General features: G+C 45.1%; 1 protein-coding gene across 1 annotated transcript; it reads left to right on the top strand.

Moving 5' to 3' along the window:
• Positions 1 to 20,044: 20,044 nt before the first annotated feature.
• Positions 20,045 to 48,481, top strand: LGI2 (leucine rich repeat LGI family member 2). Its single transcript, XM_068975368.1, has 8 exons — positions 20,045 to 20,238; positions 22,159 to 22,230; positions 23,799 to 23,870; positions 26,440 to 26,511; positions 31,930 to 32,001; positions 32,676 to 32,845; positions 39,104 to 39,268; positions 47,335 to 48,481. Exons 1-8 carry the CDS (start codon positions 20,045 to 20,047, stop codon positions 48,150 to 48,152), a joined length of 1,635 nt encoding a protein of 544 aa, XP_068831469.1. The 3' UTR covers positions 48,153 to 48,481.
• Positions 48,482 to 72,089: the final 23,608 nt, after the last annotated feature.

Genomic DNA, 72,089 nt, shown 5'->3' with positions numbered 1-72,089 from the left:
CACGACTTGTCCAAGCCCCCGTGATGTCTTGCAGGGACCCTTCTATGCATGTCTCTTTTTTACATGCTAGATCTGGCCACTCCCCACCTTCCAGTGAGTTCCCATTTCACTTAAAATGAACCTAAGCTTCCTATTGTGGGCTGCAGGCCCCTATTGACTTCTCTGCCATCAAGCCAGCCAATTCCTGCTTTGATCTCTCTGTTTTGACCACCTAACCTTCCTTCTGCTCCTTGAAAATGAGAACTTCTTTTCTGCCCTAAAACCTCTGTCCCCTCTACTTAGAATGTCCTTCCCAACAGTCCCTCTGTTGACTCTGCCTTATTAAACGCCACCTCCTCAATGGCAGTGTTTCCTCCCTAACTCTCCAACCCTCGCCTGGTTGTATTTCCCTCCTGATATTCATCCTGGGTGTTTACTTGTTTATTGTCGTCCTCTTACACTGGAAGGGAAGCTATAAGAACACAGTCTGCCTCATTCACCTCTGTATCCCTGCTGCCTAGGACACAGCCTGGCACAGAGCAGGTGCTCAATAAACAGCTGTTGAATGAATGACAAAATCTCTCATAAGTGGTTTTTTCAACTTGGGAAAACACACTTTCATAATTTGATAACAAGTCATTAATATCATTTTTATATTGTGCGTGCTTGAGCCACGACTGCTTAATAACAATGACAGAAGTAATCGTAGGTAATTCCTTATTCCTCCTCCGTAGCCCTGTGGGCCTCACTGAACAGAGTAGCAGGAAGACATATGTTTATGGACAACATTTCCAATACACTGGTGAGGAGAGTATGTCCTTAAGAACTGTGATTCCCTGAAGTCCAGGCTAGACCAAACCAGGAAGAGTGCCAGCACCAAGGAGATGAAATTACAAGCCAAAGAGGGCAGCTTTCAAAGCTTTAAAAAGAGGTACAGGATGTGTCATATTCAGCATACACAGGACGTGGCTCAGTGCTCTGCAGATCTGCCCCCTTGTTTCCTACACCCTTGAAGAAGACACTTGGGAGTAAAGTGTCTTGTTCAGTGAGTTCTTAGCACTGGTGGTTTGTTTTGAGGACAGATACTTCTGGAACTTTGATTCAGTCACTGATGTAGAAAGATGGTATGAGATAGGACAGATCATGCATTCTTCATGTGAAAACTGGTTCTTGGGTGATAAAAAAAATTGTACCATTTTTATGTATAAAACACATATATAAATCCACATTTCATGGTAGAGGGAATTAGGGGAAAAAATTGTCTAAATATTACATATAATTCACCTAATAACCCCTGTGAGGTTAGGACTCTTTTGACCACTTTAGAGATGAAGACACTGGTTCTCAGATACAGTGAATGGTGAGCTCAGGTTCACCCAACCATAAATGAGGGAGCAGAGATAGGAAGCCCAAAAGTGCCACATTTTTCCAAGAAAAAAAATTCTCATTAAAAACCCTAGCAGGCATCTGGGTTCACTCAGGGCTGCTGGAATACTCTGTTCACAGAGCAGGGAATAAAACTGGGAGCTGGTTGTCCTTCCAACTTCCCATCAAGAAGCTCTCTGATGCCTCAAGAGTTCCAGAGCTCTCTATCTGAGACTTAACACTTATGTCATTGGTGTTCACGGGTCTTCTTATGAGAACACAAGGTGGTAAGGCCTGGAGGAGTTAGACTGACAGAACACAGCACAAAGGGAAGACAGAAAGGAAAGCAAGCAAGAAAAACCATTAGGCTTCACAGATTTCTGTGCCTCCAAAGGACAGTGCAGCCCAGTTCTACCCCTTGGCACTGTGTGACCTAGGCAAGTTATTCAACCTCTCTGAGCCTTGCTTTTTCCACCCAAAAGAAGAGTGTGAGGACTAGTGAGATCTTCTATGAGGATGGCCTCCCAGCCCCCACTGGAGAAGGAGCTGTGTCTCCATTCCCGGCCTGCCATCCTCCAGGACAAATGCTTTCTTTACCTGAGAGCTCCTCCATTTCACTCTGATGCTCAACATGTCTCAAATGATTTACTGGGTGAAGGGATGAACCCTGCTAAGACCAGTGTAAGTTTTCAAATGGATCCACCTCTGTAGGTTTCATCACAGTCCACTGGTGACTACAAAGCTGTTCACTGGGTAAAAAACAAATCCAGGAAGAATGCTCAGTTCACGTGTAAATTTAAATTGTTCTCAATACTCTCTAATCCTTTGAGAGCCCCTGTTAAGATGCAGTTGACACAGTAATTTCTAATTATTCTTTAGATATAGAATAATTATAGCACTTATTATAGCACATCTCCTAGAAGCCTTTACTTACCTTCCTTTCTTAGTTCTTTCACCCCGTATACAGGAGCGTCATTAATTTCCAGTTTTTGATGCACAGGAAATAAAAACCTCCCCACTACACTTTGTGTCTTGGGTTTGCCATTCTGCTCTGGAATTTACCATTTTCCTGCCTTTCCTGCTTATCTGATTCTTACGTGTCCTGCACTTAGGAAGCACTGTTTACTGTTGGAAACGCCACCCCCTTGGAGTCAGAAAGAAATGGGGGGATGAACCTAGTTTTGTCATTTCCTGGCTAGGTGAACTTGGAAATGTTACTCCAGGTCTTTAGGCCTTAGTCCCCTCCTCTGTTGATGGAAATGGTGCTTCCTGACATGAGAACTAAATGAGATCTTGTTTGCTGTCAGTGTTCTTTAGTAGCAAGTGGCAAAAAACTCAGCTCACAGTGGCAAAAATAAAAAAAGAGAATTTATTGGCTCATGGAACAAAAAAATCCAAGGGTATAAGAGGTCAAAGACTGGACTAATATGACAGCAAGGGAAACCCTCACACACAGTGGGACGGAAACGAGGGGCTGTGACTGATGTGGGTTATTGAGCCTTTACCACTTACCATGCATCCCTTCAAGAGCAAAGACCCACTGGTGCCTACATACACTCTGTGAATATCAGAGGAAATGTCTTTCCTCTCATGTCAGCAATGAGAAAATTTGGAAGTGTGTTTGGAAAAATTTGGATAGGTGACTCTGCTTTTTCAACTGGAAATTTTATGAACTCTAGATACAGATAAAGTATTCTGGATGAAAATTTAGTGCTATAAGTATAAACTATTTTAAGTATAAAATATACCACTGTATATTATACTCTAAGATTCATCACTAAACTTCAAAGTCTTAATAAGTTACAAAAGGAAATGATATTTTAAGTTCTTCAATGTTACAGGTTGAATTGTGTGTGTCAAGATTCATACGTTGCAGTCCTAATCCTCAGCATCTCAGAATTCTACTTTATTTGGGAATAGTCACTGAATGGAATTAGTTAGGATGGGGTCATACTGAAGTAGGGAGTGTTCCTTATCTGAATGCCTGCTGCATGCTAAGTTGCTCAGTTGTGTCCAGCTCTGTGTGACCCCATGGACAGAACAGTCCATGGGGATTCTCCAGGCAAGAATATCCAAGTGGGTTGCCCTTTCCTCCTCCAGAGGATCTTCCTGACCCAAGGATCGAACCTGCATCTCAAGTCACCTGCATTGGTAGGCAGGCTCTTTACCACTAGCACCACCTCTGACTGGGGTTCTTCTTATAAAAAGAAAGCCATGTAAAAAGGAAGATAAACTGAAGACCCAAGTAGAATGCCATCTGTAAGTCAAGGAACACCAAAGATTTCCAGATAACTACCAGAAACTAGGAGAGAGACATGGGACAGATTTCTCCTTACGGTTTCCAGAAGGTTAATCCTTTATTTCAGACATCTGATCTCCAAAAGTATGGACATTTCTGTTGCATAGCTCACTCAGTTTGTGGTTCTTTGTTAGGGCTGCCCTAGGAAACTAATACACTGGGCTGAGTAAAATATATTGTCAAAGTTAATTTCACCTTTTATTTTATTTATTTATTTTTTTTACTTTTTAAAATATGATTTGTTTGTTGTTTTAGTCGCTAAGTTGCAGCCGACTCTTTTGCAACTCCGTGGACTGCAGCCCACCAGACTCCTCTGTCCATGGGATTTCCCAGGCAAGAATACTGGAAAGGGTCGCCACTTCCTCTTCAAGGGGATCTTCCTGACCTAGGGGATCGAATCTCCTTGTTTTCCTGCATTGAAGGCAGATTCTTTACCGCTGAGCCACTGGGGAAGCTGGTGTAATGTGATTACTAGAAAATGAAAAGTTACATAGGTAGCTTGCATAATCTCTCTTTGGACAGCTCTTCTCTAGAAGAAAAACACAGGTGTTATAAGCCTATAAGACAGGGAGTCCTGATCTCCTTAGGGAGTTCAGGAAAAGTTCTGAAGAAGCCATGTTTGGACTGAGATCCAAGGATTGTTAGGGCTTAGTTAAGTGGGTGAGTGAGTGAGTGGGAGATGGAATGGCAGAGAGCTCCAGGCAGATGGATTGGGTTCTGCAGATACTCACGCAGCAACACACACACACACATACACATAGACCCCACAGCTCTTGGGTGAACCCTCCCCAGTCAGTGTACACCAAAAGTTGTCCAAATGATACATTCCTCTGGCACAAAGCCAACTTTGTTGACTTTGATGACTGTTGATTCAACTCCTATGGGGTAAACTACTACCTGCAATCCCACCCCTGGATGCTGAGGGATACTGTAGAAAAAAAAACCGAGGACCTGAAATAGTAAAGAAGTATCAAAAGAAAGTCAATAGTTTGGGAAGAGGGGAACACAGCATATCAGTGAAAGTATTGAGTAATGCATCTAATAAACACAGATGTGAACAGTTCAGGCACACTTGGAAGAAGAGATGAACCTATTACCAAATTTAATGATTTCAAATTACTAAAACCTTCCCTGAAAAGTGAAAGTGTTAGTTGTTCAGTCATGTCCAACTGTTTGCGACGCTATGGACTGTAGCTGGCCAGACTTTCCTGTTCATGGGATTTTCTAGGCAAGAGTACTGGAGTGGGCTGCCATTCCCTTCTCCAGGGATCTCCCTGACCCAGGGATTGAATCCATGTCTCCTTCATTGCAGGCAGATTCTTTATCTGCCTTTATCTTTATCATTTGATCCACCAGGGAAGCCCAGAATATTCCCTAGTCACCCCTCAGATGAAACTGCTTCCCTGTACCCCTTGACTCCATTTTCATGGCAGGCAATGGGACCAGTTTTTGGTGGGTTTAAGAGATAACAATCCCAACACGTCCACAAGGATTTCAGTGAGTAACAGCTAAGAAGAAAGACTCACCAGATTCCAATCTCTGTGCCCAGAAGAGGCATCTGTCCTCCATCCAGACACAGAATGTGAACCCAACACCCTGAGCCGAGAACATGGATGAGCTAACTTTACCCAGGAGATGACAGAATGGAAGGAAGGGGAGAGACAGGCAGATTCACATACTGGTTTCCAAGCCAAGCTCCACTGCCTTTGAACGTATCTATTTCTTAACTTGTGAAGAAATCTCCCCGCTTTGAAAAAGGGGAATGTAGATGGTGAGCGCTTGAAGCACATCTTTGAGGCAGTCTAATTTTGCATTCGATCTAATCCCCTTCCACCTCCGTGCTCCACTGAGAGTTCCTATGGCATCATGTTACCATTCATTCACTCCAATAACAATCTATGGAGCCCAAAGAGCTTAGGCGATTAAGGTCACAGAGTCACGTAGTGAGGCTGTCTGACATTTTTGGCTGTAGCATTACTCCTCTGATGAGAACAGAACTTGAGAAGCCAGCCTTCACACTGCATGATCCTGTATGAGCCTCCTCATCTTAGACCAGACATCTAAACGACTCCAGGGGCCTAGAGCATCCTTGGTGCCTGACTTCTCTGTGTATACTTTCTCCTGTTCGTTAGTCCCTTTCCATGTGCTCCAAACCCTGATGCTGTCAGGACACTTCCTCAGTCATACTGTGGAGATGCTGGGATGGACATTGGTTCTTCCTTCCTACTTTCATTTACCCATCCCACAAGTATTTGAGCGTCAGTGATGTGTCAGAGTTTGTGCTGGGTAACGGGACTAGAACAGTAAACCAAACGAGGTGTTCTTTGCTCTTGGTGCCTCCAGAATGGTACTGCCTTAATAGCATCCACTCATCTACCCATTCTCCAGAATTGATCAACAGGCTATTCCCTGCCAGGGGCTTTTCTGGCTTCTGGAGACAGCAGAGACTCTGACAGGCAAGGTCTCCACCACCATGGAGGCCAAAGGCTAATGAGAAAAACATTACTAAACAAATCAGCCAATGAATATATACCATGTCTTGCAATGGGAACTGCTTACAAAGAAGAAAGGTGTATGAACTGATGGAGGGTGATGGAGGGTCCATTTTAGATGGAGTGGCCTTGCCGAAGATGAGACACCTAAGGAAAGATCTGAATGAAATGAGGGGTAAGCCTCTGTTGAGTCAAGATGAGTGATGGGTTACTATACTTCCCAAAGGCAGAACCAACAATGAAGGGACCGACTTCAGGCTGGCTCAGTCCCTGTGACCTCTGAGTGGGGGAAGGGTTTACTGGTGCTGAGGAAGAGGGGGCTCTTCCCAGCATCCCTTGGTCTGCCCCACCCCAGGCTCATGATTTTGTGTCTGAAGTTGCCCAGTGTCCTCTCTGGCTGGAGACAGTGCAGCCAGGGGATGGTGGGGAGTCAGCTGGGGAAGTCAAAGTCAGCGAGCCAGAAAGGAGACACAGCACATGAAGCCGCCTGCCTGCTGCCTCCTGGACTCCTTCATCTGCTCAGGAGAGGGGAAGGCATCATTTCCCAGAACTGCTTGATCAGAACCAATTATCCCTGGAGCCATGAGTTTGAGCAGTGGGGTTTTGTCACCTGGCGCTGGGAAATGGGTCAGCAGCCAGCACAGACTGTGCCGCCTCGCCAAGTGGGCAGCCTTGCCAACGTGCGCGTCAGGACACAACTTCGGTACAGGGACACTTACCCAATTGAACACACCTACCCTCAGCACCTTTCTGCAGAAAGGAATTGCGGACATAATCTCCCAGAAAGAAGGGCGATCTGGCCCTACTCCTTATCCTCCCCAAAGGCATGCCCCTCACCATGCCCATGGCAACTCGGAGTCCATGGCCTTCTCTGTCTCTGCACCTGATAGCCCTGGAAGCCTCCCTGTAACCAGCCTCTTTGCACACAGGACATGCAGGTCTTCACGGCACTCCTGCCTGCCTGCCCAACCTTCCCGAAAGTCCACAGGCATCATCAGTTGAGAAGCTCTGGGTTCGTGGGGCCTGCTGCTCCCCCAGGGGATGGGAGACCAGGGACGCTCAGCTGCTTTATCCAACCCCTAACCAGTGGTTCAGGGCAGAGCCAGGCCCATGTCCGCCTGCGCAGTGTCACTCCCGCCTTTCGCGAGTCTGCCCTTTGCCTTCCTCTCCACTGGGCTCGGTCTCCAGTGCGGCTTCTCCAGGGGTGGCTGAAGTTCCACCTTCAACGTGCTTTCTCTTGACCACAGCCGCCTTGCTCCATGGAAAACTTGACAGATTTGATTTGAATCTCTAGCCTGTGAAAGGCCAGAGCTTTGCCATGATTTCTGTGAATCCCTGGGGCTTTGATTGTTAGGGTCTCTCCTCCTGGGGCCTCTGCTCCAAGCACATAGACACTGTTGGCCTCAGTGTGGGCCTGACATGAGAGGCTCCTTTGCTGGCTTACAAACACACACACACATACACAAACACACACGAGTCACGTCCTGAGCATGTGTGCTTTTAATAGTTTTCCCAAAGACTGGGGAGTCATGCGGAAGGGCTCATAGCTGGCAGAGCCTTCCTCACCTCTCTGCGTCTGTCCTTCTTCCTCTCCCTGTTTCTCTAGCCCACTCTCACCCTGGCAAACGTATCCTGCTCCTCTTCTCCCACAGACAAGGCACTTAGCTGATTTGTAGAGTCTCATACTCAGAGTATTTGCCAAGCAGACCCATTGCTCCCCTTGGTAAATAAACAGGTCTCTCTAGCTCCTAACACAGCAATGGCCTCTCCCTGTGTCTCTCCCCAACGCTTTTGCATTTCAAGTGCAAATTTCCACCTGCTCCTCGGCACAGCCACCGGGACGCTCCGCAGAGGACCCAGGATTCGACCCACTGTTCTTCTCCCCAGAATCCCTCCTCCTCCTCATCCTGCCATGTGCCCTCCGTGGCTACGGGTGTCTTTGGTCTCCAATTCACCCACATTAGGGGGCAGTGTAGGGTTGGGAATGGACTTGCAGGTCAGACGACTCGACTTTGACTCTTGAATCAGCAATTGCCTCTGCTGTAGCCTGTCAGGCTCCTCTGTCCACAGGATTCTCCAGGCAAGAATACTGCAGTGGGTAGCCATTCCCTTCTCCAGAGGGTCTTCCTGACCCAGGGCTCAAACCTGGGTCTCTTGCATTGCAGGCAGATTCTTTACCACCAGGGAAGCCCACTGCCTATGCAACCTTGGACAAATTACTCAACCTCTCTGAGCCTCAGATTCTTCTTCTGATGTTGAGGATATAAACACCTCCTTGGCAGAGATGTTTCAAGTCTTAAGTAAAGCAAACTTAAACAAAGTGCCTAACACAAATAGGCATTGCTGTTGTTATTAATCAGTGACTTTGCTCCTTTTATTTCCTCCATGAAAAATGTCCCTCTCCTTGTATCTGTCTGCTCAGATCCTATCCATTCGTCATGGACCAGTGACAGCAACCGGGGGAAGGCTTACAAGTTAGAAGAAATCACTCCCTCTTCTGTGTATTTATGGCCCTCTGTGTTATTAACTCCTGTTAAGCAGTGAATTTAGAAGAAGAAATCACTGCTAATAGTCTTTTGGGTCTAAAACAACCTGAAGAGCTTCTGTAAAGGCTTTTACCAAGTTCCTCTCCCCCAAATGCCTTTCTTTTCAATGGCAATTGTACGATTTTCTGCATTTCTTTAGTTATTTATCTGCTGCTTAAGTGCCAGCTGTTTGACTGCAGGGCTTAAGCCTCAGGAATCTGTGTAACCTTAGTCCTTCAGTTGCCACATTCAAGGACCTCAATAGATAAATATTGAAAGTGCTCAACAAATGCTTGTTGAATCAAGCAATGAACTATGAATACATGAGATTCAATGAGCAGTGGTTATCAGCTCCTCTTAAGCAGCACATTTCTCAGAAGAAATCACTGCTAATATTCTCTTGGGTTCAGAAAGACCTGGAGACCTTCTGTAACAGCTTTCACCGAGTCGCTCTCAGTTCATGTCAGCTGGCAAAACCAGAATGTCTTGAATCACAGCTCTGATAACTCTTCATGAAAGGCCTGGCTCCTCAGCAGCCAGGAGTGGACTTAGCTGACAGTCTCCAGCTGCCAGCTTCTTCTAGATCCTTCTCAGCCTGCAAGCCAAGGTCACTCTTGTCTCAGGGAAACCCTGCACTGTGACTGAGCAAGGCGGTGATACAAGGGCTGGCCATTCCCGCTGGAAGCTGGACCGCTTTACCAGGCATCAAGGTTGGCTGAACGTAGTGGGGTCTGACATCCCCCCTGCCCCCATCTGCTTCTCCCTGTTTTCTTTTACAGCTGTTCCCGATAAAGCCTTTTGCAATTTCAACTCTAGCTCAGCCTCTGTTTCTTCTAAATCCCAAATAGCACACCACCATAGACTAGTGTCCCAAAAGAGCCTAGAAAGAGCCAGAAGGAAGACTGACCTCATTTTCCAGGAGAGATGCACCTTTATGGCAGGTGAGAAAAAACAGAATATTGAGCCGATCCGACAGCACCAATTTTGGCCATAGTCTGACCATCAGAGTCTTTCCCAGTGGCCTGCCCAGATGCCACAAAGGACACCAAGGGAATCTTTGGTTTTTAATGGGGAACTCCAACTATAATTACATTGTCCAAAATATAGTGAAGTCGATCAGAGAGAATGCTATTTTCACAGCAAATTTTTTTTATTTCCCAAATGAGTTTAAAAACAAGACATTATTGATGGATTCCATTATTTCTCTCAAAGGATAAAAGATAAAAATAAATAGCACTGTCTGGACTATACACTCCAGGGAACTGCCTCGGCTTGTACTGGGGTGGAGAGGAATGTGGAGGGTGGCTGGAGGGAGATTTTTCCAGCTGGTCCTTTTTTGGTCTGGAGGCTCCAGGATTATTCATGGTCTACAAAGGTGACCCTGCCTTTTCCTCTGTCTGCCCTTGTTACCCTTCGGCAACTCTTTGCTGGCTCCTGGGGACTTCTGCCTGAAGCCGGGCCTCATGCGCATCAAGTAGAAATTTGCAGAGAGCCTTCATTCTGCCACTTACTCTGCTGGTGCCTCCTGGGATATTTGGACAGGTTCATCTTGTAGGTCACATATGCCTGAAAATCACTGAGACCCACCCCTCGAGGGTTTGAGGAATGGTCATATCTGACATTGCTTTCCGGCAACAATCCAGCATAGAGCTGTGCCTTCATTGTCAGACCCTTAGATGGTTTCCATACCTTGGCTGCTATGAATAACGCTGCAGTGAACGTGGGGTAGCAGGCATCTCTTCAGGATCCTGAATTCATTGTTTTGGGGGATGTATACCCAAGAGCAGGACTGCTAGACCACACAGTAGTTCTATTCTAAGTTTTCAAGAAACCTCCACATCATTTTCTCTAACTCCTACACCAGTTTTCCTTTTCTATGTCAGTATAATACTCTATTGTAGATGGATAGGTAGATACCACAGCTTCTTTATCCATCCATCCATTGATGGCCATTTAATTAATTTCTATATCTTGGCTATTTAAAAAAATGCTGTAATGATTATAGGAGTGCAGATATCTCTTCAAGACAGGGATTTCATTTCCTTTGGATAAATACCCAGAAGTGGAATTGGTAGATTATATGGTAGTTTTATGGAGAAGGCAATAGCAAGCCACTCCAGTACTCTTGCCTAGAAAATCTCATGGATGGAGGAGCCTGGTGGGCTGCAGTCCATGGGGTCGCTACTAGTCGGACACGACTGAGCGACTTCACTTTCACTTTTCACTTTCACGCATTGGAGAAGGAAATGGCAACCTACTCCAGTGTTCTTGCCTACAGAATCCCAGGGACGGTGGAGCCTGTTGGGCTGCCGTCTATGGGGTCGTATAGAGTTGGACACAACTGAAGCGACTTAGCAGCAGCAGCAGCAGCAGCATGGTAGTTTTAATTTTAACTTTTTGAGGAATTTTCACATTGGGCTGGCTGCACCAGATTAAATTCCCATCAACAATGCATGAATGGCTGGGGAGATATGGTTTCAGATAACTTATGGCAAGATGGAGGAAGAAATGGCAGGGCGTCTGCTTTCCAGAACACTGTGAAAGGCATTGGTTTTTTCCTCAGTTTATCCCTAACCCTCTCCCCAGTACCCTCCAGCGAGACTGTGATGGGATAGGACAACTCTGCCCACTGTACTCCTTGACATTCTAAAATTGACTGCCTGATCCTGGTCAGGACACTTAAATTATCCATGCCTCAGTTTCTTCCTCTGAAAATCCGTTCTGTTCTTGAGGCTGCACTTGAGATCATGAGGGATGAAAGGCTTTGTAAACTGCGAAATTGCTGTGTGAATGTCAGATCTTATCACTGCACCCTTAAGAGGTACTTGACTTCTTCCGCTGGGGAAGGTAAATATCCCCACACAGGGATGCTTGAGATAGTAACATTTCCACAACTTTTTTCCCAGCAGAGGGCAAACCTTTGTCTGACATGAGCTAAGACGGCCTGTAGAGGACAAACTCGGGATTTACAACTGCCCTCTTCCCAAAAAGACCGTTCCTGTGGGTCAGCATTCAGGCCAGTGGACACGCCTCCTTGCCCTCCCATAAGTGATGGGTCACCCGCTCTCCTGCCCAACTAACAGCCTTCAGGAGCCACATAAATTTTAAGCTCCAGTGTCATCCCAACGGTCAAGAACAAGGAGCCATGAGGTTTGTTTAAGGGATGAAAATTTATCTCAGTGCAGTGGTAGGTCTGGTCTTGCCCTAGTGTAATGAGTGTGTGTGTTGGGGGAGAGGGGCAGTGTGCCAGAGTCAGCACCTCATCCTTTGGCCAAGCTCCTAAGGTTCTGCCTAGTTGCCTGGGGGCTGCTGATCCAGGCATGCAGGATGTCCTTCTCGATTGACTGCATGGACAGGGCTGGCCAAGGGCAGCGACCACATCTGGACCACATAGCTGGACTGCATCTATGGATTGTGCCTTGTCCACCGTCATAGTCCCTGAGTCCAGCAGCTTCTTCTCAATAAATATTTATTGGATAATTAAACTAATCTTTCTAGCTTTCAGATAAATGTACAGATTCCGTCTCCTAGGCTGTGGAAAGAACTAAAACCCTTCTGAGTACTAGTAGGCTTATTTGACATAGAAAAGTCTTATTTCCTTGGGTGTGTTTTAAGCTCTCTGAGGAGAATATATTTAAGTCTGTATCTATCCATATTTATATCAATTTATATCCATATTTATATCTACTATGATTCATGGCTTTCAATAAACAGATAGAAACCAATCAGCTAACCATGTAATTACCTAACTTCAAATATGAAAAACTTCCATATTCTTCAACTGGATTTCATCCTTCAAGCAATCCAGGGTGATGCGTATTGTCCTCTCCCATTTGTAGAAGAGGAAATCAAAGTCCTTTGAAGACAAGACCTGCTGAATCTGGGATTTATATCAGGTACCCTGACAACACATTCCGTGATGTTCCCACGCCATCAGTGGGTCCTTCCTAGCACTAGATTCTGAAGAGCTCAGAAAGGTGGGCTTGAGGGAGGACTCTGAAGATAAGTTCTAAATACTCTTTTTCAGAGAAACTCTTCCTATAAGACATGGGTGGGTTGCAGAGGGGCTTCCCAGGTGGCACTGGTGGTAAAGAACCCTCCTGGCAATGGAGGAGACCCAGGTTCAATCCCTGGGTCAGAAAGATTCCCTAGAGGAGGGCATGGCAACCCACTCCAGTATTCTTGCCTGGGGAATCCCATGGACAGAGGAGCCTGGCGGGCTACAGTCCATGGGGTCGCAGAGAGTCGGACATGACTGTGCAACTGAGCACGCACGCACAGGTTGCAGATGGGAGACTCATAGCTGGGCCTGTAGGCAGTAGTGGAAAGCTTAGTCCATCTTCTGGGTTCAGGGAAGTCTGTCTGAAGTTCCTCTCTTGGTGTTGAACTTACTCCTGAAAGCTATATTCAAACAAAAACAAAACATTCCTGGGAAGGGCAGTCCAGTGAAGTAACAGTCATTAAGAAATGTGGATGCATTTTAGATACTTCTTCAGGACATATTTTGATATGGGCTGTGGTGGGTTGAGCAGAGGGCATAACGTCACAGAATAACTCAGATGGTATAGAATCAAAAAAAATGTAAACCCCATATATCTTTAGTCTTAATATTTTTAGTCTTATTTAAAATTGAGACCAGAGGCTGCAGACTTCAACAGCAAGAAACTTGAGAGATTATATGTCCTTTGAGAATGCAAAGCATTGAGTTAGCCATGGTTTATGGATTAGAGAAGAGCTAGAGAATATTTAGAGACCCCTGATTATACACTAAAGTTAAATCTGTACTCATTTTTAAATTTGTTCTCCTGAAGTAGACTTTCTAACTCTGTTTGCTAAGAAGACTGAAGCAATTTCCCATAAAATTATTATATTGTTCTGTAAGTGTGAGATTGTGAAAGTTGGTATGGAAAACTGTCTTTGTCTTACAAGACTGATTTTACTCACAGAGCCACTCTCTGTGACTCACAAATGTACTTCTAGTCAACTTACTGCAAGCAAAAGTTGGGCACATTCTCCTAGAACTAGAAATATAGTTAAAGGCATCCTGATGTAAAGAGATTGGTGTATTCATCGGGCTCTCCAGAAAAATAGAATCAATAAGCTAGATGCGAGAGGATTTAATACAGGAATTGATTGGTGCAGTTATGAAGGCTGAGAAGTCCCATGATCTGCTGTCTGTAAACTGGAGACCCAGAAACACTGACAGTGTACTTTAATCCAAAGCCTGAGAACTGGGGAGGGGGTGGATGTAAAGGGCGTGGACACAGTGGTATATAAGTCTTAGTTGGAAAGCTGAGAAGAGATGCACCAATGTCTGAGAGCAGAAGCCAGATGTCTTAGCTCAAGCAGAGACAGCAAGTTCACCCTCCATCTGCCTTTTTGTTCTATTCAGGCCCTCAGTGGACTGGATGATGTCCACCTCTAGGTGAGGCTGGGGAGGGCGATCTTAGTCTACCAATTCAAAGGTTCATGTCTTCCTGAAATCTCCTCATAGACACATCCAGAAATCATGTTTTACCAGCTATCTGGGCACCCCATGGCCCAGTCAAGCTGATACACAAAATTAACCATCACAAGTGACTCTTGTAAAATAAAGTGATTGTAAACTAATGTGATTCTGATTAACTTCTTTTTTAAAAAGTGCAAAATTTCAGAATAAGTAGTAGAAAACAGATGATAAAGACTAAAACATAGCAATGACATAGAAAACAAAGATCAAATAGAAAAAAAATCTTGGTTCCTTGAGAGAACTAATAAACAAAATTCTGACAGTATTGATTAAGAGAATAAGAAAATGACCAAAAAAGTACTGAATTTAAAAATTTTCCTGACAAAGGGGAGGGAAAGGATATCACAAATTTGGGGAAAGAGCTTTGAGAGGCAAAGCTAGGGACACTTACTGAGCTTTACCTGCTTCCCAGTTTCATCTTGAAGTTGCTATGTATTGTCCCTGATGTCTGGATGGATTAGTGATGCCTGGATGGACTAATGCTGTCTGAACGAGTTCGTGATATCTGGATCGGCCAGGTAGGATTCATCTCGTTGCAATAAACTAAAACCCATTCTCTGGTTAGTTACAAAGAAGGGGAATTTATTGTCTTGCAAAACTGAAGAGTTTAATGGGTGACTTAATCTGAGACCCAAACAACACCATCAAATTCCTCTCCTCGAGGGGCACCTTTTCAGCAACCTGTGTGGGTTCTCCAGCTCACACTACCCCAACTCCTTGGCGAGTGGAAGACTGCTTCCCCATATGGTAACCATAAGTCCTACCAAGCAGTTTTGTTAGTCCTGATTGCTCCTGTTGGATGTTGCATTCACCACAAAAGCAGTCACTGTGGCTGGGAGAGTGGAATGTTCTGGAATGCTCTAGTCTAGAGCCATGTGCAATGGAAATAGAGAGTATTCATCAAATGAGCCACATAGAATTGAATTGAATTGGATTGAATGTTGGGAAGGAATCATTCCCTTCAAAGCAAAATTGTGTCCTGTTGTCATGAGAAGGGATTGTTGATGACTGGTGTCAGATATCCCACGGGTGTCCATTACCCTGGTGGTGGGGAGGAGGTGGCAAAGATCATCAGATACCATGATCAGCATCATGAGGGCCTTTCAGCTGATTTAGGAAACTGCATGAAATATCCACAGGCAGCTCTTCAAGAATACGATTGAATTCAAGAGGCCAGTTTGGGGCATATTCAGAATGAATTCCAGACTTGTGACACCCACTGAGTTAATGAAGAAAGGAAACGATGGGAAGCCAGAAACATTTGACCAGCAGCCAACCACAAGAGTGGCATATTAGGGTGATGTGGTCAAAGAGGGATTGGCAAACCCTTTGACTGAAAAAAAAAGAGACAAGACTGTTTTGGTTTTTTTTCCCCCAGAGAATCCAATTTGTAGCCATTCAAACCAAGTGCCTTTGAGGTTTGGATGAATACTTTTTCTTTGGTTATTACAGCAAGCATCAGAGCCAGTTAGATGTTAGTGAAGGCTGTCTAAAGCTTGTAAGTCTGGTGAGAACATCAGTAAGGTGGCAAGGTGGACATTGGGGTGGAGCCTGGGAGGGATGGAGGGTGGGGAGAAGGGACAGAGGTGCAGTGGGGTTTAGTTGGAAAGTGGGGGAGGGGTATGAAAAGCATGGTAAGGTCTTTGAGATTCTTACAAGATTTACAGATTGATTTAGAATTTGAAGATTATGTTTGGTTTAAAAATAGATCCCCAAACTGCAGTATTCTTAAATTATCACTCTTCTGCAAGATTTCTGTGATTCCCTGCTGATTAGACTTCATAGATATTTTCTCTTTAATGTCTGTCTGTATGAAATATCATCCGTTCATTCCCTCATTCATTCATTCAATCAACTAACATTACTTTGAGGGCTCCCTGAAGGAGCATCAAGGTTTCAGGCAGGTTTGAGGATTGCCTATCCACCCCCACCATCTCCTCCTTACCATCTCCACTGGCCATCTAGCTGCCAGCTCAGTATTAGCATGCGGATGGCTCATAGGCATGTCAGAGTCAATATCTCCAATACAAAACCCTTGATACCTCTCTCCCAGCCAAACTCTATCCTCTTCTAGGCTTTCTCATCTCAAGAAATGGTCCCTCCATCAACCCACTGGCTCCAGCCAAAAATGTCAAGAACTGGCATTCTTGACATTTCCTTCAACTTCATACCCAAATCCAACCCAGTACCTAGTAGGCTCTGAATCAATATTGACCTAATGGCAGGTGGTTGAATGAGAGGTGAAGGAATTAATACCACTTTGATCTGCCTACACATGCCATTTCATCCCCCATAGAAATGCATGCTCCTGACGTGGAGATACAGCTTGAGTAAGTGTATGTCTGAACAAAAATTTTTACATTTTGAAAAACTCTTGCTATTTCCTGGAAACAGATTGTGTTTCTCTGATTGTCTATTAAGGCTTTTTTTTTTAACCACTGAAGATCTTGGAATCAAACCAAAATAATCTGCATTTCCATTTTTATATCTTAACTTATAAACTGCACCTTATAATTTACAAGCACTCACTTAGTGTCTCTAGCAGAGCTGAAACAAATACCAAGCCTGCCAGCTATGCCACCCAAGTCTTCTCTCTGCACCCTTCCTATCAGGATCTTTCTAGTTTTCCAGGTTGGAGGAAATGGGCTGGAGATAGACCTAGCTTGGAGAGGGTAAGGATAGGAATAATGATGATGAAAGTGAAAGTGTTAGTCACTCAGTCGTATCTTACTCTTTGCGACCCCATGGACTGTAGCTTACCAGGCTTCTCTGTCCATGGAATTCTCCAGGCAAGAATATTGGAGTGCGTAGCCATTTCCATCTCCAGAGGATCTTCCCAACTCAGGGATTGAACCCAGGTCTCTTGTATTACAGGTGGATCCTTTAGCGTCTGAACCACTGGGGAAGCCCAATAATGATGATATGTCACATTTATTTAGAGGATAAAGAGGAAGGTTTCATTATACCCATTTTATAGAGGAGAAAATATAGGCAGGAGATGGGAGTGACGTGACCAAGGTTTGTTATGAGTGATGAGCCAGGCCTAGAATCTGCATCTCTGGAATTCCTCATGCCAGGTCTTTCCAGGACACTAGACCAGGCTGTTTCGACTCAGCACTTGTATTTGGGCTGGATCATGCTTTGCTGTGCACTGCAGGATGTTTAACAGCATCCCTGGCTCTACCTATTAGATGCCAGTAGCATCCACCCCACTGCAACAACCCAGCTATCTCCAGACTTTGCCAAGTATCACCCCTGATTGAGAAACAATGTGTCTTGTCCTTACGTAAAGCAGAGACACAAAGGTTAGGAAAATTCATCTCCCTTCACAGCCTCTCACACCGCACCCACTGCCCATTCCCTTCAATCCCAGGGTTTATCTGAGAATTGTCCTGTCCACAATATCACACAGATCTCTGAACAAATACTTAGTACCTCTTATGTGGCATTGGGTCCATTATAGTCTTGATCACATTTAGCTCCCAAAGGTACACACAACTATTCCATTTTACAGGTGAGGAAACTGAGTTTGCCTTAATGTGGGCCATAACTTGCCCACAATTACACAGTAAGTGTCAGGCTGGGTTGCAAACCCACAGCTATCTAGCTCTGGGGACAGAGAGCTTACCTTCCCTGCCCTACTTCCTTGCTCCACGTCACAGCTGAGAACATTTTCCTGGGTCAGCAAAAAGGTACTGTGTTTGAGAATCCCCGCCTCCTCCTCTATGAAGCAGTAGCCATCTCTCTCAAGGGAGACATCTTTCAGGATGTGCAGGACACACATCCGTGGCTGTCGGGCCATGTGCCTATCACCCTCTCCAGACCATGGTCTGCAGCCATGTTGCCAGCACCGGGTCTTGCTGAATAAGGTATGGGGGCAATGCATGTCAACACAGCGGTGAGGAGGACTTCTCAGGTGGTTCCATGGTTAAGACTCTGTGTTTCCACTGTAGGTGGCACAGCTTTGTTCCCTGGTCAGGGAAGTTTTGCATCCCCTGCAGAACAGCTGAAACAAAACAAGAACGTGGCAGTGAGGGCTACACACAGCAGCCAGTTCTGGAGTAGGATCCTCCTGGCTCTGTACTGTGTGACTCTGCGCAAGAGAAATACATCTCTGAGCTCAGCTTTTCCCGTCTATAAAATGTGGAGACCCATTTCCCAGGGCAGATGTGAATTAAGTGATGATAAATGTAGATTGATTTCCATGGATGCTAGGTGCTGGCTAAATAATGACCTGCAATGAATATCAACACCCTCCATGAAGTTACCTGCAACAAACTGACTTATGATTCCTGAACCCCTTATGGTCAATCTGTGACCCCCATGTAGCCATATGGAGTTACTTCTTCAGGGCTACCTGCCCAGCGAGACTTCAAGTTCCCTGAGGATACGGTGTGATCCTTTGCCCACCCAGTCTCTCTGCCCCCGTGGCCGGCCATATCTGCTTAAAATGATTGCTGAAGCAGCCATAGTAACGATTCCTACAGTCATAACCATTTGCATCTGGTACTGCTTCTTCTCGGTGTATCTTAACATATGAAATGATTTCCTTGGTTAGTAGCCTGATGATGGGCCCTGGATTCTGCACTCTGAGTAGTCCTGGCTTTTTGCCATTTTGATTCTGCTTTGACCATCTTCTTTGACTTCTCCAGTTCACACTACCTTGTGGTAAGATTCAGGCTCAGCACATCAAAGGTAGGGTGAGAAGAGGGGCTCAGCAGGGCCTGGTTACCCACATCCCCCATCCAGGCTCCAACCCCCATTTCTGCCCAGCCATTTACTCCTTGACCACTGGTCAGTTACTGACATTTTCTGTGCCTCAGTTTCCTAATGGGTAAATTAGGACATGCCTCAACGAGTTGGAAGATTAAATGTCCAGAGCCTAGAATGTATCACACCGTGGGTCTCTATTAACTATTGCCCCTAGTGCTTTAATTCGGCTGGGTGGGGTGGCTAGTGATGCCCTGAGGGAGGGAGAACTTGCATAGGCTTTGAGCCCAGTGGCAAGCAGTAGGCAGGCCCCGGAGCAGCAAGGGCGCGCAGTGCTCTATCGGCTTTTCTTGCCTTCATGCTTTCAGGAGAGAAAGGCGGCTAGCTTCCTCAGCCTCCGGTGCTGAGGGCAGGGAGCCGACCCCACAGCCCCCACCGCAAAAGGCAAGCAAACCCATCCCCGCTGAACTCAAATGACAGCATTCACATCTTTCAAATATTAATAAAGGCAGCTCAAAATTCTGTGCTCTTCAAAGACCCAGGACAAAGTCTCCCTTCCCAGTGATCAAGCCATTGCCCCGAGCCCTACTTTTCCTTTTCCCTCACGTTTCGGTCTGGCTCAAAGGAGCCCAGGGTCTCCCCCCAAATCATTTGGAGCCGGTGGAGGGACTGCGGGCATCTGATCCCCCATCGCTGAGCCGGGTCCCCGGGGCGGGGCGGGGTTCTCCGTCCAGGCCGGCCCTTCCCGCAAGGTCACCTAACTTTTTCCTCTCTCCGCAGCTCCTGCGAAGGGTCCGGGAGGGGCCGGCGGGGCGCGGCGGGGGCGGTGCGAGGCCCCCTCCCCGCGGGCGGGCGCCCGCCCCGCATTATTCATTGGCCAGAGCGGGCTGCGGGCGCGGGTGCTGATGTCAGGCGGGCGCGGGTGCGGCGGGCGCAGCGGCGGCGGCCGCCCAGCAGCCCGGGCGCGGGTGGGGGGGCGCCGAGTGGGGGTGGCGGCCAGCATGCTGCTCGGTTGCGGCTCGGCCTCCCACACCCGCGGCGCCCTTGTCCTCGCCAGTAGCGGGAGCGGAGTAGCGAGCAGCGCCCGCGTCTGCAGCGGCGCAGGGTCCGAGCACGCGGCGCGGCGGCGGGGGTCGTGGCCGGGACGGGGACCGGGGACCCAGGCATGGCGCTGCGGAGGGGCGGCGGGGGGCCGGGGTTGCTGCTGCTGCTGCTGGGCACCGCGTGTCTGACACCGCCGAGCGCGCAGGTGAGGCGGCTGGTGCGCTGCCCCGCCACTTGCAGCTGTACCAAGGAGTCCATCATCTGCGTGGGCTCCTCCTGGGTGCCCAGGATCGTGCCGGGCGACATCAGCTCCCTGTGAGTGAGTGGGACCCCGCTAACCCCCAGCCCCGTCCTGCCCCACCCTGCCGCCCGGGAGTTGCCTCTGGCGCCGGGACAGCACGACCCTGACTCCCCTGCTTCCCGGCCCCCTTTCTTTGCGTTTGGGTTGAGGAGCGCTATGGGACGTGGGTGGAGCCTCGGGCCCGGGGGAGGTTGAGGGGAATCCGAGACTCGGAGTCTGGGAAGCCGGACAAGTCCCTGTGGCAGTGTTTTCTCAAAGTCTGGCCCGCTGGCCACCTGCATCAGATCCACCTGGGTCCCCTGGGGGAGTTTGTGCCAAGGCAGATTCCAGGGCCCGCGCCGAATGATGCAGGGCCTGAGGAGTGGAGCCTTGGAGTCTGCATTTGGCCGTCCCCAGGTGATACTGGCATGCATTAAAGTTTGAGAGGAGGATGTGTGCTGGAGTGGAGAGGTGTGGGGGTGGTGTGGGGGCGTATATTTGCAGCCCAGCAGGACTGGAGCAATGATGAGGCCTCACTGTCCCACCCGAGGTCTGGGGCTGTGGTTTACATGGTGGCCTCCTCTGTTCACACTGTTCACACTGCAGGTTGGACAGAACCCGAGAAAGGGCATGTCACTTCTGGAAGTGGTGATGCTGTTCCATGTGGCCTGGAAGAGGGAAGCACAGGGGACTTGGTGAAGCACTAGAGAGTGTGGGCATCCAGCTCAGTGGGCAAGTGCTGGGAGTCAGCCTGACTTCTTGCTCTGAGTTTACAAGGCCTTCTTGCCCACTTCCCCACCACGCATTCATTACCTTGGCTGCGTATTCAGTGCTGGAAGAGAAGATAGGAAAGGGATTCCCCTTACTAATTCATCTTCTTGAGAATGCTTTCAACCTGGCCTTACACAGTCATTCAGGCCACATGACCAGCTCTCATCATGGCTGTGGAAGGGGCTCTTGGGTTATATCTTCACTGTTAGGAACTGTTTCCTGCTGAGATGACTCCTTTGTTCCTGGCCAAGGTGCTGGAGTGATATCTATTCCCTCATAGGGCACGGATTCCCCCTGGGGGTGGGGAGGAGGAAGTTGCTCACACTTTCTCTTACCTCCACTTCCCTGCCTCCATTCCAAGCAAGGTACTGGGGTCTGGACCCAGGAGTGAAGGGCTTCATGTTTGCATTTATAGAAGTCAGGAGAGTCTGGCCAGGCTGGAACAGAGGGGCGTTTGATGCCTAATATTGCTAAGTCAGATGACATGGAGAATTCCAGAAATGAGAATTCCCCTGGTTAAATCCCTTATACCACCAGCTGCTTAACACAATGTCATGCTGACTGAAATAATTCTGAAATGATGTATTGAGGTCCTACTGGGGCCAGAAAGGATAAGGGACCTGGTGGCTAAAATAGTCAAGTTCCTTGCTCTGGTTGACTGATAAGTCTGACAGATGGCATTGCCTCCCCCTGCACTTTCAGGTTCAGGTGTCTCTGAGTTGTTCCCCAAGGCTTTCACGGTGCATTTAATCAGAAGTGCTCTGAGTGACTTTCAGAGCTGTGCTCCCAAGGGGAATGCTTAATCCTACCGTGGAGTTTCGTGGGCCAACATTAATGCTGTGTCTACACAAACAGAATCATGGGCAGAGGTAAAGCAATTATCCATTTTCAGTTAGGCCCTCCTGTAGTTAAGAGAAGGAAGTGAGGGGATTGATTTAAACTGGCTGAGATAATGTCTGTGGAAGGAGCTAGACTGTTGGTAAAGGTTTCTGTTATTCAGCGCAGTTTTCTTATTGATCCGGTTCATTGGAAAATGGCTGGACTCATCTTGTTTTTTACCCCCAAGACGTCCTGCTTGAAGCCTCACTCCTGAGTGGAGGAGTTTGGACAATGCCGCTCGCCCATCCTGCCTAGCACTTCCTGAAAGACACATAGTCTCCATTTTGTTCCTCTCTTGCCTGTAGGAGCCTGGTAAATGGAACGTTCTCAGAAATCAAGGACCGGATGTTTTCCCATCTGCCGTCCCTGCAGTTGCTGTGAGTGTGGGAAGTCCTCTCTGGAATTGGGGGTCCTGGGCCGTGGTCTTGGGAAGAGCCATTTCTGCCTCCTGGTTATCTGTCCTTCCCAAGGTACCCGTGCTCCACCAGTAAACCAAGGCAGGCTCTTAGTGTTGATTTGGCCTATCGTGTCCTCACCAAGCTGAGTCCCCAGTGCTCAGCTCCCTTTCCTTCTCTGGCATGTGTTTTCCTCAAGGACTTTATTGTAGACGCCATTGCCCACACCCAGCAACAACTGGGGAGATGAATTACATTGAATTATGGCCTGAATTTTGCCCAAATGAACCATTTCCCAAACACCTCCCTTTAAAAGAGAGCCTACATTTGAAACTCTGAATGTTATTATGGTCATAGGAATATTTCTAGTTGACTGAGTATGTAAACTGTTGGGCAGCATGCTATGCATTTATGGGCAAATTTTTATTTAATGATATCAGTATTTTCCTTTTCCCATTTGACAGATGGGAAAACTGAGGCTCAGAGAAGTTAAGTAACTTGCTCCAAATCACAGCCAGAACTCTGACCCAAGGCCCAAAGCCCACAATCATAACTCCTCTTCGTCACAGGTGCTCCTGCCAAGTACTTGTGTCCTGTGCCTTTAGCCTTAGTCAGTTAATATTTACTGATAAAAAGCAATGTCCAAAATGCAGTTTTCAAAATCAGTGACAAAGCAAATCAGTGACAGGCAAAGTCAAGAGTACTTAGCTCACTCTTGATTTGTATTAGTTTCTTAAACTTGATCAGAATGAAAACCATCAACATTCTTGATGCATACAGCAAGATATGAAGACATGGCATATAGTAGACTCATCCCAAATCAACTTCATGTTGATATTTTTTGTTCTTGAAATGTTATGTACCTACTTACAACATTATTCTTACCATTTAAAAATCTGTAATCTCTGAGAAATTATAGTTCTATTAAAATATTCTTATGATACAAATGCAGAATAGTCATCAGTGGTGACAGAAGAGACTGTATAAACTTTTACCAAAGGCTTAAGTGCCAACTCAAATAGCTATGTGGTGAAAAAGAATCTTCTGAAGTTTTCTTAAACTTTTTTTTATTATTTCCCGTGGGCATGTGTAGTATGCTAGAAAGGTTTTTGTTTTGTTTCATTTTGTTTGGCCTCAGCTGTGTGACTTTGATCAAGTCAGTTAACTTCTCTGAATTCAAGTTTCTCTAAGAGTCAGATTACTTCTTTTTAGATGTATACATCATAAAGCACTCACTGGCTGTTTAGTTTTGCTGAACATTGGAAAGCTATGAGATAACAGCTCTTAGGTCATATTTACTGAGACCCACAGGGAAGAAAGGTGGAATAATAAGGGTGACCAGAAAATCTGGCCAAAGGGAATCTACTTGCCATTATCCATCAGTGTCTATGAGTCAAGTTGTACATGGAATGGGCCAGTTTTAGGCTGAGAAGAGCCCATGTTTGCCCACAGATCAGAACCTAACCAAAGAAACAGATATGGCTTCACCATGTAACTCAACTTTTGCACTTCTTCACTGGAATCTGTTGATATCTGTCTCTTGTTTTCAGATTGCTGAATTCTAACTCATTCACAGTCATCCGGGATGATGCTTTTGCTGGACTCTTTCATCTCGAATACCTGTAAGTTTTGTGCTTTGTCTATGTGCTGAGTAATTGGTATGTCAGTGGAATGGCTCTATTGCTTTCCAAGCTGGAACAGCATCTCTTAGAGAGCTTGGGGGTGGGGGAGAAAATGCAAAAAAACCCCATTCTCTTTTCAGCGCTGACCTTTTATAGTTTATTTGTGTATGAACATGCTGGGACAGGAGGAGGTTGGAGAAAAAGAGGGGGAAAGGGAACAAAGAAGGAAAGATATTCATTCACTCTCTGCTGACATTTAATTTGTCATGTTGTAAGCACAATTGGAAATTGCATCGGGTATTTTTACCTCTCAAAACTAGGCGTGGATTTGCTGATCAGCCAGAAATAAAGCTGAAGGATTCCGAGGGTTACATATTTGTAAGAAAGTCTCCCTCTTTGGGGCTACAGCTTCATGTTTTTAATTCAACTGTCCTGTATCCCATTTGCAGTACCCCCGGTGAGCTGCTGCTGGGAGTCTAATTTTATTTTTTCTCCTTTAAAATCAAGGTTATTTTTCCCTTTTCAGATGTGTAGTTATCCCCTCACCAGCAAGTAGCTCTGCCCTCCCTCTGATTTCTGCCTTTTCACACTCTCATAGTCCTTTTTCCCTTTAAGTTCTCCCATCCTTGTCTTTTGCCATTTTGTAATAATATTAATCCAGTTATCAGATGGGATTTCCTTACTTAGTATTCAGAAGGATTTTTAAAACCTTGTCTCTGCCTTCTTATCTGAGATATTTGAATTCTAAGCACATCCTATGTCTAGGAAAGCTCTCTGCTGATTTTCTGTCCCCAGGAAAGATGTCTCTGGAAGAATTCTTTCTCCAGAGGACACATAATACAGGGACTGTTATAATCCCTGATAGTCTAGGTAACCAGGGAAGAGTGGTCAGGCTGAAGCACTAAGTTTAACTAGGTTCTACGGAAGCGCATAAACAGTCAATGGAGGTGCTGAGTGAAGAGCAATCTGTTCTCTCTTTCCAGTAGTGCATCTTCCTGTCAAAGTTATTGAGAAGGAAGTTTGCTTCTCAGTTTATACGGAAGTTTATTACTGAATAGACCCCTGATTAAAAAAAAAAAAAAGACCAGATCACTCTCAGTGTACGAATCAAGAACTGTTTCACTAACTAATGACATCACAGTGCAAAGCCTCTCCCTGGGACCATCTCATCAGAGCCCCTCTTATACTTGAAGAAATGTGAGGCCGTAAACTGAAATTTAGTTCTCTGTGGCCCTAGGGAATAGTCCCAGTGCATTCACTTCAGGTATTTCTCACAAAGACTTTAAAGCACGGCCGGAGTTTTTATTGTGAGATCCTATGTGCAAGCTCTAAGACATTTAAGCACTGAGAAAGAAGTTTGGTCTGTGCTCAACTTCCTTATACTTTCTATTTCCAGTGACCTAGAGATCTAGAGAGTATCTCTGTCTTGTTGCCCATGTGTTCAGAGGTGACGCTGTGCAGGACATGATGAACTCAAGCTTGTTGGAGTGAGTGAGTGAGTGAAAGTCTCTCAGTCATGTCGGACTCTTTGCAACCCCATGGACTATACAGTCCATGGAATTCTCCAGGCCAGAATATTGGAGTGTGTAGCCTTTCCCTTCTCCAGGGGATCTTCCCAACTCAGGGATCAAACCCAGGTCTCCTGCATTGCAGGCAGATTCTGTACCAGCTGAGCCACAAGGGAAGCCCAAGCTTGTTGGAAGTTTAATTGAATTCTCCCTGGGCAAAGACTTCAGTGTGTGCATAAAAACTCAGTCACTTCCGTTGTGTCTGACTCTATGCAACCATATGGACTGTAGCCCACCAGGCTCCTCTGCCCATGAGATTCTCCAGGTGAGAATACTAGAGTGGGTTGCCACACCCGCCTCCAGGGGGATCCTTCCAACCCAGGGATTGAACCCATGTCTCTTGTGTCACCTGCTATTGGCAGTCAGGTTCTTTACCCATTCAGCCACCTGTGAAGCCCAAAGGCTTCAATATGGAGGTGTAAAACAGAGGGCTGTGTTCAAGGGACAATGATATAAAGAAAAATATTAGTAGCCAGGTGCTGTGAAATGTAAGAAGGTTGGAGGGAGAAATAGGTCTGGAAGCGTTCCAATCTTGTGGAATCTGAGAATCTCTTGCCGTGGTCTTGGAGAAGGAAATGGCAATCCATTCCAGTACTCTTGCCTGGAAAATCCCGCAGACAGAGGATCCTGGTAGACTATAGCCCATGGGGTTGCAGAGTTGGACACGACTGAGAGACATCACTTTCCTTTCCTTTCCTTTGCCTTTGTCTAGGCCTTTCTTCTTTCTCCCTCAAAGTGTTTCTACTCATGCTGCCGACTGTGACTTTGAGGACTTCCATGCTGCTTCTGGAAGGAATGCAAAAAGTGTATCTGTGTGCATGCACTCTTGCACACATATCCGGTCCCCACTTGGAATCTGGTGTAGCTGACCGAGCCTTTGGACGTTAATTTCTGAAATTCATAAGTGCTTTTAGATTCCATTCTGAAAGCACCCCAGTATCTTTTCTTTTTAGGTATTAAGCACAGAAAATTCAGTTTAATTATATGGATTTTCTTCTTAGGTTCATTGAAGGGAACAAAATAGAAACAATTTCAAGAAACGCCTTCCGTGGCCTCCGTGACCTGACTCACCTGTAAGTCCTGTGAAAAGTGTTGTGATTTCTTTAATGTGTAGAGTGAGGGTCACTTCCTGGTGCTTCTCTCCTTTTAAAAAATTTTTATTTTATATTGGCGTATCGTTGATTTACAATGTTGTGTTAGTTTCAGGTGTACAGCCAAATGATTCAGTTATACATATACATATATCCCTTCTTTTTCAAATTCTTTCCCCATGTAGGTTATTACAGAGTACTGAGTAGAGTTCCCAGTGCCTCTCTTTCTTGGCTGTTTTGTCCATATTGTAATATCCACTGAAGGAAATTCATTTCTAGATTGCCCGAGAGGTTTCTATATTGTCAGTCAGGCACCATCCCATCATAAGCGCTCACACACTTGGCTTTCTTATCTTCTCCATCCTCCTGAATCACCATTATGGTTCACATGACTGCCTGTGAAATCAGGGAGTGATGGGAGTGATGGAGGAGGTGGAAAGGAAAGAAGCATGTATTGTATTGCATACCTACTCTGTGCTTAGTAAGCTTTTCTTTATCTTTCTCCTTAAGCTGGGAGTCCCCATTGTACAGATTTGGGGAACTGAGGCTTACCTAACTCACTGAAGAATGCTGAATGGAGGATCAACATTTGTTGAAGCAGAATAGAGACATTTTTGTGGTTCCTTTAATTTGAATGCAAATAGCTTTTTCTTTCATGTTGGATTTATCTGTTGCTTAAGCTAAGCTCTCTGGATTCTTTAATAGCTTACTGGAGAAAAAAATTAAACAAATTGATTTGAATTGGCGTATCAAATGAAACAAGCACACACACACTTAGCAAATTTAGAAAACTGGAGAAGTAGTGGCTGAGCTTATGAAAATGTGAACATCGTCTTTGTCTTGGTAGGAGCAATTTCACAGCCAGGAACCAGTCATATTTGCATACTAGAAACTTTGTGTTTGAGTAGGATAACATACCCCATTTTCGTAGTGAGCTTATCTATGGTCAAAAAAACAAAGGGGGGAAATTGAAGGGCTTTGAGCACGAGTATTAGGCAAGGGTGGCAGTACCTCCCGTATGTGAACTCTAACTGATAAAGCATCTAGAGAGATAATCTTTTACATCAGACCCTGATAGAGGCAAAGGTATCTGTCAGTAGGCTCAGCGAGCACTTGATTCTGGAGTCCTGCCAATCAAAAGTCTTGCCTGAGTCACAGTTTGTAGAGGAAGGAGATGAGAGAGCGGGAATGGGAGGTCCAAACAGCACAGCCGATCCTGGACAGCATCAAACTCTTGTTAGCATTATTTCTCTGTGAGTTCTTTCTTTCCTATAAAAGTATTGATTGTTTTTTCAGATTCAGCCTAGATGCCCAATCCCACATTCTTGCAGAGGCCAAGACAGTGGGCTTTGAGTTACACAGATTTAAGTGCAAATCTCAAGGATGCCATTTGTTAATTTTATTTAACCTTTTTTGAGCCTCATTTTCCTCATCCTTGAAAATGGGGATGATTATACTGAACTCATAAAATAGCTGCATATGGTGGGTTAATGCTTGTTTGCAAAGCATCCGGCCCATTATCCATGGTAAATGCCTAAGATCTGGTTGGCGTTATTATCGTCTTCCTCCTCCACAGCAGAGCATCATCATTCCCTCCACCCACTCATGAAGAAGTCTCAGTTTTCTCCAATGGCTGCTGAGTAGCCTTGGCAGTTTGGGTGGCTAGACAGGGTCTTTGGTAAGACAGCTGTGGATGTCTGGAGAGGAACAGCTGTGGCCAGACAATCCACTTCCCAAAAGTCAGGAATGAGGGGCTTTGTTTCTGAGCAAAGGCTCTGGGCAGATTCTGCACCTAAAGCAAAGCTAGTGTGACTGGTTGACTTTGCCCAGATGTCAGCTTTCATTGAACCAACTGGCTGTGGGTCCCTGATCTGAAAACAGGTGTGAATATGCAGGTATTGTTCATATATATTTGCATATTTTTGTGTATGTGGGCCCTTGGGTCCATGCACTTCTACTCATGGGTGCACATAACTGTGTGTGTGCTTGTGCATTTGCACATACAACCATATGCTGTGTTACCCATATGTGTGCAAGAGGCACCTCCTTGTCTGTGTGACACGCAGGGCCACACACAGAGGAAACAAAGGAGTCTTGTTTGGGTCCAGAGTGTATCTGATGTATTAGAGGAGATGTACGTTCATCTGGCATGTGTTACCATCCTCCAGTCAAGCCTACAGAGCACCCCCTCCCCAGCTCTCCAGACTGATTTCCCTGAATATGCCCACCATACTGGGCTCTCCTGAGCACACCCAGTTCACCCCCATAACCAACCTTTCCCTTACATCATTTCCCTTGCCCAGGAGATGGTTTCTTCTGCCCACAGTCTTCTGGAATCTGCCTTTTCCTCCACAGTCCAGATTAAGTTCTATCTTTTCCCTGGAGCCAGTCCTGATCCGCCCTCCTCCCTTCTTGTAGCCTGCCCCGCTGACTCCACACGACCAGCTCTTGGCTGTAGACAGTGGCCATATTGGTCGATGCCATTTTCACGGATGCTAGTTTCGTCTCTGAGCTGTGTTGAAAGCTCCCTGAGGGCAGGGTTCCTACAGCTCTCCCATTAGCTCTACTCCTCGCCAGCATCTCACATGGGGCTGAACCAGCAGGGTGTTCTTTCTGACTCACTGGCAGACCAATGAGTTACTAAGCTGAGTTTTCCTTATATGCTCTGTCTACTGCGGTGCGAGTCTTATGACTTTTGAAATTGACTCCTCTAAGGCTGGAGATGTATATAGTAATAAAAAACTTTTACTACGCTGTTCAGGGTTTCCCAGGTGGTGTCATGGTAAAGAATCCACCTGCCAATGCAGGAGCTGTGAGTTAGATCCCTGAGTTGGGAAGATTTCCTGGAGTAGGAAATGGCCACCCACTCCAGTATTCTTGCCTGGAAACTCCATGGACAGTGGAGTCTGGTGGGTACCGTCCATGGGGTTGCAAAGAGTCGGACATGGCCGAGTGTGCACGCAGCATGAGCGAAGCAGCAAACACTGTCTAAAGAAGGAGCTGATCCCCAGCCCAGCCCATCTTTTTTTGTGTGTGAACTGGTAAACAAAGAGAACACATCAGCTCACTAAACTTCACTCCTGTGCTTAAGGAAGTGACTATCTGAAATTTGCTTAAGTACCTGCTTCTTATCTTTTATGAACTTTTCTAACACCTGCAGACTCACATTCATATACAAAGAGACATAGATCAGGTTTCAAAGCATTAAAGGAACAGTGCCAATCTGTAACTAAAATCTGGGACATTTGTTTTTCCACAAAGCCCAAGGGACCAGTTTGCTGTTAAGTACTTTTATAAATGAAGTATGTGCCATGAATTTGTAGACAAAATGAAGTGGAAAGTGAGATGTTATGCACTGAGTCTGGGGGTGTGGGGAGGTGGTGGTGGATAATCCATCTAAATAATTCAGCTTTCTGAAATCTAAATTGAACATTTAGAACAGTTTCTTTTATTTTGGCCTTGATGACTCCATATATGCTTATCACTTCAGTGAATTTCAATTCACTAAAAATATTTAGCTAAACTAGTAACCTTTAATTAACTAAAAAATAGTGCTTTACTTAAAAAAAGTGACTAGCAACCAGAAAAAAATAAAAACAACTATCTCCTTTTTAAATTTCAAAAAGCAGCTTCTAGAGAACGTTCAGTCTGATTACAGTCCGAAGTCTATAATCTACAGTCTGTAGTTTCAATTCCAATTTGTCGTCTGTCCAACCTATTTCCAGCATCTTTAAAAATGTACAAATAAATCATTTAGGAAAGAAATGTAAAATGATACATGAAATTGTATTTTAGTCCATTTGTGGTTACCTGGATGAGAAAGGACATAATTCAGAAACTATAGGTCTCCCTGTATTCTGTTGGTATCACGCAGTAAGAATGTTTGGATTAAAAATGGGCACAAAACTTTCTATCCTAGCTGACTCTAAGGAAGAACACTCTTTCATTCCTACTTCTTGGATGGGTCATTAGAATGCTATAAAAGACTGATTTCATATATATTTTTAAAGAGGGTGATGCTCAATTCCCTACGTGTTGATTATCATTTATATGTTTTCTGTTTGTACTCAAGTGTGTAGAAGAAAATAAAAGTAAGAGTGTTTTGGCTGACTCACTCAGGGCATGAGGCCTGGGGGAAATCAGACTTGATGTACATCGTTTCAACACCTAACATCTTTCTACGTCAGCAGCCCAGTGCCATGGACATTCATCTTCAGCAGGATGATAGCAGGGCACTGCATAATCCTGAATCATCAGAGAAAGAGTTGATAATATTCGTTCAAATCTACTTCCTGAAGATGGGGGCTATATTATAGAGAGACATTATAGAAAGTTCTTCAACTCGAAGAACAAAAATGCAGAATGGTTTCTAGTCAACCTTCATTAATGAGAAAATGAGATTGATCTCAATCAGTCATTCCCTAAACATTGTGGTTCACTGAGATTTTGTATTATCATTAAGGTTAGAGCTGAGATTTTTTATGTAAAAGAGTATTTACTGAGTCCTTTTTTTTTAGTCACAAGTAATAAAATTCACTTGGATGCCTTACTGGGGAACTTCTTGGGATAAGACTGAACATCTGTTTTGTTTTTTAATCATTCTCATTTGGTGTTTAAACCATTCATTGAGAGAGACGTACTGAGTACCCACTGTGTGCCACTGTGCTAGATGCAAGGGATACAGATGTGGACAGACAAAAACCTCTCATCTCATGTAGCTTATGTTTAGGGAGAATACACAGACAGTAAACAAATAGATAATATATAGTGTTTGCTAAGTGATAGTTGTGCAATGAAGATCAACAGAGCATGGAAGGGACTTGTGTAGACATTAGGGAAGGCGGTGAAAGCGGAGGATGGGCCTGGAGAGGGTGCTGGCTGAACCATGTGAATAACTAGGGGAAGAGCATCAGGCAGATGGACAGCAGGTTCAGAGAGCTTGAGCTGGGAGCATGCCTAGCCTGTGTGAGGAGCAGCAAAGGAGCCAGTGTGGGTGATCGGAGTCATTAGGGATCCAGTCCCACGGGTAGGTGGGAATGGAGGTGACTGGCCAATGGAGGGCCTTGGGTGCCATCTAAAGGACTTTGGCTTTTATTCTGAGAAACGTGAGCGGCCAACATGTATATCATATATATCATAAAACATGAGGCTTAACGTATATATCAAGAGCTTAATAAATGCTTGTTTTAAAAACAAAATAAACTTCTATTGTGTAGTTCAGCATCTCTAATGTTATCTTTGTATAACTAAACTAAAATTCTTTATCTCAGTATCAGTGACCAAAGTCAGACATTGAACTACACTGAGCTCTGTTTTAAATCACTTGCATTATTTAAGGGACTTCAGAGTGACTGGGCATAAAGATAATAAACACATTAAATTGTGACTTTCTTGTTCTAGTTCTTTGGCCAACAACCACATAAAAGCACTCCCAAGGGATGTCTTCAGTGATTTAGACTCTTTGATTGAACTGTAAGTAATGCAAATTAAGTTCATGTGTGCTTGTCTTGAAACTCAGTCTCCCTCTATGCTGTGTTTTGTTGTTGTAATAGCTAAAAATCCATGACAAGGCAGCAAACGCTGGGAAACGGCATATAGATTGTACTGTGTTTGATTTTGCCATGTTAACTGTGCTTAGTAGCATTAGGCCAGTGGTAATTCGTCATGCTGGGTGATAGGGTCCCCCTTTTTCCCCCATCTGCTTTATCTTCTTGTGTTTGTCATCCCTTATTGGACAAAGTTTAACGAGATCTTAAAGAATCAGTCGCATTTGTCAGAACTATCTTCCTGTAGTGTCTTGTTTTTGCATGTAAGGACCTATGCTGGGTGCTGTTCTTCTTCACCCTCCCCCGTTTCTAGCATGGTGTGGTGACATTTTCAAGAGGATTTGCAGAAATAGTGGTGTGTCAACTCTGAGAACTCTCTGTGTGCTATATGGTTAAAATCAAGGCCACTAAAGAGTGTTTAATGAAGTCAATGAGAAGTAAAGGACATTGGATGCATGAAATAGAAACTTTTTTTAAAATTCCATTTTTGGGGATTTGTTAAATATGTCAGGATATTAAGAATTCTGGAGTTTCATATTACTGCCGAAACATTTCTGACATGTCTATTTCTCTGCGTCTGTGTTTGTTTTGTTTTGTTAGAGATTTGAGGGGCAATAAGTTTGAATGTGACTGCAAAGCCAAGTGGTTGTATCTGTGGTTGAAGATGACGAATTCCACTGTTTCTGATGTCCTATGTATCGGTCCGCCGGAATATCAGGAAAAGAAGCTGAATGACGTGACCAGCTTTGACTATGAATGCACAACTACAGGTATTCGGAACCTCTGTCATCAAAGTCTGTTATTTAGAATAATCCTTTCTTTAAAAATACCATCAATAGGGAGTCGGAAAATGTAGGGATAAAAGTTTTCTATCAAAATTATTTTAGGGGAAATTTAAGCATTAAAAAAGAAATGAATTGACGTGGCAGAAAAAATATCTCAGCAGTCTGGAAGGATTTGTATTAATTGCACTGACTTTAATTTTGATTCTTTACAATTTAAAATTTCTCTAAAGCTTTTAAGGCAGAAACTGGTGAGTTTGGCATGAGAACATTTTCAACTCAGGCTAGGCTTCATGGAAAGCCAGTGCAGAGATGCCTAAATTACTGTTCTCTTGACTGAATAATATGACATTTATTTGACACTTCATTAATAAATACCAGACTTTTAAAATCTATGAATCACTCTCGTAGTTCCATGTAAAATGAGATAACTAGGTAAGTCATACATAACCATGGCAGAGTGGAAATGCAAGTTAACAACGAGCTATCAAAACGAAAAATTCACACTGAGGAGACACAATGTAAAGAAAGTTTGATTATTTTTTCTATGGCCTGCCTCAAGGTTTCAGTTTATACATTTTTAGGTTAAAAGATAAAATTAAAATACTGTCTCAACTGTCATATCTTATAGAAAATAGGAGAGTAGCTCCATATGAAAGCTTAGATGGAGTTTCTACAGCTTTTAAAGCCACATTTTAAAGGAGAGCAGATCAATCCACAGTGTGTAACCTGCTTACCAGACTTATAAAATAAACATTCAGGCTGAGAGTTGATATCTACAAAGCCTCAAGGCATGTCAGTAGGAGCAGCAGGATTGAAAACTCAGAAAATAGTTAGAGAAACTCAAAAGACAAAAACTCCAAGAACAAAATGCCACATTTAAACCCTACTGCTATCCCTCGATCAAATAAACAAACAAAAACTCAGAAGTAAAAATTATTTCCAGATATCTTTGTCAATAAGGGACACCGACAAGTTCTGTCCTTTTCTGAGAGGAAACTTGAAGTCTTATGGAAATGCCCTTGTCTTTCATCGCTGAACAGGGACTTATTCAGCTGTGTAATTGGCAGGTGCCCTTTAGCCAGCTGAGGCCACTGGGGGTTTATTTATTGTATTGTAGAGCAGCGCAATAAATCAGAGGTCATGGTCAATGACGTTTGCACCAAAAGGTGGCATTCAAGGCCATGCCGTACGAAATGTGAAACCACAGCTCACTGGGGCTCCTTTCTGCCTCTTCTCATTTTTTCTGGAGAGTTTTCTAAACCCCACACTGAAGTGAGCAGCTTTTCCGTTGTTCTCTTCACACCTGGCCCTAGTGTGTGAAAACTGCCAGTCTCAGAGAGAAATAGCTTGGGCTGTAGAGAGTCTTGGAACTCGGGCATCTGTTCCAGACCTAGCATCTCTGGGGTTGCATGAAGTCCTTAACACATTTTGGGCATTCTCTTATACATATTTCTCTTCCCTAACAAGCTTTTTGCTAAAATTTAGAAAGTTAGCACCCTACCCTAGAAGCAAGGAAATGATGATTCTGCCTTTGCACTTGTTTTATCCCCTTAAGGCTCATGAACAAGTAAACTCTGGCTCACAGCATCTTCCATCATGAAAAAATGGTGCCAGCAAGCTGTGACCCACCCCCAGATATAGTCCCTTCCTATCTTCTGGTTCAGATCAAGCCTCATCCTCTGGTGCTTTATTTAGGACTAGGGAGGAAATAGGTGAAGAGGGATGGAAGTTGGAAAGTCAAGTCTGAGATTCATGGTACCGGTATTGCATCCTCACACGAGATGGGGGAAGAAGCATATTTTCTCAGTGCCTTGTTTTCCTCTTAGCTCAGGGTTTTAGGAAGGAGTAAATTCTTTAGGTAGATGTCTCACCTTGTTCTTCCCAGGGAGAGGAACGTATGATTACCATCTTGTTCCTAGCGCAGGGGTGTAATTAACACCACAAAGCCACCCCTGGCTGGTTTCAGCTCTCCAGATTAATCACAGTCCCTCCATAACCCTCTGCTTCAAGTCTATTTTTAACCACCTCCAAAATCCCTGTTACCTACTCATGATTCCCCATGTTAGGTGGATAATTCACTAAATTCCTTAGAGGGAGTGAATTTTGCATCCTAATTGTCCCGTTAGCTTCCCTATTTCAGGGCTGATGAAAATGCAAAGAGAAATAATGCATTAATGTGCAGTTTCTCTCCCCATAGGATCAGCATCATGTATAATTTATTTCCTGCAAGTGCTATAAATAGCTATGTAAAAATCTGTTGATTCCAGTGGGAGCAAGGCCTAAATTGTCAGAGTCCTACTGACATCATGAACTTAATCTGATGTGAATGGAAGTGGCAGGGCTTCTTGCAGAGAAGGCCATTAATACTTTAACACTAGTAAATTGATGTCATATCAATATGTGGATTGTTTGAGATCTTTCCACAATGAATGTGCTTTTGCTGTCTCTGACAAGTAATGTAAGAGGGGGATAGGGGAAAATGTTTAAATTCTCCAGATCCCCTCCCCCATTCACACAAGCACACATTCATCAATCATATTGTCTCACCCGTTTCTTCCCCTTTTTCTTCTCTTCTTTCTTCCTCCTCTTCCTCCTCCCCTTTTTGGTCAGCAGCATCAAAGAGGCAGAAGGAGTCTCCTATTAAGAATTAGATCTATGAGACTTCCCTGGCAGTCCAGTGGTTAAGATTTTGCCTTCCAGTACAGGGGATGCGGGTTCGATCCCTGGTAGGAGGTTAAAATACCACACACCCTCGAGGCCAAAAGACGTAAAACAGAAGCAGTATTGTAACAAATTCAATAAAGATTTTTAAAATGGTCCACATTAAAAAAAAAAACTTTAAAAAAGAATTAGATTTATAATTCAAATGATTTAGGAATCTCTGCTTTGTCAGCTTGGATATAGAAAATATTATGAAACCAGTGTTTTTGGGGAAATCAACAGAAATAGGGCCATTAGAGGCTAGATTTGTAAAATGCTCTCTATTTTTGGCAGCTCTCTTTCTGGAACTTTTTTTTAAAAAAAATGTAAACTTTTCGGTCTGTGCTTTGAACAGCCTGCATTTTTAAGCTCATGAGTGCTCATGTTGCTGGGAATTCAGTGTAGGCAGAAGTCTGTGCATACAAGGAGAGTTGGGGCTATAGCCATCGGGAGTGTTTGTAACCTTGGGCACACTTGGATGAGAAAAGGCAAGCAGAGATGCTAGAGGAAGTGATAGCCTTCTTGGCTGCAATTCAAAGAACACGGCTGTACTCGCTGAATACGCTTCTACCTCCAAGAAAGGGAACAGACCATGGCTGCTCCTATTCCCTTTCCCAGTGACCAGCCTGTGAACATGGAAACCTCTTGCAGCCCCCAGAGCACTTTCTGACTTTTGCACTGGGACCTCCAGGGCCCACTGGAATGAATCAGGCAAGTTTTCCAATTTTTAGTCTTTGACCAAGCAACGCTGGTATTTGGGGGTCTTGAGAGAGGAGAGGGAGCCTGGAGCCATGCTGACTCTTCCCTAAGTCTTCACACAGGCAGCTTCTCACTGTCGCTGGGACATGTATAAAAGTCCTGAGTGCAGCCAAGGCTGGGCACTCACACTTACCAGCTCCCTCCTGTTGGGTCTCTGCAGCACCCTTGTGAGATAGAAGTGGCTCTCACTTTATCCTGGGGAATCTGAAGCTCTTCCCTGAGTTCCTGGAGCAGTAGGTGCCGGCGGGTTAGGAGCCCATCTGTCCCACCTGCCTTGGTGCTTCTGAATGTTTCAGAAGGGGATCACCTCCTCCGTTCCTGCCGCCTGTCCCCACAGATCCTTGACCACCTTTTGCTGTCAGAGGCAGAAGCAGCCTTCTCTCTGCTTCTCCCCCTTTTCTCTACACCTGCAAGTGTCCTTCATTCAGGCCCATCCTCTGCCCCAACATCTTCAGAGTAGGCCGGGGTGAGGTCAGCCCTCCCACACTCACCAAGTCAGTAGCTCCTGTCCACTTGCAATGAAATGGGCCCCTCCAAACAGGTGACATGTATGAACACACATCACATGTAAAGCACTGTTCTACGTGAGTATGAATCATAACAAATGACGAGGCAACTGAGGCAGGGAAAGGTTGGGTAACTTCCCCGAGGTCACTCAGCAAAAAACCAGATTCATGACTCTGGCATTTTATCTTAGATGCCATTACAATGGATACTTTCCCCGAGAGATAGCCTAGCAGTGGCCAGAACAGTGGAGGGGACTGCCTCGCGTGTGCTGAGTCTGAGGTCAGCGTGTCCACCGCGTTGCCCAATCTGTCCCTGCCACTGAGCTTAAGAAGGCAGTATCATTGTCCCCATACTGCAGATAAGTAAACTGAGGCCTTGTAAAGGGAAGTGCACAGCCTGGGAATTCAAAGGCAGAAGGTGCTTTCAGGTGGTTTGACTGCAGGCACAGTGCTCCTTCCGGTGCCTCACTCTGCCCTTACTCCTCAGCCCCACCTTCTCCTGCCCCTGACTGGCATTGCTCACCCCACCCCTGTCCATGCTTCCCACCTCAACACTGGCTCAGCTGCTCTGCCACTGACCTGCCTCTGGTCCTTCTGCACTGGCCTTCCTTAGTTATTACCTGGTGTCTGCCTTTTGAATGCCTTTCTCATTCGGCATCTTTGTGAGGCTTCTGAATCAGTTATTTCTTGAATGGTGGCTGTGAGCTTCTGTCATGGGGACCCAGGCCCTTCCTTAGGAAGCCCTTCTGGAGACACATCATGCTGGTTGTGTGTCAGTGGCCAAGAGCACACTCTCTCTGAGCTTCAGCTTCTGGAGCTAAGATTCCTCGAATTTTTCCAAATCTGACCCTGATGTCACTATGAGTAGGTAGGTTTAGTTGCTAAGATGTGTCCGACTCTTGCAACCCCATGGACTGTAGCCCACCAGGCTCCTCTGTCTGTGGGATTTCCCAAGCAAGAATACTGGAGTGGGTTGCCATTTCCTTTCCAGGGGATCTTTCTGACTCAGGAATTGAACTCGAGTCTCCCCTTGCAGGCAGACTCTTTACTGATTGAGCTACCAGGAGGCCACAAAACTGGAGATTCAATCACCGTGAATAATCACATGTGAACAATAGTGCCTGATTGTGAGTCCAGTGAGTTAGAACTGGTCCCGTGGATTGGACCCATCAGAACAGGTTTGCAGAGGAGATGGGACTTCAGCAGGCATGGAGAAGGATTGAGAGGGGAAGAGGTGGGCAAAGCCAGGCTTTTCTCATAGGAATGACTTTCCTAAACCAGACATCCACCCTCATTTTATTCTGGGCGCTTTTAGCCTGCCAAGAAGCAGTGAACCCTAAAATATTTCTGGCCAGAGAAATAAACTCTTATGAGTGTTTTGAGGTTTTTTTTTTTAATTATTTTTTTCTTTACTAGTTCTCCAGCTACCCCACACACTAACTGTTCTTGCATCCAATGGCATGTTAACCCCGTTTCTTGGTGAAACTGTACATTCCTACCAAGATTTCACACAGTGAGTCATTGTAGCTCAGGGGAGCGATACAGATGACAGGTATTGACTTACCACTAAATGGAGGAGCAGAGCGTGTGCTCGAATAGGACGGCTTCTATGCTGCTGGAAAATTCAAGGTCTGCTGCCGCTGCTCTCTGAGCTGCAGAGCGTTGCCCAGATCCCAGGTACCGCCATACTTAGCACTGTATGAGGCTAGTAATCAGTAAACACACTTAGGTTAACTTCCCCAAACTGTGGGTTTTATAAACCTCCAAGACCTAGTCAGAGAGTTCAGTTGGGTTTCCTTTTTGGAAGTTAACTTTCACTTTTTTTTTTATTACTGGGACTATTCTGAGTGAGCTAAAAATACAGCATCTCCCAAAGGAATTTAACCACAGCATCCCTTCTTCACAGAGTAAATTTCACGGTAATTTCAGGAATGTTACTCTGCGGCATCTTTGCTATCCTATCTTTCTGAAAGCCAGGTCTCACCAAATTTGTTTAAAACTTTGAGATACTCTAGCCAAACTCATGAGCTATTTATCTCAAGGAAGCTGTATAAGAAGCTGTGAGTTCAATCTGCTAATCCCGTGCAAGCCAGAACCCTCTGGACTCTCTCAGACTGAAACACTCTGGGATGTGTGGTATTCTCTCCCACCCTCCCTCCTCCCCAGTCCTCTTTGGAATCAATGAGAGAAAAGATAAAAGGGGTGGGGGTAGCGGTCCGTAATTCCCACAGGAGATCTCACGGGGACTTTTTTTTTTTTTTTAAACACACATTCCCAGATTTTGTTGTTCATCAGACTCTGCCCTACCAGTCAGTTTCAGTGGACACGTTCAACTCCAAGAATGACGTGTACGTGGCCATCGCTCAGCCTAGCATGGAGAACTGCATGGTGCTGGAATGGGACCACATCGAAATGAATTTCCGGAGTTATGACAACATTACAGGTGTGTTGTGGCTTTGACTGGATGTACTGACCTCATTTCAGAGTAGTCTAAAACCCAGGAGAGAAGAAATGTTCTTTGTCATCCTGAGAGGGAGCTTGGCTCTCCCGCTTGGTTTGATTTGGGAACACTTTCCAGCCTGCCCACTTCTCTCCAACTCTTTCTGGATGTGGTGAGTTATGATGCAAACAGAAGGCTCAGGTGGTGATTCTGCTTACTGTTGGTGATCCTTCTGTAAAGGGAGAGGGTGGTGGGGGGCCTGTGGTGGGAAGCACTTTCCTAAAATGGGGAGAAGTCACTTCTGGAATCCCTTGATCTTGAACAGTCGTGACAGCCTAACACTGCACCAGCTTTCTAGCAGCTATATGCATCCTAGAATGTTAATATATATACACATGTACACACACATTCTCATGCACACATGTGTGGACACACACACAACACACAGACACACACTCTATAGCTGTTTCTACTGCTCCCTGGCCAGGCCCTGGTGATCACTGCTTTGTTTTAGTGTGTGCATGCTAAGTTACTTCAGTTGTATCCAACTCTTTGTTACCCTATGGAATATAGCATTCCAGGCTCCACAGTCCATGGGATTCTCCAGGCAAGAATACTGGAGTGGGTTGCCATGCCCTCCTCCAGGGGATCTTCCCAACGCAGAGATCAAACCCAGAGATCTTTTATGTCTCTTGCTTTAGCAGGCCAGTTCCACCTGGGAAGCCCTTCCTTTTAGTAAATAGATACAAAATAAGCATAAATGGCTTCCTTAGTTCAAACCTTTGGGATAAGACTCGGTTGTTCATTCAGTGCTGTCATTGTATCCCAGTGTCTTAGAGCTACGAAAAATGGACCATCTACTTGCTTTTTAAATAAGTGGATAAAGTCAAAATAATCTTTCAAAGATTTCTTTATTGAAATGCAGTCTGATCATAATACTGACTTTACAAACAGCACCGTTAACTGTGGCCCCATGTGAGGGTTTTTTTCTGTGATTCTTGGTCTGATTGCAGCAGCATCTTGCTGCTGCAGAGGGGGCATGTCCAGGTAGCATTTCGGGGTCCAGAGGCTCCTAGGAACCTCTCAGGCCTAAGGTGGCCTTGCTGCAGGTGCAGGGATGCAGGGAGAGAGACACTCACCATTGGAGGCAGAGCTGCTAATGAGCCTGATCTGGCGAGAGGTCTGTGAGACATACATCTCGATGCTCCAAGATGCCATCTGGCCTCCCAGTGCTGAGCCCACATTTCTGGGGAGCAGCCTTACTCACTCCAAGTGCAGACTCAGCACAGGTGAGTGCTGCAGTTCACAGTGCAGCGCACGATGGAGGATGGAGGGAAGCCCAGGCCTCAAGACCCTAAAGCCGGTCCATGTTGGAGGAAAAAGGAGGGTGAGAGAGGGACTCGCTTTGCTACCTGCAAGGTTTTTTGCTTGTGTCTTTTCTCTGACCTGGAAGATCGGTGAGGTTAAGTGAACCAGCCGCTCTGCCTTCTCTCCTGCCTCCGCCCTGAGGAAGTAGGAGTAGAGTGAAGTCATGCCTTAAAGCAAGGAGTTCTGATGCCAGTGCTTCATGCTGGCCCTGGCTGTGGGCTTTCGGGGATCCAGGCACTGGTTAGTCTCATTGGAATTCACAATAGCTATTTGAGGCGTTACTGCAGGTCCCCTGCCCATAGGTGGAGGACAAGCACCATTAGTTCAAAAGAGAGGAGGTGTATAAAGTATAAAGAACTCAGGTTTTGAAAACCTATGAATGAGGGTTCTACTCCTGACTCTGCTATGTGCTAGGAAGTAGCTGTGGCCTCGGAGCCTCAGCTTTCTCATCTGTGAAATATGCAGGAGATTTGCCTTACTTGGATGTGAGGACTGGATAAGTGCAGGCACAGTGCAGACAGTTCTTAGTGCCGACTCCTTCTCACCTTTATGAATGAAGAGGTGGAGGCTCGGGTATGTTGAGCCACTCTGCTGTCACTTCCAAGGCAGAGCCGAGGGTTCGTCACTGCTCATCCCACCCTTTCCCTCTCCCATTTGACCTTGGTGGGAAGCAACAGCACTGCCCTCCATGTCCCCTTCCTACATACTGCATAGGTCACACCACCAGGTTCTTCAAGCCATTTGTTCACTCAACATTTCTTAAGCACTTACTCTGAGCCAAGCCCAGTCTAGGTGCTAGGGCCATAGCAGTGAACAAGCCACAGGAAAACCTCCACCCTCAAGGAGTTTGTATTATAATGGTGGAGAGAAAAAGAGACAAAAGGCAAATAATTGTCATAATACAAAGCATTAGATGGCAGCATGCTAAGAGGGGGAAAGGCTGCAGGGAGGAAAGATTTGAAGTGCTAGGCGTGGAAGGATTGAAATGTTACATGGAGTGTCTGGTAGAGGCTTCATTAAGGAAGCATCTGAATAAAACCTGTGGGACATGAGGGCTTGATGCACATGGACAGCAGGGGTGGGGGGAGGTGGAGAACATTCCAGACAGAGGGAGGAGCAAGTGCAAATGTTCAGAGGCAGAAGGGTATTTTTCCTGTTTGATGAAAATGCAGGCGGCTGGTTTGGCTTGGGCAGAGTGGTCCAGGGGCCACTGCAGGAGACAAAGTCAGGGAGGGTAAAGAGCTGCTCCTGAGGGCCTTGCAGGTCAAGGACTTGGGTTTTTGCCTGAGTCATGGAGGACTTTGTGCAGCCATCAGCCAGTCTACATGGAAGATCTGGGTGCCTGCTACAGAATGCTAGGTTGTGTCCCGCTGCTGCGTGGAGAGTAGTCTATGTGTGGGGAGGGGACAAAAGTGGAATCCGAGAAAGTAGCTGAAGGGCTGTTACAAGGGTTCAGGCAAGTGACCTGGCAGAGGCCACAGAGCTGGTGGGTAGGAAGTGGTGAGGGCAGAGCGGGTGAGGCTAGAGCCAGGACTGGAGCTTGCTGGTTTCCAGGGACTCCTTGGCCTCTCAGGGTCGAAGTCTGAATCTTCTGAGAGGTGGCAGCTGGACACAAAGCCCACGGCGATCCTCCTTACAGCCAAGCCCAAGAAATAAGCTACAACAGCTCATTAAGCTTTGTGTTTGTTAAGCTTAGGAACGCCAACGTGACACTGTTTTTTCATAAAACTGGCTCTGGATCTTTCTCACTGGTGACTTTGGGTGAGTTTTAACGTCCATGAGCCTCTTTCATCTGTAAAATAGTAATTTCATGAATTCCCATTTCATCTGTAAAGTGGTATCATAGTGTTGGGCCCATGGGAATTTAACTGGGTAGCTTATATAACACTTAGCATGGGGCCTGGCATATAGTAAATTCTTAACAATTGGGATATCAGTTGAGGATAAAAAATAAACACGTGATTCTCCTTCCTTGCTGCCACCACTAGGGAGATCCACCAGCTTCAGATATTTTACTTTTCTTAATTTATGAAAGCACACAGAATTCATACAACAGGGTCCCAACACACCTTTCCAAACACATATTGGCAATTTTCTGTCAATGCTTTCTGATCATATCTTACAATTCAGCCACCTCACTTTCTTTTGTTTCTCCCTTTACCTGGATTTCCAGGCTCAAATGCAGCCTCCTACAGGAAGCATTCCTTGATTACCTTATTGGAATGATTTATCTGTTCTCTCTGCTCTCTTAATACATGAATTTCCATTGAACACAAATAACATTCACTGTCACATAATTTTTCACTTAGAGGAAGTCAGCTCATATTTATGTGCTTAGTGATTCATAAATCGTTTCTTACCTCAATCACACAGCCTCATAGTGTGTACTGTTGTCTGTATTTTATAGTGAAAAAAAACAACCACCAGAAGCAGCTCTCCTTCCCCCATAGACCCTAACTCTTTGACTTCAGTAAAAATGTCTCTACAACTTTCCAAGTGTAGGAATGCCAGGACCAGCAGAGAATGGCCTGAGGGAGGCATGGGAGAAGGATGGTTACGGAAGCAAGGAGATCAGTCGTTCTTTGGAGGAAGGAGTGTGACTCGCTAGAATTCAGCCTGGTGTGAAGAAAAGCTCTGTAGCTCACACAAGCTAGGCATATGACAAGTGGATGAGCCAGGGCACAGCCCTGAACCACTTGCCTTAAACCAGACCAAGGCAAATGTGGACCGTTCTCCCCTCTCAGGGCCGTGCAGGCCTCATTTATCATCTTGTTTGATCACAGGGTGATCCCAGAGTCAGCAAGGGCTGGGTAGGCTTTTCTCCATTCATGCCTGGCAAGTCTGGGGCTCCAAGGAATGGGAGGGACACATGCTTCCTCTTCTGTGGCCCTGCTGGGCATCATGCAAAAGGGACATCTGTCTTCTAGTAGGTGAGGGAGACCCAGGATCATGACTCCCATCCCCAGCTTTGCACCTTACTACATCTTGTTCTTTCTACATATCTTCTCAACTCTCCTATTTTGGGTTAATTTCATTTGCCTTCTGATTTCTGTAGACTAAATATGTTGCAGCATCTCTCCTCCTAGATTAAAATACACACACACACACACACACACACACACAAGATTTCTGCTGCTGTTGCAACTCCATTGCTACAACTTCATAAGCTACCCCTGGACAGAGGTATTATGGAGCATCTCTAAGAAAGGAATTCTTTCTGTCTCACACGGCCCCCTGCTGAGGCCCCAGAGCAGGGACCTCCATAGCTAAGGCCTCAGGGGAACAAGGAGCATGCACCTCAGTTAGCCTTGGCAGGTGGGAGTCAGAAGTTTCTGAGAAGCGGTTTAGTAGTTTAAACTCAGAAGTCTTAAACATGTGCACAACATCTGCCCTGCAATCTCTCCACTGCCAGATGGTTTTCAAAAGCGGATTTCCCTACAGGGAAACATAGTATTTACAATAATGAAAACCTGAAAATAACTACAATGTCCAGCAGTAGGGGATTGAATGAGTGAAGTCGCTCAGTCGTGTCCGACTCTTTGCGACCCCATAAACTGTAGCCTACCAGGCTCCTCTGTCCATGGGATTTTCCAGGCAATAGTACTGGAGTGGGTTGCCATTGATTAGTTAAGTAAAATATGGTGTCTCCATGCAATGGAATATTATGTAGTGTTAAAATCAAGTTGTAGAAGATGCAATAACATAGGAAAATGTTCACAACATAATGGCCAAGGGGAAAAAGTAGCCTATAAAAAGTCTGTGTAGACTGTAAGTGTATGTCTATTTTTTCCCCATTTCTTTTCTTTTTAATTTACTTTTTATTGAAGGATAATTGATTTACAGAATTTTATTGTTTTCTGTCAACCCTCAACATGAATCAACCATAGGTGTACATATATCCCCTCTCTTTTGAACCTCCCTCCCACCTCCCTCCCCATCCGATCCCTCTAGATTGATACAGAGCCCCTGTTTGAGTTTCCTGAGCCATACTGCAAATTCCCATTGGCTATCTATTTTACATATGGTAATGTAAGTTTCCATGTTACCTTTAAAAAGCACCTTTGAGTATTTGCAGAGATTGGCAATTAAAGAACTATATCAAGATATTAAGTGTTATTTCAGCATTTTTAGTTCAAGTGATTTTTTAAAATTTCCTTCTTTGTGCTTTTTAGTACATTGGTAGTGGAGTGTGGACTGGAATGAGACTCCCTGGATTTGAGTCTCAGACTCTACCACATGGTATAATAGCTGTGTGACCTTATAGAAGTTACTGAATTTCTCTATGCCTTTATAGAATGAGGATCATGGTGATGGTAGTAAGAGTACCACCCTCATAAGACTGTTTTAAGGATTCAGTGGGTATATACTAAGTATATAATAAGCATGTAAAGGACTTAGAATAGTGCCTTTATAAATGTTACCAGTACTTTGGCCACCTCATGCGAAGAGTTGACTCATTGGAAAAGACTTTGATGCTGGGAGGGATTGGGGGCAGGAGGAGAAGGGGACAACCGAGGATGAGATGGCTGGATGGCATCACGGACTCGATGGACGTGGATCTGGGTGAACTCTGGGAGTTGGTGATGGACAGGGAGGCCTGGCATGCTGCGATTCATGGAGTTGCAGAGAGTCGATCACGACTGAGCGACTGAACTGAACTGAACTGAAGTGTTACCTATTATTATTTTCAAAATTTGCTTTGATGAACATTAAAAAATTAGTTTTCAGCAAAGGAAAGGGACCAGGTTCTTGCTGGGAAGCCAAAGCAATGGAAGAGAAAAGTAAATACAACTCTATAAACCATGTTCCCCCAAAGTTAATACTAAGAATAGAAATTGGGTAATTATCCTTGTAATTTACAGACCAAATTCGCTTTGGTCCAAATTGCCTAGGAAATAAGGGGAAAAAAATAACTTTTAATTGAATGACCTAGATGGAGGGTCAGTACTATTTGAGATATGGAGTGCTATTATTTTCTGGCTAGAATGGGAAGACTGGGGAAACTTTGGGGGAGACTCTGGGTGCAGATGGGGAGAGGATGGTGGCAGCTGACCCAGACAGAGGAGTGATGACTGAAAAGGTTCCCCTTTTCCTGCAAAGTTCTGGTTTGGTGCTGCCAGAGCTGAATCATTCAGATGGTGGCTCATCAGCAGGTATTCCTGCAGCGCCTACTCTGGGCAGTTGCTAAAGAGTCGCATCTAAGTCCTGATTCCCAGTGTTTTAACCATCAAGAGAAGAAACCCATTTAATTGCTTCATTCTGACCTGTGGAGCTAGGAATAGCATGCCGACAATTTGTGTCTTAGTGAATTTCCTGAATTATGTACCTGTCTCTAAAGACACCAAAGGCCAAGGTGACCAACACTTACCTATTTCTATGGAGATACATTTAAACTGTTTTTTTTAACTGTGGGAAAATATACATAATATAAAATTTACCATCTTAACTATGTTTGTGTGCTGTCCACGGCATGCATCGATCCCCAGAATTCATCTTGAAATACTGAAACTCGGTGCCTACTAAACTGTAACTCCTCTTTCTCTCCTGCTCTCAGACCCTGGGTACCACCCTTCTGCTTTTTCTCTCTACTGACTCCTCTAGGGACCTCACATGAGTGGAATCAGACACTGTTTGCCTTTTGTGACCGCTTACATCAGTTAGCCTAACGTCTTCAACATTCATCCATGACACCGCATGTGTCAGAATTTCCTTCCTTTTTAAGGTGGTACAATATTCCGTGATGTGTATATACCACACTGTATCTATTTATCCATCAATGGACACTTGGATTGTCTCCACCTCTTCACTGTTGTGAATGATGCTTCTGTGAACATGGTGTTCTTCAAGACCCTGCTTTCAATTCTTTGGGTCTAAACCCAGAAGTGGAATTCCTGGATCATATGGTAATTCTTTGTTAAGATTTCTGAAAACTGCCATACTTTTTTCCGCAATGGCTACCCGTTCACAAGAGTATCAGTTTCACAATGGACAAGCACTTTTTTTTTTTAATTTACCTAAAGACTTTATTAGTTACCAATTTTTAAATACCAGTTAGATTTACATAATTATTTATCCTTTTCATCCTCTTGATTAAACTCAAAATATTCTGATTAATATTGTTTAATACAGTTGATTTACCTGAAGAAATTCTTGTTTTATATAGTTTGAAGTGAAGTGAAGTCGCTCAGTCGTGTCCGACTCTTTGCAACCCCTTGGACTACTATATCGTTTAGATTTACATAAACATATATTTACTCTGTTCATTGCTGTTTGTTATTTCTCTTAAAAAAAATTGAACTATAGTTGGTTTACAATATTGTGTTAGTTTCAGGTATACAGCAAAGTGATTCCATTTTGTATACGTACGTATGTATTTCAGATTAGTTTCCATTATAGACTATTGCCAGACAGTGACCATAGTTCTTTGTGCTATACAGTAGGTCCTTGTTTATCTATTTTATATATAGTAGTATGTACCTGATAACCCCATACTCCTAATTTATCCCTCCTTGCTTTTCCCTTTGGTAACCGTAAGTTTGCTGCCTATGTGAGTCTGTTTCTGTTTTGTAAATAAGTTTACTTGTATTATTTTTAGACTTCACGTGGAAGTGGTATCATATAACACTTGTCCTTCTCTGACTCTGGCAAGAGTTTCTCACAGTGGCTGTCCTAACCCCCCTCTCTCCTCTTCTGGAGCACAGGTCAGTCCATCGTGGGCTGCAAGGCCATCCTCATCGAAGATCAGGTCTTTGTGGTGGTGGCTCAGCTCTTCGGCGGCTCTCACATTTACAGATATGACGAGAGCTGGACCAAGTTTGTCAAATTCCAAGACATAGAAGTCTCTCGCATTTCCAAGCCCAACGACATTGAGCTGTTTCAGATCGAGGATGAGACGTTCTTCGTCATCGCCGACAGCTCCAAAGCCGGTCTGTCAACCGTGTATAAATGGAACAGCAAAGGATTCTACTCGTACCAGTCCCTGCACGAGTGGTTCAGGGACACGGATGCGGAGTTCGTGGATATAGACGGAAAGTCACACCTGATCCTGTCCAGCCGCTCCCAGGTCCCCATCATCCTCCAGTGGAATAAGAGCTCAAAGAAGTTTGTTCCCCACAGTGACATCCCCAACATGGAGGACGTGCTGGCTGTGAAGAGCTTCCGCGTGCAGAACGGCCTCTACCTGTCCCTCACCCGTTTCATCGGGGACTCCAGGGTCATGAGGTGGAACAGCAAGCAGTTTGTGGAGATCCAGGCTCTCCCGTCCCGGGGGGCCATGACCCTGCAGCCCTTCTCTTTTAAAGAGAATCACTACCTGGCCCTGGGGAGCGACTACACGTTCTCCCAGATATACCAGTGGGATAAACAGAAGCAGCTCTTCAAAAAATTTAAGGAGATTTATGTGCAGGCGCCTCGTTCCTTCACAGCCGTCTCCACTGACAGGAGAGATTTCTTTTTCGCATCCAGTTTCAAAGGGAAAACAAAGATTTTTGAACACATAGTTGTCGACTTAAGTTTGTGAGGGTGTGATTGGTGAAGTTAAAAGACACGTAGCTTTAGCTCTTACATGAGAGAACTGGGGGGAGAGGGGTGGGGGAGGAAAGAAGCGAGGTTCACGTCTCCGAAATTGAAAATGCACTAGGGAAATAGTTAGAAGTTTGCAAACTTTTAGAACTCATATTTTAATCAGGGATTGCATTTATTGGCTAACTGCATGACACGTCCATTCTCCCACTTAAAAAGACATCCTAAAGCCTGTAATTACTGAGAAAAGAGTACAGCATTAACTCTTACCATCTAGGGAAGTAATAAGCTTTTTTTTTTTTTTTCCTTTTTAACGAGGAAGGAGAAAACTCGATAAGTTGGGACCGCTCTTATAATGGAATAAAAACAAACAAAAAAAAGACCGAACACATTTTGGGCCCTTCTCATTCCATGGTAGCAGTCTATTGGGTAAGAACGCTTAAAGTCAGAGACAGCTGAAAAGATTTGCTGATGATCAGTTTAAAATCTGATAACAACTCAGCAGTGCTATTTTGAGGCTTTCCAGTTTCCTGAATCCCCCCTAATAGCAGAGCCTTGATTATTTCATTGGTTCCTATAGATGGATCTTCATCATGGGTGTGTTAACAAAATAAGGTTTCACATTGCTTTCTCTGCTACAAAGAAAGTATTCTGCTGACACACATACTGGTCTATCACGGCTGTGGGCCCAGAAGTGAGACGAAGGCGATTCCCCCTCTGTGCTTCAAAGCTGACCCCCGCAGTGGCCAGTGCAGTCGTGCTCGTTTAATGCTCTCCATGACTTGCGCTTCTCTGGACCCATCCTTTGAGTGCGTGAGTAACCTGCAGACAGGCCAACAACTGAATGGTGCTTTTTATTCTGTCCTAGAGCAATAGAACAGGAATTTTCATCTGATGAGCATTTGGTAGAGTTTTTGAAGTCAGATTTTGTGGAGTCAAAAAGGGTTTTGTACAACTCTCAACGTTTCTTTGAAACCTAGAGATGAGTCTGTGATGGATGCATGTTTTGCCCTCTGGGCAGCTTAGTATGTCAAGTAATTGAAATACTGCCTACCTCTCTGCCTCTCTGCCTAGCCCCCTGCTCCTGTTCCAGTCCTGCTTGGTCCGTTTGCTGGTACTGCTGCGCCAGTCTGGTCCTTCTGAAGGTGCTGCTGTATCAGATTGCAGAACCCCGGCATTCATGGTGGCAGTGCCCCTTCCCCTCCCAGCCCTTTAGCAGCAGAAGCCCACACCCTCACATGGGGTCACGTGCCAGCAAGGCCTCACCCTGTACTGGCTGGGCTCTGGGGGGTGGGGGTCTCTGGCTGATCCAGAGGGACCAGGTTTGGAGCCAGACACAATGAATCCCCATCCACACTCAGGGGAAACGGTGATCTCTCTGGCCTGGACGGTGTGGGAAGCTCATGGGGTCTGGTTTTGTAGGCGGTTCTAGGTGGATGGTCTGCCTGGCCAGGGGGTTCTCTTCAGGGTATATGAAGTGGAAGCTTTCAGGGGTAGCTCTCCAGTAAGTTCTCTTCCGGCTCCAAAAGTAGCACACTCATCTTATACTGTATTGTGTTTTTTAATAATTGTTTGCCAAGTCATGAGTAGGTAGATGTTTTGTCACAAATATGAATGTGTTTGTTGTTTCCAGACTTTGAGCAATGCAGATCAAGGCAATAAATAGCACTTAGAGAACAATGCCCAGGGTCACAGCAGCACTCTTGGGGACGTTCTGGGACTGCAGGCTCAGGGCTTCCAGCCCAACTCACCCACACACAGTAGCATTGCTGCTCCAAATGTTCCTACTAAACATGAGTGAACAGGGTAAAAAGTGGTTTATTTTCATTTTTAAGCACAAATCATTCTTTTTTCTATGTTTTTTGCCTTCCTGGTTCATTTGAATTGAGTACAAATACCAGATCCTCAGGCTTCTCAGGTGGCTCAGTGATAAAGAATCCGCCTGCCGATGCAGGAGACATGGGTTCAATTCCTGGGTCAGGAAGATCCCCCCGGAGGAGGAAATGGCAACCCACTCCAGTATTCTTGCCTGGAGAATCCCACGGACAGAGGAGCCTGGCTTGCTGCAGTCCATGGGGTTGCGAAGAGTCAAACACGACTCAGCAACTAAACAACAAACCCAAATAGTCACATCAGAGGCTGAAAGTGGGACAGCTCTGCCTTTCCCCCGAGCTGTCAAGATGGACTGGCTATGCTTTCTGGCACCTGGAATCCCTCAGATGAGCCTGGCCGAAAAGCAGGCACTTGACAAGAAGTGCAGGAGGCACTTAGACCATCCCAGCATTTGTGCCAGGTCATGGTGATGGTCCTGATTCCAGCTGCTGGTAGAGGAGGCAACAGGACATCTTCTCCATTGCTGCCTCCTCAGAGCAGTGACCACCTTCTCAGCCTTGCCTTTCAGGGTGGAGTTGGGGCTGCCCTCTGCCGTCACCACACTGGGAATCATTGCTTGGAATCTGGAAAACCCGGGAAGCAGAGGGGACAGGGCTGGGGGTGGGTAGGGACTTGCTGAGTCCAGATGAGACATCAGAGGGTGAAAGAAAAATCTAAAGCAACTGGTGGTGGGAGGGGTGTGGGGATGAGAGGGTGGGAAACCCGTCAGCGGCAGTCAGTTTTTCTTTTAAAAAAAAACTGTAGACAGGATGGGAATCTTTAGTCTACAGAGTCCCCATGCCGACGGACGAGGTATTTGTTCTGGCCGACTTACCAAAACAGCATAGATGTTCTTGGCACGAGGCTGTGGAAGCTTTGCTTCATTAATCTTACTGCTCCCTCCAAAGAACCCTAAGAAACAATTCCTGCAAGAAGCTTTCTTCCAGTAATAATGGAAGTAAAAAACAAATAGAAAAGCCCCAGACAACAACAACAACAAAAACCCAACGCAGAGAAACATGTGGGCCCCTCCCCCGTGGGGCTGGCCTTAGAAGGCATTGCCCTGGCTTCTCCATGCCTCTCCATCAGCCACTGGTTGATCATCTTTGCAGTTGATTTCTTCTTTATAAACTCAGTGTCTAGGCACCCATGTCAAGTCCCTCCGTACGGCCATGTGGCCAAGCCCCACAGCCTTAAAGGGAGAGGACTTGTCCCCAGACTCCATGGGGTCAGGCATAGATCTCTCACAAACACTTTGAAAACAAACCTTATGTGTGAGTATCATGGTGTTCTCAGGACCGTGATTAACAACTAAGAGCTACAGAACTGCTATTACATGCAAGACCCTTGTAATTCTGCCAGAAGGTACAAATAATTTTCTGTTCTAAGGATTGTTTTTACCTAGCATAATAGATGAAGAGACAACCCTGCATTTTGGGAAAACTTTCTGTTTTTCCAGTGTACAGTTGTGTTCATCTCAGTTTTTCAGTTTTTGAAGGCATACTGGAGGGCAGATACTATTCTAATTTTGGAGAAAGAAGTAGACACAGACAATCTTAAGTCAATTGCCTGCTCAAGATTATCCAGTTGTGAATGACAAGGCTAGAGCTTTCCTCTGAGCAGCAGGTTTTGTGTTCTCTTTCTGTGACACTGCCATGCCCTCCCAGTAAAGACTTTTTAATCCCAATTTTGACTATACCAGCACCTTGAGATAAAATAAAAAATGCAAAAAAATGTGCGTAGACAGAGGAAAAATTGTCCTAAACAGACACCATTCAATCAATTGGTCCATTTAATAATTAAACACTACAGAACTGCAGTTCTGTGCAAAACTCTCAAATCTGCCAGAAGTCACGGATAATTTTCTGTTCTTAGGAGGGTTTTTAGCTAGCATGATAGTTCCTCCCCACCCCACCCCCTGCCCCTTCCCCAAGTTAGCTATGGTGAGGGGCTGTTAAAGTTAAGACACATCTGGTTCTTATCACAATGTCCATAAGGTAAACAAGAAGAGTTCCATGAGGGAAATGCCAAAACCTCCAATGCACGAATAATGATGAATTGCTCCCGGGCAGTCATCAGCCTTTGGGGAGCATGCTGGAAATGGCAGTGTTGCATTTTTCTTCCCCATGGAGTGAGAGGCTGTGTATTTTTAGGCAAGAAATCAGCATGGGATGCTGGAGGTTTGGCTGCCAGGAGCACTCACAGTGGAAATTTCTCCAACCTGGGGTATAATGAAAGAGAGACGAAAGTCTGCGGGAGGGGAGTCTTATTTGCATGCCATCCAAAGAAAAGCTCTTTAGCCAGCTTCCCCATTCTTCTGCGAAGTTAACAGCCCCACGATCACAGTTTTGGAAGAGAATTCTTTAATTAGAGTGTGGTAGAAAATTCTGTTAAACAGGATTATGGAGCGGGCTGCTGTAATCTAGGTGTTGATGCAGTGAGCAAAGTGACCCAGACCTGGGGACACTGGAATAGGCAGAAAGGCAGGGCAGATGGCTGCGAAAGAAATGCTTTGGGGAGAGTAGAAATAAATTGGAAGAAAATGAAAAGTAATAATGGTATTCTTTGCCTCAGCCAGACAAATGGAGGGTGGAAAGACCAGGCAAATTTAACAGTATCCCAATTATTAAAGAAGGGAACCAGTTGTGATGCTAATTGAAATGAGAGTTATATTGTAAAACTACTTAGCTCTGCACTGAGGCCCTCTGGTCCTGACACTATTCCACTGCTTGTGTCAGAATCTCCCTTTTTCTAGTAGGAAGCTATGCATTCTCTACCAATCTCTTCGACTTATCAGGAATATATAAGAACTGTGGTAAAATTGGCCAGTATGCCATCTGGTACCGTTTTATGGATTTTAAATACATAACTTAAATCCAATAAAAATAGTTTATATGTATATGAAAGCAAATTTTGCAATCTATAATGCAAGCTACCATGGATGAATTTTAAGGCTGAATACTCATTTAGCTTTGGCAAATAGACTTACTGAATGATGTGCCTCTTAATTCAACATATTCTGTAAGCCTATGAATAAAAAGTAGCCCTGCCTGATATGGCTTGGATTTCTGGCCTGCTCCAATCTGGATACGCCTACTTGAGTCAGAGTTGAAGGGCTGCCCACAATGGGCTCCTGAGGAAGGGCAGTGTGTATCCATCCTCTTGGTGGCTTCCTCCTCTTTGACATGGAAGATGGCCACAGCAGGGGCCTCTTGCTGCTTCTACTTGCAAACTTAAAAGCCACGAAGAACTTTTACAGTCACACTTCTGCCAGATCCACAGAATCATAATCTTGATAGATGACAAAGAAGTCTAGGGATGTTTGGGTATTTTCTGATTGTATTGCTGGTGAGAAGGGGATGATGTTACAAGATCCTGCTGGCTGGGTTGAACCATGATCATCTTGAAGGCTTTTGATTTGTTCTCTGCATGTCTGAGACCTAAGTGGGTACCCATTAATCATGCAGTCAAAGTTTGTCCCCTGTACCTATGTCTTTAAGACCCATGTGGTTTAATTGAACAAATAAAGGGTCAAAGCCTCCAATCACTTATGATTGTGTCCCTTGTGTGTCAGGTACTTTGATATACTGGGGAGCTTTTTAAAAAGCAGAACAGAGTTCTTGCTCTTCTGGTAAAGAGGAAAGTAAAGAGGAAAAGTCATAATTGCGTTAAGCTATAATTACAACATGGAGTCTAGGGGATATTCTGCCAAACAATGTATGGCTCATTGTGCAATGAATGGGACAGGAGGGATGACAACTAAATTAACTACTGGTATGATGTATGCCCTGAATTAGTTTAATATATGACCACACCCAGTGGCTCAGCAGGTAAAGAATCTGCCTGCAATGCAGGAGACACAGGAGTTGCAGGTTCAATCCCTGGGCCGGGAAGATCCCCTGGAGGAGGAATGGCAGCCCACTCCAGTATTCTTGTCTGGAAAATCCCATGCATAGAGAAGCCTGGCGAGCTACAGTCCAAAGGGTTATAAAGAGTCAGGCATGACTGAGCACCAGATGATGACCACATCTTAAAAAGAAACACGTTCATCGGCTTCTAGTTCCCATGGGTCACAAGTCCTGGCATTGCCCACCTGGCCCTCTGCTTAGGGTGTTGTGAGGCTGTAGTCAAGGTATTAGCCAGACTGCGTTCTCGTGTGGAGGCTGATGGAAAGATCTGATTTCAAGCTCATTCAGGTGGTTGGTAGAATTTATTTCTTTGAGATAATAAGACTGGGGGCCTGTTTTCTTGCCGGCTGTGGTTATGAGAACTCCTCCAGCTCCACAGTTGCATGCCCCCAACCTTCACCATAGGTCTCCTCACAGCGTGAACCTTTGGCTTCTTCGTGGTCATCAAGAATCTTGGGCCTGATGTCCTGTCACCTTTGCTTTGTTCTATTGGTTTGAAGCAGGGCACAAGTCCCGCTTACTCACAGGGAGGGGATTGTAAAGAATATGACCCCTGGAGACAGATCACCTTAAAGTGTGTCCACTACAAGCACCAACCAAACAGAATGGAAGCCCCACTGATCATAGTAGACACTAGTCATACACAAACTTGACCAGCACATTCCAGTCAAACATGAGCTATGAACACAGATGATACAATCGTAGGAGAAAAGGTCACTTCAGGTCAGGGCAAGAACTCTTGACCAGGATAGAGGGGAGAAGGGCCTGGTTCCTTTTCCTGGTTTCTGCTTGGTGTTTGTGGGGAAGTGCATGGAAGGACTGATTTTCTCTAATTCTGCAAGTCAGAAGCTCATTCATCCCAATCTCTCAGTGCATTTCATCATAGAACTAAAATGCTCCATACAAATTGCCTGGTCCTGACCATGTGCCCATGAGATTATGGCCAAATGAATCCATTAATTTGAGGATGTTTTGAAACCAATGTATACCCATGCCATACCCCCCTACACACATACTGTACCACACACACACACACACACACACACACGCAACATACAAACACATCACACACCATGCCACATCAGATACAAACATACCACATGTACTAAACCCCTACAAGCCACCCACCACATTACCATACCCCCCAACACACACATAAATACATATACACATTGTATAAGTGAAGGGTGCCATTTCCACAAATAGTGCTTGACTAGGTTAATATACATTTCCTGAGTAAACATTTGTATTAAAATTAAAAGGAGAAAATATTTAGTTGAGCTGAAAAACCAATGGGTGTTAGTTGAAGGTATTTGAGCAATGTCTTGACTGACTAAAAGACACTTGCTCCTTGGAAGAAAAGCTATGACCAACCTAGACAGCATATTAAAAAGCAGAGACATTACTTTGCTGACAAAGGTCCATATAGTCAAAGCTATAGTTTTTCCAGTAGGCATGTATGGATGTGAGAGGTGGATCATAAAGAAAGCTGAGTGCCAAAGAATTGATGCTTTTGAACTGGGGTGTTGGAGAAGACTCTTGAGAGTCCCTTGGACTGCAAGGACATCCAACCAGTCCATCCAAAAGGAAATCAGTCCTGAATATTCATTGGAAGGACTGATGCTGAAGCTGAAACTCCAATACTTTGGCCACCTGATGCAAAGAACTGACTCATTTGAAAAGACCTGATCCTGGGAAAGATTGAAGGTGGGAAAAGAAGGAGACGACAGAGAATGAGATGGTTGGATGGCATTGCTGACTCAGTGGACATGAATTTGAGTGGGCTCTGAGAGTCGGTGATGGACAGAGAAGCCTGGTGTGCTGCAGTCCATGGGGTCACAAAGAGTTGGACACAAATGGGCAACTCTAGACCCCTAGAATCAATTCTTGACTAAGAATTGAGTACAGAAGAGGAATGCAATTGCCTTAACTTCCTTAACCGCTTCCAAGAAGAAGTCTTAGTGACAGTGTGGCTTATTGGCTGTGGCTGACCTAGAGCAGGGTATCAGTGCTCTGAAGGCCGTCCGGGATACCTCAGAGACATCCTTGTCAATTCTTGGGCTTTGAGGTAACTCTCACTAGCTGTGGATTGAATATTTGTTTCCTCTTAAAATTCATATAGACATGATCTCAATCATGTCTGACTCTTTGTGACCTCTTGGATAGTTATCCAGCAGGCTCCTCTGTCCGTGGAATTTCCCAGGCAAGAGTACTGGAGTTTGTTGCCATTTCCTTCTTCAGGGGATCTTCCTGGCCCAGGGATCAGAACTGCTTCTCTTTCATCCCCTTCATTGGCAGGCAGATTCTTTATCACTAGCACCACCAGGGAAGCCCAAAATTCATATGTTGAAGACTAATCTCCAGTGTGAGGGTATTTGGAAGCAGGGCCCTTTGGGAGGTGATGAGGTCATGAGGGTGGAGCCCTCAAGAATGGCATTAGTGCCCTTATAAAAAAAGAAAGAGGAGGAGACCTAGGATCCCTCTCTCTGTCACATGAGGATATTAAAAGAAGACAGCTGTCTGCAAGCCAGGAAGTGGAGCCTCACCAGACACAAATCTGCCAGCACCTTGATCATAGACTTCCAGCCTCCAGACTGAGAGAAATGAATGTGGTTGAAGCCCCCTGGTCTACTATTCTGTTACAACAGCCCAGACAGACTAAGATACAAGCTTCTGTCCTCTGTCTGAAAACTGTGCCCATTGAGAAATAAGAAAACACCAGAACAGCATTCTCTAACTGATAAGGGTCACCTTGGAGACTGTGACGTTCTCTGCAGGCACGTGGGTTTCCTAACACTGAACGCTGAAACTGACCGTTTGGTCGTAGACTGGCAATACAGAGGAGCAAGAGACACACTTGCTCTTGGCAGGTAGACCAGGGCGGGGGGGTGGGGGGGTGGGGGTGGTGAGATTGGGTTTAGTGCATTCAGTTTCGCATCCTAAGTCACCAGTCTCGTTAGGACGCCCCCTACCTTGTCTAGGGTGGAGAGGGTGAAGCCGGCATACTGGTACCAGGAGTATCACACTCCTGGGCTCCTTCCATGTGGAGGGAAACATCAGGAGAAGGAAAGGAGCCTTTTCTCCACTACTGTCAACAGCTCAGAGCATGTCAGTATTTCTTGGTCCTTGACTAGATCTGGAGAGCTCGACTTCCTGTTCCTTACCTCTATTTGCAAGTTATCCACAGAGACCATAAAAATATAGTCTTAACCACTTGGCAAAGATGTTTTGGTATAAAATGCTGCTGCTGCTAAGTCGCTTCAGTCGTGTCCGACTCTGTGCGACCCCATGGATGGCAGCCCACCAGGCACCCCGTCCCTGGGATTCTCCAGGCAAGAACACTGGAGTGGGTTGCCATTTAAATAGACCAGAAGAAAAGGGAAATTTGCCCGCATTGAGTCAGGGTCCTTCCTGCAGGTGATGGAACTACATATACCCCAGGAAAGCTCTGTTTTCCCCACAATCATGTTCTAATTTTTAATTTTCTATTTTGTCAGCTTTCATATCATACAGCACCAAATATAGTGAAATATAATGTCATTCTGGGGTCCTGAAAGAAGAAGCAGGTCAACTTTAAATGTCTTTCAGCAACGTAGAAAGTCAGGTGAATTTTCTGGCATTTCATATATTCAGCGAAGTGGAGTATCTGCTCTACTTACTAAAAATGACACTCTCTCCCCACTGTTTCCATCTGCATTTACGTACTGTGGGTACTGCTGAGGTAGCTATTTTCCCTGATGCTTAGTGCCAATACATTTGCATCTTCTGTCACAATAAATAACCCAGTAAAAACCTCCAATGAGTAGGTTCCAGCCCCGGCTCTTTCTAAGCATGGAATCGCAGACAATGATTTATAGTCATGAATGCCCAGAGGAAGGGATAAGCGGACACTTGCAAAGGAAACATAAGTGAATTCAAACAAAAGCTCAATGGCTGTTAGGAAATTAAAGATGTGAAAGTTCTACAACCATTCAAGTCATGGGTGGAGAAGGAGGCCATGGCAGGAGGAAGCTCTCGTTACACAGGCTGTGTCTAGGGATGACCCCAGCATCCGCTATGTCACAAATGTATGAAGCAGACACTCTCATATCTCCACTTCGCAGATGAGAAAATGGAGACTTGAAGAGTTTGAGGGCTTCCTGGGTCACAGTGCTCAGTTCAGTTCAGTTCAGTCGCTCAGTTGTGTCTGACTCTTTGCGACCCCATGGACTGCAGCACACCAGCTTTCTCTGTCCGTCACCAATTCCCGGAGCTTGCCCAAACGCATATCCATCAGGTCAGTAATGCCATCTAAACATCTCATCCTCTGTCATCCCCTTATCCTCCTGCCTTCAGTCTTTCCCAGGATCAGGGTCTTTTCCAAGGAGTCAGTTGTTCACATCAGGTGGCCAAAGTCACACTGCTAAAGAGTGGTGAACTCAGATGACTTGTTCAAGTTAGTACAGTGATTAAGACCTGGAATGGCAACATAATTACATAGTTCACCAGAATAGGGTTAAAATGCAGGAAGCCCAGTCAATTTGAATTTCAGATAAGAACTTTTTTTTTAAGCATAAGGATATCCCAAATATTGCATGGGATATACTTATACTAGTGGCTCAGCTGGTAAAGAATCCACCTGCAAGGCAGGAGACCCAGTTTTGATCCCTGAATCAGGAAGATCCTCTGGAGAAGGGAATGGTTACCCACAACAGTATTCTTGCCTGAGAATTCCACGGACAGAGGAACCTGGTGGACTACAGTCCATCGGGTCACAGAGTTGTACACGACTGAGCAACTTTCACTTCTCACACTTTTATGGTAACAAATGATCCTTTGTTTGTCTGCAACTCAGATTTAACAGATGCAGTATGCTGTACTTTTATTCACTAAATCTGGCAGCCCTAATCCAGAATCCACACTTTTAAGCACTACATTGTTTTAAGATGCTCAGCTGGGGAGAAGCGTCCCCACTCTGATTCTAGTTTGTGCACCTGGATAGTTCGCATCATATGTAAGTGTTTGCACCTTATCCTCACAACCAATGGGAAGGGTCAATACTATGAGGAAGCTGAAACCAAACAGCTCATGCCATTTGCCTAAAATCACAGAAAATACTAATCATATCCAACCCTGACATGGCACTTGGCCAATGCCAGGTGCTATTTTATGAATTTTTTGCCTATCTTCTCACTCAGTCCTCAGAAATCCTGCAGGACAGGTCAAATCATTATATCCATTCACAGACTGAGCAAAAGAGGCACAGAGGGGTTAAAGAAGCTGTCTGGTCACACAGTCAGCACGTGGAAAAGCCTGGCTTTGAACCCAGGAAAATCTGGCATCAAAGATAGTATACTTTCATCCACTGTGCTACATTCCTGCTTTAACTAACAAATACAAAAGAGCTGTAGCTTTGTTGATGCCCAAGGCTGTTCCACACGTGTTTGACTACAAAGTCCATGTTGCTTCTGTAACTCCATTGTAAGTAAAGTCTGCATGTGTGGTATTAGAGCAGGGGAACACAAAGGATGCTGTATGGGAACATGAAAAGCTGAAGAGGTCACCCTTGTCCCCAGTCCTCAACGCAGCAAGGACTCCTGGGGATCAGCATTGTCTGATTTTGTAAATAAAATTTTATTAGAACTCATCCATAAAAAAAACTTTATTTACATGATGCTTTCGAACTATGGTGCTAGAGAAGGGTCTTGAGAGTCCCTTGGACTGCAAAGAGATCAAACCAGTCAATCCTAAAGGAAATCAACCCTGAATATTCACTGGATGGACTGATGCTGAAGCAGAAGCTCCAATACTTCAGCCACATGATGCAAAGAACTGACTCATTGGAAAAGACATCGATGCTAGGAAAGATTGAAGGCAGGAGGAGAGGATGACAGAAGATGAGGTGGTTGGATGGCATCACCGACTCAATGGACATGAGTTTGAGTATGCTCCAGGAGATGGTGAAGGGCAAGGAGGCCTGACATGTTGCAGTTAATGGGGTTGCAAAGAGTCAGACATGACTTAGCCACTGGACACAACAGAACACAGCCACACTCACTATTTATTTACATGTCACCTGTGGCTGCCTTTATGCTTCAACCACAGAGCTGAATAGTTGAGACAGAGTTTCCATGACCTACAAAGCCTAAAATATTTACTGTCTGGACTTCTATACAAAATATTTGCTGCTCTCTGGTCTAAACAATATACGCTTGTGATCATTTTACACATGAAGAAAGTGAAGCCCTCAAGGGTTAAGTAAGTTGTTCAAAGTCAAATAGCTAGTGACTAGCTCAGCTAGAATTCCAAACCAGTACTATCTGACTATCAAGTTTAGGTCAAATTGCCCCTTTGATGAGCCAGGTTAAGAACTGATGTTAAGTCATAAGTTGACTTGCACTCCATTTAAACAAGTGAAAAATTAACAAAAAAACTTTTTTGTTTTTTTTAGTGGATCCCACACCAGTGGGTAAATGTAGGCCAATACAGTAAGCTCAGTCTAATCCTACAGTTTTAATAGTCTCATCAGATCATTCAGGCTGTGGTGAGCCAAACACAGTATTTCAGATGTCCACCCTCTGGGCTGCTTCTTCAGGAGAGCTTTCAGGGTCCTCATGGCGCCAGGAGTGGGGTTAAGGAAAGATCTTCGTGTGTGTGGAGAATTTTCTAGATCCTGGCTTTGGGACCACTAAGGTCTGGCTTATGCCATCTGTTCTCTCTCAGTGACCTTGGGCAGGTTCCCTTATCTATACAGTTGGAATCATAATAAAAGATCAGTTCAGTTCAGTTCAGTTGCTCAGTCATGTCCACTCTTTCGACCCCATGAACCGCAGCACGCCAGGCCTCCCTGTCCATCACCAGCTCCCGGAGTTCACTCAAAATCATGTCCACTGAGTTGGTGATGCTCTCCAACCATCTCATCCTCTGTCATCCCCTTCTCCTCCAGCCCTCAATCTTTTCCAGCATCAGGGTCCCTTCCAATGAGTCAGCTCTTCGCATCAGGTGGCCAAAGTATTGGAGTTTCAGCTTCAACATCAGTTCTTCCAATGAACACCCAGGACTGAGCTCCTTTAGAATGGACTGGCTGGATCTCCTTGCAGTCCAAGGGGACTCTCAAGAGTCTTCTCCAGAACCACAGTTCAAAAGCATCGATTCTTTGGCACACAGCTTTCTTTATAGTCCAACTCTCACATCTATACATGACTACTGGAAAAACAATAGCCTTGACAAGATGGATCTTTGTTGGCAAAGTAATGTCTCTGCTTTTTAATATGCTGTCTAGGTTGGTCATAACTTTCCTTCCAAGGAGTAAGCGTCTTTTAATTTCATGGCTGCAATCAACATCTACAGTGATTTTGGAGCCCAGAAAAATAAAGTCTGACACTGTTTCCCCATCTATTGCCCATGAAGTGATGGGGCCAGATGCCATAATCTTAGTTTTCTGAATGTTGAGCTTTAAGCCAACTTTTTCACTCTCCTCTTTCACTTTCATCAAGAGGCTCTTTAGATCTTCTTCGCTTTCTGCCATAAGGGTGGTGTCATCTGCATATCTCAGGTTAGTGACCTCTTTGTCCCCCTGTCAGTCCTCTTGGCCTCTGCAGCCCTGCTTTCCAGGGCATGTAGACACTGAGATCCCAGAGGGCCAGAAGCGTCACCATCCCTCCACTGGGGCCGTGTTGGAAGAAGCCACTCGTTGCCTTAGACCCTGCAGTCTCCACTGGGACTTGGGAGAAGTGGCCCCTGGCTCTTCTGAGTTCTTGGCTCTTGCCTCAACCTCTGCGGCACAGCCTCCACTTCTAGGACCTTGGCTGGCCCTTGGCCTCCCCTGCCTCTCTCCCCTTCCTCCCATAATCTGTCAAAGTACAGGAAATGGACCACCCATCTTCTCTGCCTCATACCATGGCTTCTTTTTCCTCTGTCCTAAGGCAGAACTCTGTTCTAATCAGTCAACCTCTAACATATATTAAAGCTAGAGGAATTCAGAAAAATCCTTTTCTTTTGACAGTGCCTGGCTATGAAGACTATTGACTTGCTAAAGAGGTCAAGGAAGGCAGCTTAGAGGCTCCAGCTGATCAATGGCCTTTTCCTTCCAGATATAACCTGCTCTTTCTTCCCTGGGGCAACTGGGATTTATTATTATCCCCACTAGAGAAGCACCCTGGCAGGTCCACTAGGTGGTGATGTTGCAGAAGGGAACCGAGCCTGGTTGATTGGCCTGAGTCCTCCAGGGGCCTCCCCACTGGGAGGACTGGAGTCAGGTTTCCTGCCCTCAGCTGCAGTGCCAGCTGGGGCTTCCCAGGTGGCGCTAGAGGTAAAGAACCTGCCTGCCAAAGCAGGAGACATAACAGACTAGGGTTCGATCCCTGGCTTGGGAAGACCCCTGGAGGAGGGCATGGCGACCCACTTCAGTATTCTTGCCTGTAGAATGCCATGGGCAGAGGAGCCTGGTGGGCTACAGTCCATGGGGTAGCAAAGAGTTGGTCACGACTGAAGCGACTTAGCAGGCAAACACGCTCTATGCTTAGTTGTTTGCTTGCTACCTAGTCCCCACACCACCCCATCTCCTCCCAGAATGTAAATTTCATAATGGCAAACTTTGCCTCATCTTTCAGTGCCTGGGCTGGTATGGATCTTCAATACCAACTTTATTATTTTAGCTCTTGATGGCTGATCTAACAGCTGGAGGGAGGCCAGGCAAGAAAACAAGTGTTCAGAAGAGGTCAGAAGATCAGAAACCATCTAGAAATAGGGCAGAGCTGATCCTTAACGAGCTCACAGTTCAATGCCATCTTTTACCCTTGAGGAAACAGATGCCCGGAGACAAGGACTTGAATGGCATGGGGGGTTAATGGCAGAGCTGACCCCTGGAACCAAGTTCCCTGATCCTGCTTCCAGTCTCCGCCCACCAGGTCACATTCATGGTGAGTGAATCCACACAAAGGCACCGGTGTCTACCCTGCTCGCTTGGTCTTCTAATATAGTTTAGCTGAACATGGACAAATTGAAAGATGTTTCTTATTACTTCTTTTTATTTCTCTATTAAAATACAGTTAGAGCACCATATTGATTAAAAAATATATGTGTGGAGGTAGGTTATTAAGAATGAATTTCATTTCAGGAGAGTCAAGGGGATCATCTCAGCCTGGGTCTCCAGAAAGCAGGGCCTGAGACAAAAGCTTTATTGCAAGGGGACTGTGACTCCTGGGAGCAGGACTGAGGAACAGGGGGAGGGAGCAGGCTGGCCTGTGACACAGGGACTGCTACCCAATCCCACTAGGGACAGCTAAGTGGCCATGTGACCTGAATTTCAGAGCTCCCTGCTGAAGGGCTGGAAGCATTAATCTATCAGCTCTCAGCCTCCACTGGGCAAGGGTGGCCTGGCAGGCATTCCCTGTTGCCCTCTTCTACGTTGGGCAGTCTCTGGGGTGCCCCATGCCATGACATCAGAATGCATGTCCTCCATCCCAAGGTGGATCCCACACGAAGTGTCTATTGCCCCTGGGTAAAGCTGGTCAGCATCTGCCTGGAGCAGGTCACTGCAGAAGCAGCTGGAATAAGAGGTGAGGTCCAGAGAGATTTAAGGAGGATTCAGGAAGGGTCTGATCCCCAAACCTCAGTTCTTTCCTATGCAGATGGATGTCAGCGTCCAGAAGATGAAGGTGACTTGGAGCTAGGAGCCTCCAGTGTTTCTGGCTACTCACATGGCCTGGATTTCTCATTGAGGAGTTCTCTAGGAAATTTCATCTGCAGCATCAAAGTCACACAAGTGCAATGTGCCCTGACATTTGGAAAGAACTGAAATAGAATTCCACCTTGGGGAATTTGGGGTTGCCTAAGTTTTCCTACTTCCTTGAAGCTGCAGTAGGTGTCAAGTTTGTCCCCAGATGGGCCCTGCCTGACTATATGGAGGTTAGTGAGCAAGCAGGAGCTTAGCCTGTGAGGCAAGATGCCGCAGGAAAAGCAACCTGCACTGACGTGGAACAGTTATCATTTGCTGAGATGATGCTATTTTCAGGCACCAGGCTAAGATCCCAAGAGCCATTTTCTCATTTGATTCTCATGGCAAACCTTTGAGGTAAATATTATTTCCATTTTATAAAGTAGCAGGACTAGCTACATCATTTGCAAGGCCCATGAAAAATGAAAATGCTGGGCTCCTTGTTCACAATTTAAGAATTTCCAGATGGCAACAACGAAGTAGGAAACAAAGTGGGGAAACTTCTAAGCAGAGGGAGCCCTGTGTGATCACAGTGTACATGATCAAGAAGGCGGTTCTGTAAAAGAGGAAACCAGAGTTCAGAGAGGTTAAGTGATCTGGCTAAGATCATACAGTGGGTTAACTATCGGTGCAATGATTTGAATCCACACTGTCTAACTCCACACATTTGCTGAGGCTGAAGGTGGAGAGGTGAACTGGAAAGTGTATTTTATTGCGAGTCAGAAGGCTGAGGTTTGAGCAACTCCTCACTTGTTAGGTTTCCCGACGCAGGTCTGGTCTTTACCTTAGTTTCTTCATCAGTAACTTCAGCTCAAAGATCCCTCCCTTGTGGTGACCTGAGAGATGGGCAGGGTGCCAAAAGTTGTCTTGCCTTTCGCCCATGTCACAGACGTCCAAAGGACATACCTGATCTCTGGTCAGTCACTCCTGAGGGTTCATATGTCTTTCTGGGGGAAACCTGGAGTTCAGTAAGAGACTCTGGAGGAGCAGGACCCTCACCAAATCACAACTGTGTTTATTGGGCTTCTAGCTTACAGGCTGTAGATGCTGACGTGGGCTGACTAAGCAGAAAAGGAGCTTATTCAACGGCTATTGGGGCATAACCCACAGATTCCCTCTCTCCAGTGCCTCTGAATTGAAGTCTCCCTTATGTCAGTCTGATTGAGAGAGTCTCATGAGGGGAGAGGCCTGACCCATCATGTTTTCTGAGTTCTACCATAGGGAAGCCCAGCTCTTAATGCCAGAATGTCCCCAAACAGAGCAACGATGCCCTAATGTTTGGGACAGAGTGAAAATATCCACGGTATTGACTCCAAAATGTGAAGAAGGTAATTGGTTAATCTAATGTTCAGTTCATGTAACAGAAATCCAACTGCAGGAGCCTACTCAAAAGAGGTTCTGCTTACAGCACCAAGAGTTCAGGGGTGGGCTGCGTCGGGTTAGTGATGTTGCTCAAGCAACCAGTTTCTTACTGCTCCCACCATTCTTAGAGAATGACTGTCAACTTCACGGTTTCAAGAAGGCTGCTCTGCCTCCAGACGTTGTGCTGCTTTCCAGGCAGAGAGAGGGGCAAGGAGCCGTGGGCAAAAGGCACTTGTCAGCCAAATCCCCTTTTTCCCAGTTTAGCAATAGTTTTCTTGGGTGCCTCATCCAGTCGACTTCCATTTGTACCTTTGGAGCAGGAACAAGGTAACCTGGGAAGCTAAGGAAAAGGGCATTTTCCCAAACTCAATCAGGATATTGTTAGTACAGAAGAAACAGAATACAGATATTTGCTGGGCCATTCTAGCACTGTCTGCCCCAGGAGCTCTGACACCATTATGACTCTGAAACCCCCCGCAACATCCCGATCCCTACTAGCAATGCCCAATACAAATATAACAGAAACCACAAATGCAAGTTATGGTCTACTTCAACATTTTCTAGTAGCCACTTTTTAAAAGTAAAAGGAAACAGGTGAAATGAATCCAAATATTTAATATACTGTTTTCAAGATATTATCATTCCATTGTATAATCAACATTACAAACTATTCATGAGATACTGCAGGGTTTTTTTTTCCATGCCAAGTCTTTAAAATCCAGGGTGTATTGTTTTACACTCACAGTGCATCTCAATTCAAACTAGCCTCATTTCAAGTGCCCCATAGGTACACGTGGCTGGGAGCTTTTGCACTGGACGATACATGCCTACACTTAACAAAAGGGTTCTCAGTGGGTATTTTAAAAGAAGTACAGGGGTTGAGCTGTCATATGACTGAAGATGCACTGGCCAAGCTTAGTGGGCAGAGGGGCTGAGGGTCTTCAAAGACCTTGACAATCATGCGATGCCTAGGACAGTCCCAAAGAGGAGGAACTGTCTTGCCCAAGAGTGGAGAGGTTTTTGTTGTTGTTGTTGTCTGTTTTTTGCTTTACTGAGAATCACTGCTTTAATACATGGAAAGTGCTCAGAGCTCAGTGCAAGTTTATCATCATTAGGCAGTCAAGTGCAGCCTTCATCTTCTAGCATAAAAAACCCTCTATATAGTCCGATCCCTACTACTAAGAAACTACATACCCATGCACCCACAATACCCATAATAATATATATGGGTCATTGCTATATCTACCATATATATTATATGTCTGTATATCCATGTATCTCTATCTCTATCTACATCTAGCTATCTCTAGGTTCTTCATGTTTCTTTCCATTGGTACTCAAATAGGAGAGTATTATTTATCCCATTGTACAGATGAGAAAAGTAGGCTATAAAAGTTAAGCTGCTTGCTTAAATTCATACAGCTGCTGAGAACAGAGCCATGACTTCAGCCCTCTTTGTGACAGATTATCCATAAATCTGGGAGTCATAGGAGGACCAACGTTACTGGCATCATGGCTGAAACCAGTCCATCTTTCATTTCCAATGATCTGCCAAGCCCTTCCTCCGGCAACAATCAGAACAATCCTCCCCACCCCAGCCTCAAGCTCACCAGACTCTTTCTCTCCTGTCCTAGAAATGAGCTTGGAGCAGGCGGCAAAGAGAACCTTCCCAGCGCAATCGCAGCCCCAACAATGACAACTGATGAGGCACAATAGCGGGATCTGGCCTGTAATCAGTCTCAAATGATGCTCAGCTATTTAGGCATCCATTCTGTGGGCTCCAGAGAGAGTGAGGCGAGAGGCACGTGCCCTCAACTGCAGCTCCTTGCTCATCATCGCATGCACCGCTGCTGGGAAAGGACCCCTTTGTGACAGTACCACAAATTACAGCCCGAGCAATCTGGAATCTCAGCTAGAGCTGATTCTCCTCTTCCTAAAAGAAAAATATGTCTTAAGCTTAATTATAGTCTGTCATTACCAGCAATCTCATAATGATCCAAAGTGCCTGGGAAAATGATAATAATAATAATAATAATAATAATAAATGAGAGAATCAATTTAAATATGAGTTAAAAGACCCAGACAAGTGTGGGGAAGGGAGGTGATGGTGGCATTCTTCATACTGATTGTGAAATGAGGATCAGAGCTTTAGAATAGTTATTCTGGCATGATTGTCAGTTTACCAGGCCAAGGGCTCAGTGTTAACTTTACTCTTTCTGAATCTTTAATCTTTTTGCTCCAGAATTCACCTTGTAAAATGTAGGGCCAGCTCCCAAGATACACTGATATCCAGAATCAAATGACCTAGATTTAATAAGGCAATGCTTCTCAGATCCCAGGTGGATGCATCGAACAGACTAAAAGTATTCAGTGATTGTTCTTGGCATGTTAGCAAGAAGATGCTGAGGTTTGTAGGAAGACACCTTTTAAGTCAAGTTTTCTTTGTCAGTTTCCATGGACTGGACAATCATTTCCTTTCAGGTACAGAAAATCATTGGGAGCTCCCTCTGGTGGTCGCATCAGGAATGGACCTGTGTCTCTTTTCCCACCTCCCCCCTCCAAAGCAAAACTGAGAAATTGCCCCAAGCTGGTAGGTCTAAGATGGGACATTTAGAGAGACTTCTGGCGAGTCTCAGATGTTATGCTAAATCTTCCTGGATTCCATATGTCCTCCTGAATCCATCAATCTTTGTGAAATGATGCAAATGTCAAGAGAAATTTCTCTTTTTCTAACTTCTTCCTTAGTTATTCTTCATAAATTATTTGTATAAATAAGTTTTTTATAGTGTATATAAATAACTCCTTCATTATTTTCCATTTATTATTCTGTAAGAATTCCTGAAGCATCAAAGAAATCTTTTAAAATTAAGCCTTTGTACTTAAAAGCAAGATTTTTTTTTTAATGTGAATTCAGCTTTCTGGAATAAACCCTAAAGCATTAGATATGGAGTTCAGATTGGAACACGGAGCTGACTGTGTTTAGAGAGAAGTGGTGGGTTCCTCAGTGTGGTCCTCTTTACTAGAACACTGCCACGTCACAAGAAGAACTTGGATACTGCCTCAAGCAGCTCCCCAATCACTTACCATTGCACTCCTGTCTCAGGAAGGAAATAATGGCATGACTTACCCATGAGCCCTGGTTTTGAACCAGAGGGAATCTTCTTTGTGGGAACAAAGTTAGGAAATAAACGAATTCAAAGTCAATATATTGCACACAACAGAAAACTCATCTCAAACCAGTTTAAATAGTACACGGAATTTACAGGCATAGGTCAGTGAGAAGTCTAGATGTTGTCTTCAGGTACTGCTGATCCAACAAACCAGAAACATCACCAAGGATCCCACTTCTCTTCATTTCTCTTATCTGTCTTCTAAGATGAAGCAGCTACTGTGCTTTGTCCATTTCCCCGCAGCTTTTTCTGAAGGTCAGTTGCTGACATTTCTTATATACTCTAAATACTGTTCCCTGCATCTTTCTGCCAGAGGGCACTCAGTATCTCTTCAATGAAGTATGAAGTGTTAGTCGCTCAATCATGTCCAACTCTTTGCCGCCCCATGGACTGTAGCCTGCCAGGCTCTACATGGAATTCATCAGGCAAGAATACTGGAGTGGGTAGCCATGCCCTTCTTCAGGGGATTTTCCTGACCGAACCCGGGTATCATATACAGCAGGCAAATTCTTTACCATCTGAGCCACTAGGAAGCCAGAGTTAATATTTCACAATCGACCCAGATCAAAGAACAAAAGTTAGAGAGGAAGTATCCCCGCTTACTCACCCGCACTGGACCATTAAGAGATGCATGCCACACCATTTCTCTTCGTGTTCCCAAGGAGCTGAGTCCCCTTTGCCTACAGTGGTCTCACCAATCCAGCCTGCACTTCTTTCCATCCTTTCCCTGTCTCACACCGCTTCTCCCTCACAATGTTTTTTGGGACTTCCTCCCCACTAAATCACAACCCAAATCCTTTTCTTAGCATCTCTTTTTGGAGGGTAACACAGACTAAGAAAAAAGCACATGGCTTCCAGAAGGGGGACATGGACATTGGACAGCAGACCCAAATGTTACTCTGTCAAGAAACCCTGAACATGCCCAAGTCCGAGAACCCAGATGCTCCCTTCTGGATGAGGGGCATTTCTGGGAAGGAAACGGGTGAATGAGGAGCTCAGAATCTGCAGCAAGACTGCCAGTGTTTCCACTGTGGCCAGCACATAGGTTGCTGGGGGGGTGGTAAGTGAGGAATGGCAGGAGACAAGACAAAGGGGGCAAAGAACAGACAGAGTGTTTTATTCACAGGGGAAATCAGAGAAAACAGCCAAAGGAGACTGCTCCCAAAAGTCCCTCTCTGCCTACCTCATCACCCGATCTGAGCTTTGCCTGATTTTCTTGACTGCCCCAGACCTCACTGACCTCCTGCACCAACACACCATCACTCACAATTTAGATGAGGGGCATCTGATAGAAATGTAATGGAAACCCCAGATGCAAGCCACATATATGATTTAAAATTTTTTAGTATCCACCTCAAATGAGGGAAAAGAGATGGTGAAATTAATTTTAATAACATTTTATTGAACACACTATATCACATATATATATATATTTAACAATGTATCACATGTATCATTCTTTCCAGATATCATCCATATGTAAGTTATTAATGTGATATTTACTTTTTTTTAAGACACTAAGTCTTCAAAAGCTAGTGTGCATCTCACCCTCACAATACATTTCACTTTAGCCTAGCCTAATTTTAAGTGCTTGGCAGCTGCATGGCTAGTGGCTAACGTGCTAGGCAACAGAGAATTGGAACACAGTTTGTTACTAGGAATGCACTGCGCAGCCCTGTCTGCAAGATGAGGGCAGCTTGTGATGGCGCTGATGACCGTGTGAGAAGTTTGGACTTTCTCCAGGTGCCAGGGAAAGCTACCAAAAGGCTCCAGATAGCGGAATGGCATGATCAGAGTCACATCCACAGGTCTGCAGACTGAGGCTCTCGATGGATCCACTAGAAGGCCTCAATTTTGACACTACGTGGATCTCAAAAAAGCAAACACACATACAGGGCAGCAAAGGAGACACAGACGTGAAGAACAGACTTCTGGACTCAGTGGGAGAGGGAGAGGGTGGGGTGACTTGAGAAAATAGCACTGAAACCTGTACCTTACCGTGTGTAGACTGGGTGACCAGTGCAAGTTCGATGCATGAAGCAGGGAACCCAAGGCCACTGCTCTGTGACAACCTGGAGGGATGCGGTGGAGAGGGTAGGGGTAGGGGGTTCAGCCGGGGGAGACACGTGGATACTATGGCCGATTCATGTTGATGTATGGCAAAAGCCATCGTACTATAGTAAAGTAATTATCATCCAATTAAAATAAATAAATTTATAAAATAAAAGCATTAATAATCTGGCTTTATTAAAGAAAATAAATAAGCAAACACAAATGGAGATCCCATAGATTCAAAGAAGCTTGGCACAAACTTTTGAGTGGACAGTCGAAATCCTTCAGAATCAAGGAGCCGGGAACCCCACAGAACTTGCGCAGCTGAGGCCAGGTTCAGTCCTATGCTCATTCAACAGGCGTTTTCAGAACACCTACTGTGTGCAGGCTTTGGTGTGGGGGTTGCAGAGGCGACTAGGACATGCTCCTCCCACCTGTTCCCATCAAACGCGTACTTAAGAAACTCAGAACCTAGTGAGCAGGGAAAGGACAGTTCCAGTGCTGAATCCCTTCCTACAAGCTAGGGAAGTACATCACAAAATCCTTAGGATAAGCTCACCCGAAAGAAGTGGAAATTCCAGTGGTTTCCAGCGCCACCGAGGAACCGGGAGGAGACGTTATGTCTGCCTAGCTCCAAAGTGGTCGCTGTGCCTTCTAGATTCACACATTTATTACTTGGCGAAACCACATCTCCTAGAGTCGCTGACAAACGACGCAGTGGGGCTTACCTTTGTGGAATTCAGGGGTTTGGGTTGGGGTGGGGGTGCACCCTTGTGGAAGTGAGGAGCACAAAGTCAATGACACCCTAAGTCTCTCCCAGGCCTGGATGTCGCAAACCGCAGATGGCTGATTGGTGGGGAAAGAAGCGAGCACCTGCAGGCCACCTTCGGGAGCAAACTGTCAAAGCAGTTGTGCCTGAGGCTGACCTAGTTTGACAGTGTCCACACACAGATGCTCTCCTTTTCAGGATTTGTTCCGGGTGTTTGTTCATTTGCAAACCACTCTATTTGCTGCTGAAAAATACTCCTCCAGAGCAGAGGCGCAACGGACTGTGATTCTCTGTGAGACGGCCCAGCACGCAAGCACTGAAGCCTCCTCCTCGCACCTCCACACTTGGGGACCACCGCGGTCTGAATACAGGCAGCACTGATCACTCCTGCAATCCCAAAATGAATCCCCCCCAGGATACATGCTGATTAGGAAGGGCCTCTCAGTTTTTCTGTCTGACTCTGGACTATTTTATGGGACTCTTCAGTTGCAACAGAGAAAACTCAATTCAGGCTGAGTTAACCTCTTTCTCTCTCACATACACACATACACACAAAGAGATGTTTTGTTTCAGTGAATAAATAAAAATGTCAGGCATGGCATCAGGCACAGCTGGATCCAGGTGCTCAAGGTATCACCAGAATCCAGCCTTCTTGCAAGTTCTATTTTCCTCTGGGTGGGCTTCATTCTCAAGCAGGTTTTCTCCTCACAATTGCAAGATGGCTGCCATGAGTCTCAAGCTTACAGATTCTGCTCCAAGTTGAACCAAAAGAAAGCTTTTTTCCCTCACTACTTTTTAATGGGTATGTTGAGGCATAACTGATATACAGTAAACTGCACACATTTAAAGTGTACAATCTGATGAATTTTGATATATGTAGTCACCCAGGAAACCATCTCCACAATCAAAACAGCAAATATGTCTATGACTCAGAAGTTTCCTTGGGCCCCTTGTAATCTCCTTTCATTACTTCTCCTTTCCCCCCATTCCTAAGCAACTACTGATCTGCTTTCTGTCACCTTAGATTAGTTTGCATAGTCTAGACTTTTATATAAATGGAGTCACACAGTATGTACTACCTGTGAGGGGAGGTCCTGGGTTACTT

The sequence above is a fragment of the Capricornis sumatraensis genome, chromosome 7 (genome assembly GCF_032405125.1).
Source record: "Capricornis sumatraensis isolate serow.1 chromosome 7, serow.2, whole genome shotgun sequence".
Classification (NCBI taxonomy): Eukaryota; Metazoa; Chordata; class Mammalia; order Artiodactyla; family Bovidae; genus Capricornis; species Capricornis sumatraensis.
The sequence above is the reverse complement of the archived record's forward strand: the minus strand, read 5'-3'. Positions and strand labels throughout refer to the sequence as shown.

Excerpts from the sequence above, each read along its gene's own strand:
- LGI2 (XM_068975368.1), top strand. The coding sequence starts at position 20,045 with ATGGCGCTGCGGAGGGGCGGCGGGGGGCCGGGGTTGCTGCTGCTGCTG. Across the intron at positions 20,239-22,158 it reads CCGGGCGACATCAGCTCCCT|GAGCCTGGTAAATGGAACGT; the intron begins GTGAGTGAGTGG and ends TCTTGCCTGTAG. Across the intron at positions 23,871-26,439 it reads CTCTTTCATCTCGAATACCT|GTTCATTGAAGGGAACAAAA; the intron begins GTAAGTTTTGTG and ends TTTTCTTCTTAG.